The sequence below is a fragment of the Protopterus annectens genome, chromosome 5.part0, assembly GCF_019279795.1.
Source record: "Protopterus annectens isolate FY-2018-M chromosome 5.part0, PAN1.0, whole genome shotgun sequence".
NCBI lineage: Eukaryota > Metazoa > Chordata > Ceratodontiformes > Protopteridae > Protopterus > Protopterus annectens.
In genome coordinates, this window is record NC_056735.1 from 1,287,701,061 (window position 1) to 1,287,773,149 (window position 72,089).

Here is a 72,089-nt window from a genome sequence, read left to right on the forward strand (position 1 = left end):
CCTGCAGCTTAGATGGTATAGTTGTACATCTCTCTGACTATTGTACCCAGGATAATGGGTTTGACACTTGGGACTGTTGCTTTTTTCATTAATGTTAAATGACCAGAATGCATTATATGTTTATTACAGCATTCTCCCCTTTCACAGCTCAGATGGTGTAGCAATATTTTGATGTGATTGTAGAGGACAGCAACCTGGGTTCAGGACTTGGCAGGGCTGACTATTTTGTTGCTGGGTAGAATAAGGTCTGATGAATACAGAGTGATGAAGGCATGTTTAAGCATATTGTACTTATAAATGTTTATTATAAAATAATATTTATGTACACATTATAATTTTATGTTTGCCTTCCATGAATCCTCTTATGTGCTTTCATTAAATTATATTCTTGTGTGACTATACTGTATGGGGTACTTGTGTTTATATGGAGGTTTCACATCTTTTCTACACTGACATCTCACTTTTGGAACTGTTAAACTACCCTGGTTGACAAAGAAAGGTTGCTACATAATTTAAGTTTATTACAATAATGTTAACACTACTTTCACATAGGAAAATAAACTGTGTGCCTTGGGACTCAAATCATAAACACCTACATGTAAAGCCACAACTCTAACCACTACACTACTTCACGTTGGAAATTTCACCTGTCTATTTGCATTTAACTCCTATAGTATGTTTAAGCTATGCTAAATGGACAGCCATAACATGCATGCCCACTTAGCTACACTTAAACATCCCTTAGACTACTGGAAATAAAGTTATATATTATTATGATATTATTAGGATATATGGGTGTGTATTGTGGTGTTCTGACAACTACTTTGGACTGCAGTTGTGAAATACTGGCATTGATATGGCTTTAAAGCTTCTATCCTTCAGGGACTCCGGCTGATACATATCCTGTTATCTATCAACTTTTGAAATGTGTGAGGGCAATTTTTCAGGTGTGTCCCTAATGTAATTTTATTCCTGTGAAGACTGGTAGAAGATGGATGAAGGCTGCCAACCTAGTCAAATAGAATTTGGTATATAATTCTATCATTTGTAAATATAAATATAAAATACAGGTTTGTTTCTTAAATTAAAGAAAACACTGTAAAATGTGAACTTCAAGATTGTAGCAACATTGCCATCTGCTGTAAGGAAAACTAAGCCAAGCATTTCAAATGTTCTTTGAAATTAAAATTATGTTTTGTATGTTCCTTTGAAGTTAGAATTTGTTGTCTGGAGTAAGCATCCTGCCTATTATTTTAAGGCTAGCTGAACATATTCTTTCTATTATTTTAACTTAAGGAATAATTACTGGAGTGTACATGTGAAATGTCTTTTATTGTTGTAGTTTCCTGAGCAGGTGTTAGATTGTTAAATAATGTAGCCTGTTGGCCTGGGAATGCCAGACTAAGTGTCAAAATGATGTAATGTGTATAGTGGGAAAACCTAAGTGTCAAAATGATGTAATCTGGGAGGGCCCAGCAGAGATGTTTGTGAGTGATTTAAAAAATATTGCTCAGAGAGAGACTGTGAGCATTTTGCCTTGACTATTCAACTCAGCACTGCCTTGCTCTATGTAAGTAAGTTATCTTAGAAGTATGTCTTCTTGTAGAAACAGCTAGGGCTATAAAGATTAGACTTAAGTGTTTTTTCTGTTATATCAGAACTTCCCTACTGCATTGTTTTAAGTTTCTGTTGATCTCTGAACTCTTGAGCAGCATTGTATTGTAGTAGTATTGTCTTTTGAATTATTTATTTATTATTAAATATTTAAAAAAACTTTTACCTGTGGCTGGTTTGTGTAGAGACAAGTTAAGCTCTAGAGTACATTACATATTTATAGAGTTTATTGTACAAGGCCACTCTAATAAGCCTTAAGACTGTTTAGTCACATTACCAATTGGATAATAATATTGCACAGTAATAATTGGACACCCTTTTAAAGCCTTTGGGTAGCTAATTATTAGCTGGTGGTGGCAGTAATTTCTACCATATAGTCTGGGTAAAGGGGCACAGCTGGAGAATCTGTGTCAGCCTTTCCCAGGAGAGTCTGTTAAGTTGTATAAATACATATCTCAAAGTGTGTGTGGTGTGTCAGCTACCTGGGCAGGGACATGAAGCATTGGTGGGACAGAGAGGGTACTGGAGGTTAGCTTGCCAGCTAGGCTGAGATCTGGACCCTATAGCTGTGCCAGTGGGGAGTCTTATTGGGGACCTGGGGAGCAAGGGAGCAACCAGCCCTAGGCGGACTGTGATCTCTGTGTGCACTTAAAGGAAATTGTACTTTACTGTGTGTATTTGTTATCCTTTCCTCTCATATGAGATGCCCTCTCTGGTGTTAGTAGTGAGGATTGAGGCTCCTTGATTGCTGGGCCAGGGAGCGGGCATCAAATGTGGTTTGCAGTGGTGGGATCCACTTCATATTTGTGGTGGTGGTGGATATCCACATCACATATTAATTAGTTGGCAAATACTAATTGGCTTGTAGTGGTGTGGGTCGAGTGAATCCTGTAGCTTATGTACAGTGATCTCTGAAGGTGTTATACTCTAAAACAGCCATGCAGATCACAATTGTTTTATTTGTTTTGTTAGCTTAGTTAGTCAGGTTGAGCAGGTAGCATGTCAGCAGTGGAATATGGAAAGCCGACAAGGAGCCAGCGGGTGAAGATGTGCCAGGCTAAGGGATTGGTGCATGGAAACCTGACTAAGGCAGACCTGATTGCAGCCTTGGTTACAGCTGCATCAGAAAACAGAATCCAGAAGGACAATCACACAGGCAGTGGAGATACAATATCCTTGGAGAATGGACAGCTCAACCTTTCTGTGAAGGACAATCAGACTGGCAGTGGAGGTACAATATCCTCGGAGAATGGACAACTCAACCTTTCTGCAGTGGGCTTAAAAATCCAGCTGGAACTAAAGAGACTTGAGTTGGAGGCCAGGTGTTTGGAAATAGCAGCTGAAGAAAAGGAGCATCAGAGGAGGCATGAGAGGGAAATGCTGACTCTTTGCCAGAGTCATGGAGGTAATGGGGAAGGGAGTAACTGGACCCCAGAAGCACAACAGGTCAATAAATTACTTCTGCAATTTAAATAGGGGGATAATTTTGATAGCTTCATTCATATGTTTGAGAGGGTATGCAAACAATATAGTGTTGACCAAAGGCTCTGGGTACAGTTCCTGACCCCCTTGCTCATGGGAAAGCTGTAACTTTTATATCAAAAATGCCTGACGCTGTCTGTTTTGATTATACTGCTGTAAAAAATGTATTTTAGAATGTTTTAAGCTAACACCTGAAATGTATAGGAAAAAGTTTTGTGAGCTTAGACGCAAGGTAGATGAAAGTGTATGTGAATATGTTGCTGAACTGAGCACTTATTTTTATAGCTTGGGGAGTGGATGTCAGGTCACTACTTTTGAAGGGCTGGCAGACCTTTTGGTAACAGAACAAGCCCTTAGCACTTTGCCTGAGGACATGAGGATCTGGTTAGCTGATAGACAATGTGCTACTTCAGATGAGTTGGGGAAGAAGGGAGACATATACCTGGCCAGCAGGGTAGCCCTACACAGAAAGGGGACCCCTAGTACTCATGGGTCTAAAGGAACCCATGGTGGACAACACAGACTGCCACAACAGAATCTGCCAGTAGCAGGGGAAGCCACTAGTCCAGGTACAAGTCCAGGACCTAGGGTGAAATGTTTTGAATGCAACCAGTGGGGCCATGTGGCAAACAGATATCCATGGAAGCTAAGTGGGGAACCAAAGGTGAGGGACCCAGTAAGTGGGAAAGACAAAATGCCAGTAGTAGGTTGTCTTGAGACAACAGGGGTCTGGAACTACCATCCTGTAGATGTCATGAGAGTTAAGGATTTGGATGAGGCAGTACCATGTACTTATGCAGTTACATGCAGTGAGGATAGGAGACAAGCATGTGGGTCTGGTAGCCTGGGGGAGACCCAGACAGACTGCATACTTGCAGCCAGGACTGGTGAGGTGGTTACTTCAGGAAGAGAGCTACTTTGTATCAGTGAGACTGAATGTGAGCCACAGCTGCTTGTGGGTACTAATGTTCCCTTGGACAGAGTGACTGCAAAGGCAGAGGTGAGTAGTAGTACCCAGGTTGACAGTGAGGCACTGCTGTCAGAGGAAGCCAGACGTCCTGTGGAAGGGGAGCTGGGAAGGGCTACAAGGAGAGAGTTGAGACAGGCTCAGCTCTCAGACCCTACATTGCAAGGCCTGAGACAGGTAGCTAGGGAGGCACCTGATTCTCAAGGGAAGGGGGAATCTCTATAGTGGGACAAAGTGTTACTATACAGAGAGTGGACCACTGAGGGAGGGCTAGAAGGTGAGAGAGTACAGCAGTTGGTTGTGCCTAGTGCCTATAATCTGGCGCTTCTAGCCATAGCCCATGATATTCCCTTTTCAGGTCATATGGGCATAAAATGTACAAAGAGGCATATTATGCAGAACCTCTATTGGTCTGGAATTTTCAGAGATGTAACAGGGTACTGCAGGACCTGTGAGCAGTGCCAAAAGGCAGGCAAGGCAGAAGACAAGGAGAGAGCTCTTTTGATCCCTTTGCCGGTGATTGAGGAGCCATTTCAGAGGGTAGCAATGGATATTGTGGGTCCTCTGAGTACCCCAAGTTCCACAGGGAAAAAGTATATCCTAGTGGTAGTGGATTATGCTACATGATACCCTGAGGCAGTGGCTTTGTCCTCCATTGAGGCAGAGAAGGTGGCAAATGCTTTGTTAGAGATCTTCAGCAGGGTCGGTTTCCCAAAATAAATACTGACTGACCTAGGTGCCAATTTCATTTCAGACCTGCTGGCTTGTCTGTGGAAGTCCTGTGGGGTGAAACACATGAAGACCACCCCTACCATACCCAGACTAATGGTCTTGTTGGTAGGTTAAGCTCTGCAATCAAGTCCATGCTATGGGCATTTGCAGATCAGTTTAAGAGGGAGTGGGACAAATATTTGCCCCATCTGTTGTTTGCTTACAGAGAAGTTCCCCAGGAATCCACAGGTTTTCACCCTTTGTGTTGCTGTATGGGCATAGGGTGAGGGGACCTCCAGATTTAATTTGAGATGAGTGGGAAGGTGAGTGTGAACGTCACAAAGAGTCTGTTGTGGCATACGTCCTAAACCTCAGGACAAGGGTCAGGGAACTCATGGGCTTGGCCCAGGAGAACCTGGCAGAAGCCCAACAACAGAAACAGTATGAAATGAATGCTCGAGCTAGAGAGTATGCTGTGGGGCAGCAGGTAATGGTTCTCATTCCTGTCAGACACAACAAGCTGCAAGCAGCTTGGGAAGGACCCTACAAGGTGGTAAGAAAGGTAAGTTATGTTAACTATATAATGGAAATGCCAAGCAGAAGGCAGGGCCACAAATTGTACCATGTTAACATGATGAAACCTTAACATGATAGGGAGGCCCTTGTGCTGAACATTTGCAGTGGATTGCAGGAGGAGTCTGAGGGATATCTGGGGACTGATCTCCTCAGTGAGGCTCAAGCTGACACCTCAGTGGAAAGGTAGCAATATCCCAGCAGCTATCTCCTACCCAGGTTCGAGAAATCCAAGCAGTGTTGCAGGAATTTGGGACATGTTCACTGGGAAACCAGGGTGCACCCACCTGGTGCAGCACCAGGTGGATACAGGACCCCAAAGGCCTATTAGGCAGGCCCCTTATAGGGTGCCTGAGAGAATCAAACAGACTCTGAGGGAGGAGATACAGGAGATGTTGTAACTAGGGTGATTCAAGAATCCAACAGTCCCTGGGCCTCCCCAGTGGTGCTGGTGCCAAAGAAATATGGCAGCACTAGGTTCTGTGTGGATTACAGGAAATTAAATAGTCACACAGATTCGGATGCTTACCCCATGCCTAGGACAGATGAGGCCCTAGAGCAGCTGGGTGGGGCTAAGTATCTTACAACCATTGATCTTACCAAGGGTTACTGGCAAGTGTCCTTGACTCCCAGTGCTAGAGAGAAGTCAGTCTTTGTGACTCATTTTGGCTTGTATGAGTTCACAAAAATGCCCTTTGAGATGAAGAATGCCCCAGCGACTTTCCAGAGGCTGGTAGATAATATCTTAGCAGGAGCAGGAGGGTTTTCCCTTGCTTACCTAGACCATACCATTCCTGGCCAGATTACCTTCAGCGTGTCAGGGAGGTGCTGGGCAGACTACAGAGGGCAGGGTTGACCATTAAGCCAAGCTAATGTCAGGTGGGTATGGCAGAGGTCTCCAACCTAGGACATATAGTGGGGAGTGGTAAGATAAGGCCAGAACCTGCCAAAGTGGAAGCTATTCAGGCATGGCCTGCACCTGCTAGTAAAAAGCAGGTGAGGACATTCTTAGGGACAGCAGGGGACATATTCACTGACTTCTCAGAAGTCCAGAAAGTTCATCCCCATTTATACTACCATAGCTGCTCCCCTCACAGACCTGACAAGGAAGAATAGGCCAGATAAGATAGTGTGGACCCCAGCATGTGAGCAAGCATTCCCGAAGCTTAAAGAGAAGCTTTGGGAGGACCCCCTGTGTTAGCCAGTTCAGATTACATCAAAGAATTTGCTGTGCAAGTGAATGCTTCGAACCATGGGGTGGGGGCTGTACTTAGACAGATTTCTTCAGAGGAAGAAGAGCACACAGTGGTTTATCTCAGTTGTAGGCTCCAACCCAGGGAGGAATGCTATGCAGTGGTAGAAAAGGAATGTCTAGCCATAGTGTGGGCACTGCAGAAACTTCAGCCTTATCTGTATGGAAGAAAATTCACTGTTATGACAGATCACAACCCTCTAACATGGTTAAACAGAGTCAGTCAGCAAAATGCCAAGTTGCTAAGATGGAGTCTGGGGTTGCAAGCATATATGTCAGTGCAGCACCGCAGTGGGATTAGCAATGCCAATGCAGATGGGCTCTCAAGACAGGGAATGGGGTGAGGTACCTTCAGATAGATCTAACCCTCTCAAGCGGCATTTATCAAGGGTCACTTGAAAAACTAGCTTGAGTTCTCCAGGGGGGGAGAGATATGAAGACTGGTAGAAGATGGGTGAAGGCTGCCAGCCTAGTCAAATAGAATTTGGGACATAATTCTATCATTTGTAAACATAAATATAAAATACAGGCTTGTTTCTTAAATGAAAGAAAACATTGTAAAATGAAAACTTCAAGATTGTAGTAACATTGCCATCTGCTGTAAGGAAAACTAAGCCAAGCATTTCAAATGTTCTTTGAAATTAAAATTATGTTTTGTATGTTCCTTTGAATTGAGAATTTGGAGTCGAGGAGTCTGAAGCAAGCATTCTGCCTATTGTTTTAAGGCTAGATGAACACATTCTTTCTATTGTTTTAACTTAAGGAATAATTACTGGAGTGTACATGTGAAATGTCTTTTATTGTTGTAGTTTCCTGAGCAGGTGTTAGATTGTTAAATAATGTAGCCTATTGGTCTGGGAACTCCAGACTAAGTGTCAAAATGATGTAATGTGTATAGTGGGAAAACCTAAGTGTCAAAATGATGTAATCTGGGAGGGCCCAGCAGAGATGTCTGCGAGTGATTTAAAAACTATTGCTCAGAGAGAGACTGTGAGTATTTTGCCTTGACTATTCAACTCAGCACTGCTTTACTCTATGTAAGTAAGTTATCTTAGAAGTATATTTTCTTGTAGAAATAGATAGGACTATAATGATTAGACTTAATTGTTTTTTCTGTTATATCAGAACTTTCCTACTGTATTGTTTAAAGTTTCTGTGTGATCTCTGCACTCTTGAGTAGCATTGTGTTGTAACAGTACTGTCTTGTGTTTTAATTATTTATTATTAAATATTTTAAAAATCTTTTACCTGGGGCTAGTTTGTGTAGAGACAAGTTAAGCTCTAGAGTACATTGCATATCTATAGAGTTTATTGTACAAGGCCACTTTAATAAGCCTTAAGACTGTTTAGTCACATTACCAATTGGATAATAATATTGCAAAGTAATAATTGGACACCCTTTTAAGGGCCTTTGGGTAGCTGATAAGTATTAGCTGGTGCTGGCAGTAATTACTACCGTATAGTCTGGGTAAAGGGGCACAGCTGGGGAATCTGTGTCAGCCTTTCCCAGGAGTGTCTGTGAAGTTGTATAAATACATATCTCAAAGTGTGTGTGGTGTGTCAGCTACCTGGGAAGGGACGCAAATCACTGGTGGGACAGAGAGGGTACTATAGGTTAGCTTGCCAGCTAGGCTGAGATCTGAACCCTATAGCTGTGCCAGTGGGGAGTCTTATTGGGGACCTGGGGATCAACCAGCCCCAGACTGACTGTGATCTCTGTGTGCACTTAAAGGAAATTATACTTTACTGTGTGTATTTGTTATCCTGTCCTCTCATATGAGATGCCCTCTGTGGTGTTAGTGGTGAGGATTGAGGCTCCTTGATTGCTGGGCCAGGGAGCGGGCATCACAATTCCCACCAACATTTGTACCTTTGCTAACATGAACTGCTGTGAGGGAATGTTGCCATACATTTGCTTTCAGACTTCTACCCTTATGTGATTCATGCTACTGCATGACCGTTCTCTGTCAACTTTGTATGTTTGTAGGGCTGTGCTTGTGCTTTTTCACTTTTGGGGGATTTATCCCGTGTTATGTGTGCATTTGCACACATTTCCTGCTTTAGCAGGTTGCAAAGATGCCATATGACACTTTCTCAATGGAAGTGTCACAAAGCCTGTAACAAACCCTTGCATTGCTTTCTTATTGCCAGTTTTATTCCAGTGTCAGCAGACATTGAAATGATCATTTTATCATTTCAGTGTTCGCGGACACTAAACTACTGTCATAATACTAGAGCAAAGCTCTAATATTATGCCAGTTTGGCTTAGATAGTGATGTATGGCACTTTCTGAGTGCAGGGGGTGTGTTTAGTGTCCATACACTACTCAGACATGGCCCCTGCACTCATTCATGGTTCATGTTTGTTTAGATTAAACAGCAGCGTGCCTTCATGTATATGCAAGACGCGCTGCTGTTCTAAGCGGACACAAACCGCTCCATGCAAGAATAGTCTTATTCTTGCATGGAGCTTCGTGAATCTCAGGGTATATCTAGCATTTGAGAAGGGTCAGATGAAATAGTGAGCTATGTTAGGAGCACCATACTTTTCATCCTGCTTCATTTAAGACTGTACTGCATATTGGCTCTCAAATTATCTGCTTTGATTATAAATTGCTGGCAAGGCAGAAACCTACTCACAAAATGGCTCTCCAATATTCTGTTTTGGATACTTCTCATTCTTAATAGAGATTGATGTCCTGCCTTGCATCAAAATAAAATGACTAAATATACCATAAAATAAATTTAATCCAATGAAATGAAAAGTGCTGTTCAGTCCTAGTGACCTGGAGTCCTTTGAATGCAAAAGTTTTCATAATTTAGATCTACAGATGTGGGTTGATAGGGTAAATATACAATTCAGAAATCTTAGCATTGTGATATACTGTTTATGTTATTGTGTTTGTTTTTATTGTAAACAAATATTTTCAACATTATTATTTATAATACTGTAGTTGGCAGATGAAGGTTGTTAAACTGAAAGTGATTGTGAACATTGACCTTTGGCCCCACATTATTGGATATAATATGTAAAATATTTCTAATATGTATTTGTTGATGCTAAATTCTACTTTAAAGTTAAATTCATTATTTTATTAGCTATTCAAACAACCAGCACAAATTTTCAGTACAAATAAAAGAAAAAAGATAAGAAAATGAAGTAAGAAAAGATTGAACATACTGATCATTTAAATTTGCTTTTCACTTTTTTATTTTTTATTTTTTAAGGTTTAATTGTTGTGATATATTCATATTTGTTATGTAGTATGTTGAATACATGCTCCTTAAATATGGGATCCATGTGCAGACCATTTTATATATGAAGATAAGCTCTGAACAAAAGTAATATGCTTGACTTTTACATCCTGTATCAAACAGAATTCCCAGGATTAGGTTCTTTCTATGTACTGTTTTTGTTACTATTTTAAGAACAAGGCCATGATTGTTAGTACTTAGCCACTTACATTAGCCATTGTTGATAACAATTTCAGCACCAAAAGTTTAACAATTAAGGGCAGTCTCCTTGTCCAAATCCACACCCTTAGTTCCTCCATAACTAAGGCACACCAAGAGGATTGAGCTAGTTCAAATGTCTGCCCATTAGTATTCATTATAAATAAGCACTCGTAAAACTGTCTCAAAAATGCTCATCCACCTAATAAATTCCAATACAAGGACTGAACTACATTGGACCATCTCCTGGCTCCTTCTTAATGAAGTTTAACCCACTGGTATATATTCTGGCCAGGATCGTGTTCCCCTTTATCTGACTGGGAAGCTGCAATTGATTTACCACCAATGTGGACCTTGCATCAGGAACCAGAATAACTCAAAAAAGTACCAGAGAATGACTCCTATCCCAGAAGAAATCAAGATGTGACTGGCTCCCACGGCACTAGAAGGTAATCATATGATTTTCTAGCACTGGAGACACAGAATGTGCACTACAATTGTAAAAGTAAGTCAGGTAGATATTTTCAGATTATGGAGGGGTTCTTTTGCTTTTTTTTCCTACAGTGGCTATTAAGCTGCATTCATTAAGGTCATTCTATTAGCCCATTTGATCTTCTATGAGGTGAAACCTGACTGCCCAGTCATTCCTTCTAGTGGCAGGAGTCAAACAATCGACAATGTACATCACCCACCCAAGGCCTGAGGTCACTGCTTTACAGTTCTAACCTCTTTGCTCATGCCTTGTCCTTCCTCTGGTTTGTGTACAAGGGGCTTCAGAAAGACATGCTTATTACTATTACATGTAACATATAACCCCACAAGGCAGCTCTGCTTTCAGAAAGCCAGTGCTACAATAGCATATCCACTCTACAAGGGATTGCACATCAGGACAGAGCTCTTGGATATGCCCCCAACCCTCCTTATGAAAAGATGGTAGATGGAAAACTCACATCACTCCTCTCTTCCCTCATTCTAGTTCCAGCAGGTGTCTTTCTCACTATTACACATATCACCTAGGTTATAGTCAGGGCTTTATCCATCTATGCCAATGCTCCTGGCTAGATATTACAAATTGTTCCACAGGCTGCATTAATTTGTTAGGTAGTGACTGGATCTCAGTGGCATAACATTTCTTATAATCTTTCTGGAATAAGACAAGGCCACTAAAACAAAACTGCAGTAATCATTTAAAGGAAACATTACAAATATGTAGATATAAAATAGTAATTTAAGAAAATCAATAAATGGACATTTGCTTGTCTCCTCCCAAACAAGACTCAGAAGCTGACAGTAGCCTGCAGTTACTCTCATCTCAGTAGTGCATGCTGAGATATGCTGAGTTTAACACTGAATTCACCACCTATGCTTAACAGCTGCAGTCAACTAAACAAACTCTACCTGAGATGACAAATAATTTTCTTTCAATCTTCATGCCTCTGCTTTGGCTTTCTGCAAAAGAAACTTCTCTTCCACTCATGTGCCATTTAATACCTCAGTTTCTAACTTATTAATCAGTTTCTTTCCATAATCTGTTAAACTCACAATAAACATATCTTACATCAGAATTTTACTTGACGCTATCCAGCAACATTATAAAAACTCAATTTGACACATATAACTGTAATAAAAAAGGATGTAGAGTAAAGCCACATAATATCACAGCAGTGAAATCTCTGTTAAACACCTCCAGTGTCTTGCATTCAGTATTGACTTCCAGTCACTGCCTATGTAGAATTTGTATGTTCTCCCCTTGTTTCTATTGGTTTTCCCCAGGTAATCTGGCTTCCTTCTACTTTCCAGAAACATACTGGTTAATTAGCAGCTCTAAACTGTCCAGATGTGTTGCATTTGCCCTACTTTGGACAAAGCCAAAAAGACACTGATGGCTTGTTCTCTTATTTAGTCATCAAATTAGGACAGCCATTAAATTAAACAGCATTCTTTATGCACTTTTCATTAAAAATGGCTGAAAATGTAGATGGCCAAATTAAAAAGCATACTCCAAGAGTAAGAGAATGGCAGATAAAGCAGCTCAGACATATTTTTATTTTCCTGACATTTATATGCTGTTTCAATGGAACAGTCAAGCAAGAATGAGCTGGGTTTCTTTTACTGTTTATAGGGTCTATATTACCAGACTGAAACTTTAGTTAGTTGAATAACTAAAGATCGAGCTGGCAATATCAAACTCCAAAAACTGTGAACATCCGATTTAACGCAGGGAAAGAATTCCATTGTCCATTATGCGGATTATGCCCTTTCCTTCAATGTAGAGCAATCTTGAAGTTGGTATATTTAGTTATGGGGGGGGGTCAAAGGCCCCCACTTGATTTGGGTTTAAACTTTTTTTTTTTTTTGATGTGGCCAAGGGAATTCTTTCCCTGCATTAAATCATCCGTTCGTGGTTTTTGGATTTCGATATTACCAGATCGATCTTTAGTTATTTGACTAACTAAAATTTTGATCTGGTAATATAGACCCTATTTATAATGCTGTTACACTATCAGACCAGGAATTATCACATATATATGCAGCACAAAAGTAGCTCTGCAAGATTAATTTGAAAAATGACTGGCAATTCAGATATTCGTTGGAAGCCGAATTAACTACTTTTTTGTTTTAAAGAGATAAAGTTATGCAGGAACCACAAGCAGGACTCAGTAGAAAGAAGTTTCTGTTTTATTCAACAGTTAAGGCTTCCAGAAAGCTCATCAGCAACTTGATGTTCAAGTGATGTTTTTAGTAGATCTACAGTTTGTGTCAAAAGCTTGATGAAACAAATTAAGTTTCCAATAAGTGAATCCAAGCTAGCCCGGTCCCCAGTATTGTCAGCATTGTCCTGGAATAAATCCAGGGAAGGCATGGTGGCAAATCTGATGAGAATAAAAACAAAGAACCAAAGTAATAGTAGAAGGTGTAACTATAGCAACAAAGAACGAAATAGATAAAGTTAGGCTGGTACTACAAGCAGGACTAGGGTAAAACAAATTTCAGTTTTATTCAACACTTTGAACAGAAACTGTAGGTCTACTAAAACAACAGTTACATTTCAAGTTTATAACTTTATCCTTTGGTTCTTTGTTCCTACAGTTACAGCTTCCTCTACTGCTTTTGTACCTTTTGTTTTAAACAGGCATATATTGATCAGTAGCAGGAAGCATAGCAAAGAATACATGCTACAATAAATATACTAGCAAAACTTGGTGCAGAGGATTAAAGCAATCACCTGTTTGTAAACATCATCTTATAGCCAAGGTTTGCTTTCATCAACCTCCCTTTGCCTACTGTATGACTCTAAGAAAGCCTCTTAGCATGACAGCTCTTGCAAGTCACCACTGAAAATACACTTGTGTCTAGTATGTTTATAGAGTTACTTGAATTTATAAAAGGAATAACTTTCTGTGGTATAATAGCAATTACTGACACTTGAGCTAGACAACATGAACTTTGCCTTTGTGCTCTAATGCTGCACAACCAATAGCCCCAGTGCGGATTATTGCTTAGTTATACCACAGATCACATCATTCAGTGAAGGAGTGTGTGTGTGTGTGTGTGTGTGTGTGTGTGTGTGTGTGTGTGTGTGTGTGTGTGTGTGTGTGTGTGTGTGTGTGCATCACTATGAAAACATTTATTATAACCAGCCTGAAATGATGATTAGTTACAATAACAAGCACCACAGTTAACTACAGAACAGTTCATAAGCTAGGGCATCCCACAGTACATATTAAAATTATAATAAAATAACTGGAATATCACTTTATAATTATAAACAAATTGTGAACTTGAGCCAGGTAACATCATAACTGACTGTTCTTATGTTGCCCTACTCTTCTTATTAATGTCTAAAAGAGTTACCACATAAATAAACAATAACTCTGCCACAGAAACATACATCTCATGTTTTCCTGGTAATCTCGGTGCACCCATTTTTTCAGTGAATTATCATTCAACTTTCTCAGTAGGTAGCATTGAAATATACTTTCTTTAATTATTTACTTTCTTCTTTACTCAGGGATTTATAACAACATATCATTAAACACACTTCTTCTATCACTATGCCCTTAGAAGTAAATACTAGCAATATTTTAAAAAGTACCCAATTTACACATTTTTGCTACTGATCCTTGAAGTTTAACATCACACTAAACTGACATGCTGTAATTAAACTTGTAGAACTAGATTATATTAATTCAACTGAAGATGTGCAGAAGTTTTAAGAGTTATTTGCTTCTTCATAAAAAAGCGAATTGCTGTCAGTAAATTTTATGATTCATGTGCTCCCTGTGCATGGCTGGGTTGTTCTCTAAGACATGCCATAAGGTGGATCAGGAAAACCAAATTATCTGTAGGTGTGATTGTGTGCATGTGTGATACGAAAGAAAGACGTGGAAACCTATTTCTATTTCCACCTTTGCCTTGTAAACTCCTCTGATAGTGATGGCTGTCTGCAGGATCACTCTAGCTGTTGGATGTGACTCAGAAGAGACAGCAAGTGAGAAATGCACAACTAAGCATTTACTGTCAAGCAAACCTCAAAGTCTGAAAGCTGTTTAATGGCATGTATGACGTTTCAGAAAACAAAAACAACTGTAAAGTCGAAAGACAAATTTTATTTGCAGTAGATTTGATATTGTTAATGACTGTTATGCAAGTTTTGTTTGATACTTGTTACTGTTGTGTTTTGTTTAATGCACAATGACAAAAAGCAGAATAATAAATGTAATTTTAAAACAATAGATGTTGTGACCCTGTAAACATATCCAATGCAATTCTGTCAGTGGAAGCAGGAAGCAGCAGTATCTTTTGTATGTTTAATTTCCCTCATCTCAGTGTTGAGTGTTTTTAAAGAATGTGGATGTCTATCAAATTCTTTCAAATGTGTTACTTTATATTTGTATTGAATCCTCCTTATCAATTTGATAGAGTATATTTTTTCACAAATATATATATATATATATATATATATGGGTCTACTGACACTTCATTTGATTGACAAAATGGAATATGCCCCCTTCCCCACTGCAGTGTTAGAATATATACATATATATATATATATATATATATATATATATATATATATATATATATATATATATATATATATGTATATCCATGAATGATAATATAACGTGAAAAAAATCACATAAAGAATTGAAATATAAAATCAAAGCTAAGGTATAATATCGAAAATAAATGCTGGTCATGTAGATTTTGGTGTATTTACCAACCTTCAATTAAATTATAACACTTGGGCTTCACCTCCAGCAACTGCATGCAAAAACTGTACAATCCACACTTCAAGCACTAATTATTGTTTAAGCATAAATAACTGGATTAAAACTAGTACAGTGCTCTGTCTCTAAACAAATATCTGTTTTGCTTACTCATCTGCATTGCAGTATGGATACAGTTGGAATAATCATATTCTGCAAAGTCACTGTATGCTAGTTTGCATGCTATCAGCAACTATCTCTATGAAACTGAAAGATATCTACAACTAGGAACATGACTACATACTGAATACATACAATTTTGTATGTTGTTCAATATAATGCCAAGAGAAGAAGAAAGTATTTAATCATGAATTACAATCTAATGATATAGTCCTCTCCTTTTAATAATGTCAGTATGTTCACATTAAAAAGAAACAATCACAGATTTCAGTCAGCATAGAAAGGCACACAATAACCTTCTAAAATAGTTGTGAGTCAGGTTATGAACCACATATGTGGGTCCAACACTGTTTAACTGTAGAAGCACACCTTGTGCAGTGACATAGTTGATAAAATCCACTGCATAATATACATGGAATCATTTTAACAAACATACAAGTCAGACATAGCTATCCATAAGAAAATTATCTTTCCACGGTAAAAACAAGGTAAGCCTCAAGGCCTAATCATACAGCTAAGTTATAAATGCACAGACCATGTGCATATATATTCTATGGCAGAAAAAAAAAACAACAAAAGTTTATTCTGAAACAACATACAGTGCTGCAGCATTTTTTTCCTTAGGTAGTAGCTCTGTACACACTGAGGTGGTGGTGCTGCGGTAGCATTGTCGCCTCACAGTAAGACGTTGTCCTGTTTGATTCTCAGCTAGAGTGTCTTCTGTGTAGAGACATGCGTGAATGGGTGTACCTTCGTTGAAGGTTGTGCATCAGGGTCGGCAACTCGGCACGTAAAAATCTACTGCCAATCATTAGCGGACCGAAGTTCCACTGTGGCGACTCCTAACTGGGAAAAGCCGAAAGACACAACAACAAGTAGCCATGTACACACACTTGGTTTTAGCAAGTCCAACCTAGGACATGCATTTGTGTTCATGGGTAGTATTTATGGTGTAGTAATGGTTAATATGTGTGAGGCTTTACAATCAGTGAAGAAAACATGCTCTGTCTTATGACGAGGCTTTATAATCAGTGAAGTGAACATGCTCTTATGATGAAGGGACACAGAACAATGCCACCAACTAAGTACTGTGTTAACATATCATGAAATATCAAAGATGTGAGCTCATATTTAGATGGCGATGTCTTAGTACATCAGAGGCACGTTTGTTACAGATGGTCTTTGTTGTAAGGCCACAGGACTTGAAGAAGAGAGAAAGAAAATGTTTCATATTCTCAGTGCCCTCCTTTTTCAATGTTTGCATATATTTAAAGATCATACGTATGGTGGCAAAGCCACCACCTTGAAGCATGCAGAGAAAGTGAAAATGATTGTGTTTCTTTCTGTATTCATTGTTTTGTACAGTGGTTTAACAACATGATTGTATTAGCATTTAGATATTGCACTTGTGATAGTTAGCATCTTAGCAAACTGAGACTCACTTTAAAAAAAAGTTCTATATTTTTTTATTTCTCAGAGTCTGGCAATGTCATAGAACCAATGGCAGCATGTAGAACAAAACAAACTGATATACTGAAATACTGACAGCATACAAAAATGATCATTTCTATGAGTTTTGACAAAATATTTCTTTTCAGGGGGAAATGGTAATTGCAGTAAGATAAAATATTACATAATGTTTGTCGATAATTCTTCCATAAGGCAGCACAACTAAAATATCTATAGAATGTTTTAACCCCAAGCCACCACTGAAAATCGACCTGCATCCAGGGGGCAACTAAGATAGATAAATAGAGAGATAGATAGACATATAGATATACAGAAATATAGATAGATAGATAGATAGATAGATAGATAGATAGATAGATAGATAGATAGATAGATAGATAGGTGGGGAAAAATCAGGCTGTACACAACCTATGGCTATTCAGTAGGTAGGGAAATGGTCAGCCTGGGTGGAATGGTCATTCTTATCTGTTATCATAGCCTTTGTACCTATGTGTCTCTTTCATAGTGTTGCACATCTAATACATATGTCTGTTTTTTTTTTCCATTTTCTTTTTCATTAATTCAGTATTAAATGTTAGCAGGACTTGGTTCATCTTTCCAAACTACCTGTAGCCTTTTTTACAGATTATGATTTATTAACTACAACATCAGTACTAGTTCCCTAATTCTATTTTGTCCAGCACCTGCAGAAGTGCATGTGATGTATTTTTGTGTACCTTTTAACCCCGGATTTTACCTTTGTACTTAACATTGGTTTGCTTACAATTACTCGCATTCTTAATAACACTAACTCTATTAAATTACTATGTATGTGCATACAACAATTCATCACTAATGACTGGAGTCAAGCATTTTTGTATACTTGATACAATATACAATGAGAAACTATTTCCCTTTATAAGCACTTGTCATGATTCCTCCACTCACTGCTATGATTTTAATGTTCAGTGATATTCTTCTGTCACAGTTGGGAAGCATGTTAAATCCAGTGCCACCACTAGTGTGACTGTTACATCCACAGTCACCTGCCTCAGGATTTTTTCTTTGTCTTTCTTCTGGAAACTGTTCACAGTGAAAGATGTACATTGGCTGTAGGTAAGACAATACCTAGGGACTCAGACAGAGCTATGCATTAGAAAGAAAATTTATCTTGAACAGTAGGTGAAGAAATCAAACCAGTCCTTCAGATCTCCTGAGTTCCTGCCTTCACTGTAATCTAAAAAAATAGGAGCATAACAATACTTTGCTGCCCTCTTCTGACCTTCTTGCAAGTATAGCTAAAATTATGTCAGGATTGAGTCAAAACATCTTTTTCTGCTGACTTGTCATTGTAATCTCATTTTATTTTGAGGGCAGATGTATGCACTAGAGAAGTAAAGTAAGGACATTTATTGGAGGTAGAAAGGCTAGAACTAAGTTTGCAAAGAGTTAATTACTTATTTTTTACAGCAGGTTATAAATCCCTAACTTCCATAGCTGTAATCCAGCAAATGAATAAATAAATAGTACATATGATGGGCATAAAAATAGTTTTGTATTATTTTTCATGAAAAGGACATTCAAAAAGAATGATAATGTGACCTTGCTGCAATCGACAGCATATTCAGAATTTTACCACTCAGTCTCATGGAGAATAGATATGCATAACTAATAATACAGAGCACTGCTGCAAGGCATAGTGTAAGTGGGCATCATGCCCACATTTAACACAGTCTGGCACACAGCTGCAACAGTGGTCACTGCATTGCGTAAGTCAATACCTGCCATTGGGGTAGTGGGTCCAGTGGGGGGCGGTGTTATCCAATGTGGACAGTCCAGTACTGGAGCTGTCATGGTGATGGAAGAATGATAGTGAAATGTACAGCCCAAGGGACAGATGTTCTACTAGTAGCCCTACAGACACCTGAGAGGTATATTCCAGACACAAATAAGTGAAATAAAGCTTTCAGAGATCAATTGTGGCAGGAAATGGTGCAGCAGATAAATGCAGTTGGTGGACACATCTGCACAGTGCTGCAGATGTGTCAGAGGGTGACTGGCATATTATATACAAGATACACGGCACAAGAGATAGCCAGTGCCAGGTCTGCCACTATGGCTCTCTCATGCATTGCTCGCAGCTGTCCAGATTTTTGTAGAAAGATCAGATTTTTGCATCTTATTTTTGGTCTATTCCTCAAAGAATTTGTGGTTTTCTTTTAAATCATTGAGAGCTGAAATCACCTCAAAAGGATAGACATTTTTCAAACTTCATATCCATCAGAAAATAGTCAATTAAGCAAAACCGGTTGACATTCTAAGTTTATAAGAGCAATATTTAATATATGTCCCTGTTATTGAGCCTTTGTACCCCTGTTATTCTCAGCTTTGTCCAGATTTTTTTGTGTGAAGAGGTTGAGAAATATGCTGGAGGCTCACAACATGCCATCAACTCCAGAGACAGAGCAGTTTCTAATAACAGGACACTGATCGTGAGATTTGGTTTAGATGTGTGAGCAGGACAAGTTAGGAGTGCTTGAATTTGTTGTGGGTGCCCCAGGTGAGCAGTAGTGTCAAATGCCAGTCATCTAATGAACAGGTTAATCATCCAACTCATGCATGCAGACTATACCTTGTGCTTTACTGTCAGGAACATCAGGGTTGCAACTCTGAAGACCTGCAGCACATGGGATTGAGTGCCCTTATGTCTTTCAGGGATGCACCAGGTGGGCTGTGGGACATGCTATCAAAAGCCAACACTGGTGTGGTGGTGGGAGTCATACATGTATTACTCATATGGTTACATTATCTGTATGCTTTCACATGTTCCACTGGGAGGGGACACAGCAGGAATGGTCAGCACAAACCTGAGATCAGCACATTTGCAGAAGTAGGAAATGATGGCATTGTGTACATGGTGCTGCCAGTGTGTCAAGTGTTGGGTACATGGACATGATGTCCTTCCCTAAACACTAGTGATGCAAGCAGGCCATCCTGAGCTCCTACAATTCTCTCAGTTGGGAGGAGGGAATGTTCTCTCCTGAGGATTAAGCTTGTGAACTGTGGTTCCTGTGCTACAGGGTTAGGGTATGATTTCCTTAGCTCTAATTTGACAACTGTGTGACAATGAGCAAATCACTTTATGAGACATTGCTCCCCATTTTCCCATGAAAAGGGACAGTATGTCCAGTTAACAAATGAGTATTATTGTCAGTGTTGCTGACAGTGCAATTACTTCCTGCAAGCTGTAACACCAGCAGCATCTGAGGGATGTACAACCTCCAAAGATGCACACATGTCACTGGAGAGAGGCAGATGGGCACCCACTGATGACCTGAGGCACATGTATTACATGATATTGGTGTTCCTGTAGGCATCAACCAGCAGGGCTGTGATCCAGTCACAAATTAATGCTATTCAGACCATGTTGAATGTAATTAGTGTGCTCATGGCTTACTTGAAGATGTATATGGCTTCTGTGACTACCTCTAAACATTTTAAGGAATTGTAGCCCACTTCACAGCAAATAGTGGGTCCCTGCATCTGTTTGTACATGGCAAGCATTGTCAAGTTAGGAGACAGTTGCACACTGCAGATCAGCAGAGCTGCTTTGCATATGTGGATGTCTCCACTACTGCTATTTCCTCATGCCATGGACTTGAATAACATTTTCCTGCCTCAACCAATACTCCCCTCCCATTGCATAGCAACTCATGTGTACATGGATAACACTTTTCTGGCTACACAGTTGCCTCCACTCAAGGTCATGGAAGGCTCCCCTGAATATGTATGATATTTGTTCAACTCCACTGTGAGCTCATCCTACATATCTCTGAGGAGCCTGAAGCTCCACAGCAGCCCACTTTCTAGTAGATGCCCCACTGACACTTATTCCTGGTCAGAAAGGCAGTAATGACAGAAAGCCACATGCTATGACTGCACTGAGTTAAAATAATCACAATCCCATGTATGCAGACAATAAACACTCTGCCCTCCCCTGATGCACATGCCTCCACATGCACCTCTACAGGGACAACTGGAACACCTGACTAGCACTCCACTCCTGAATGTTTCACACAATGACTTGAAGTCCTAATCCCTGATACCACAAAGCTAAACTGATTAATTTTTGTGAATTGATTAGACTTTAGATTCCCAGCGTTTGTTTTAGAAGTAGTTTCCTAATGGTGAGATCAATTAATATACATATCTCATTGGAGCAAAATTTATTAGCTGATATTTGTCCATCAGTAGCATACACAGTTTGAGTGGAAAAGGGAGTTTGTATTTATTTCACTTTATATTCCTTATTTAGTTATGACACTGCCATTTTTATATAATACGGATTGTTTTTGTTTGCTTTCTATCTTCTCTGCCCCCCACAACCAAAAAACTGCTATATGAGGTATATTGCTGGATATTTACTTTGTGAATGTAATGGTGCACACAGTCTCCAATAGCAAAACTGTTTTCTCAGCTGTCAAGTTCACTTCACAGTATATCCCATACCACTGCAAACTAAATTATATGGGATGAACAGGTGTATTATCCAACCTGCTGCCAATAAATATTTTACGCACCTGGAAGGGGCTCTGTTTTAGCTGCTGCTGACAATTTCTATCACTCAGTATGGTCTTTAAATCTACATCACTCTTTGCAAATTATATTTAGATTTAACATCATACTGTAAGTATGCACTGCAGCATCAGATAATAGCCAATACCTTCATCACCACTGTACAGCTACAGAGAAGAGTTTTAACCACAGACTCTGTAGGATTTTATCTACCTCAGACTGATCCCAGATACTTTTGAAAATAAAATCCCACCTGATACTTTCCAAGAGTTCTTCCTTGTTTATATGGAAATGTCACCACTAATGAGACACACTAGGGTATCAAAAGCACAGTTAGTATGAGTCTATGTTATAACAGCGAACAATCAAAATATCAAACTCTGTTATAATGAACCCAAAACAACAAAAACGTAAATGAGCGAACTACCGGAACAACACACTAAACACTATTTTAAGTGGGGGGCTTTGCCCCCACACCCCCCTACTTAAATATACCAACTCCGAGATCACACTAAATGGCAAAGTGACGGAAGCGGACAAGCGACTTCTTTCCCAGGGAAAGAATTTGCTCAAAAGCCCCTTCATCATTTTGCGTTTTCGACATTTACAGTTTGACCAAGACGCATTTGACAGAATGCATCTTAGGTCTTCTGACAGGAACCCAGTTAGTATTTAGCCTTAAAATAAGCCAGGCTTTAAATATCTGCATGGTAACAATAACCTGAACATAAATCTTCAAGAAAGTAAAAGCCACCAGTTAGTATTGTACCCTACCAAAGCACATACCATTAAGCTAATGATAAATAAATCACCAGGATGAAATGAAAGCTACATGCACAGTCCAGAAGTAAAACACCATCTCAATGGGCAGTTGCTATCTCTCACTATCTCTCTCTCTCTCTCTCTTTCTCTCTCTCTTTCTCTCTTTCTCTCTCTGTCTATCAACATAGAAAATCTCAAGGCAGGCATTCATGTTTAGTTTCAAAGATTTTGATTGCACTTTTCCTGTTGACTAATTCTTTTAGTTCTAGAAGAGAAAGATTTTATGTAATTGGCAGTTATAGATCTGTCTACACTGCTGCTGCCAATTTATATGGGACAGTACAGGCTTTAAATCTATACTGTTGTCTGCAAATTATATATGGATTTCAGAGCAATTACTCAAAGAAATGCATTATCAAAAAACATTGAATGGCTTCAAGACTAAACTGAAGTAACATCTGCTAGAAGAAACTACCTGTAATTGCTTTCGTGACACTGGATGCATTGCTGTAGGCTTGCAGACCGATGGTAACTGGAATATTTACAAGTAGTGTGTATAGGTATCACTCAGCTAAGAGAACTCCACCATCTAAATACTGTAGCTATTGTACATATTTTCACATTACTTGAAATACAGTGAATATTGTTTGATTCTACCCTTTTTCTGTGTGTATTTACTTTTGATATACATCTTTGTTGTCATATGATATATAATGCATTATCACTTTTGTTATCAGTTTTTATTGGATTATGTATGTTACCTCTTTGTAGTCCAGATTGTGGCTGAAAACAGTCAATTGACTAGTCCTGTTTCAATGTTACCAAATCTGCGATAAACAAATAGTTAAGTAACAAATAAAAATCAGTTGTATAACAAACACTAATTTTGAAAATATATTCAATATGCTTAGCATGCAAAAATCGAAGAGACATGTCACTTTTGGTATGGTAGTAGACTTTCCTCTTAAGGTATGAATATTAAACCCTATTAGAGAGGAAAAGCAAGCACAACTTCAAACAGAAAGATGGCGAGCAGATTAAGTGACATTGCTTGTGTGGGAAAAATTGGATATATCCTGCTGTAGTAGATAAGTTTTTTTATTTGGGACCTGAAATTGCTATAAAGACATTTCTTTAAGGTATGGAGAAAGACATTCCAAGAGTCTGAGATCCAGAATCAAGAAGTTATGGTCAATACATTTTACATTTGTTCTGGGAGTCTGTATGACTGGACCCAAGTGATACTGACATCTTATGTTATAAGCTGGGAATTTAGCAGTCAGATTGGCAGCTTAGTGGAAGAAGGTTTTATAGGATAAGAGTATAAATAATAGTAGAGCTAGCAAATGGTCACCTCTTTGGGCAAAAGGAAGATATTCTGCATTGCCTTCTGTGAAACAGTAATGCTCAAGTTTAGAGGACAAGGTAATAAACCTGGAAAACTTGCTAGCTAAGTTATATAGAGTTCTTTTCGTCTTGATTGAACAATGGCTAGTAAAGAAAGGCCATATTCAAGTTGTCCAAAAATTATACCTTTCCCTATGGCAGGTCTAGTGGCAAAGTAGAGTAAATGAGAGATTTTTTTCATGGACAGAGTAGAAAGTAGTTAATTTTACTTCTGCTTTTTTTTAATATGAAGTTGAACAGTCTCATATGATTCAGCTATAATGTGCGTGGCAGTGGGGGGAGGGGTGATCTAGAGCCTCATAGAACAAAGCAACTTTAATAACAGAACGTGGGGTATATGTCTCAAGAGACAGACTATGAGTATCAACAGTATGATGGCACGAAGAAGGGAAGTTGTTTACAAACATGTTAACTTCATACCAAGTACTAGCAAAGTAAAAGTAAACTTGAGTACAAATGTCTAAGGAAGTATATCGAAACCTATTTACCATACTCTATATTAATAAATACATTTTAGAGATCATATACTACTAGAATCACCAACATGCAGCACAGACAGACTTCCTCTGAGTAAAGAAAGGGCACTTGGGTAGAATCAGAGATTCAAAGGTCATGCCCAGTTAAACCACTGATGCATGTATAAATATTTTTCAGAGTAAGGAGTGCTTGTAGGGAGCAAAATGTTTTGTTCTGCCTCATAGAGTTGAGCAGCAATACCTTAATGTTATCTGGATTCTGTTTTGCTATGTCAGAAGCTTTAACTTTCTGATTAGCTGTCAGTGCCACAGGAGAACTGACATTTTAGTGCCACAGGAGAACTGACATTTCCTAAAAAGGAACTAAGGGGGTGGACAAGGATTTAGCCAGTATACAAAAGCCTTGGGGGCGGGTAGTATCTACCATCTCCTCCCAGGCTGAGATATATATATATATATATATATATATATATATATATATATATATATATATATATATTGTACACCTGTCAAGAATGCCAGAAGCCCAGAAGCTAAGCCAGCTGTTGAAAACAAAAGTCTTTTGTTCATATTGTGGCACCATTCTTGTTGATGGCAGAATGCTGTTCTCTGCTTGGTTCATACCAGCTGCAGATACATTTCCCTAGAGCTCCATCATGTCTGTATTCATATTGTCCAGGAAAGTACATCTCAGGCAATTTCCATCCATATGTAATATGACTGCTCACATGTGTACTTGTGGTACAAGAACTCAAGTACTTGTGTAATGTGATGAATCCTGGCGCCTAATACACTGTGACCCTATCTTTGTGCAGTGAGTGGTGAAACAGTGCATCTCACTATGGAATCACCTATGACTGGGATATTGAAATGTGTGCAGATTTGCCTTGTGAGCTTTTGAAATGAATCATGGGCTTTTAAAATGAGATTGTTGTAAGGTATGTGCTTCCCATGTTGTGTGCTTATGAGGTTGCTCAGGATACTTGTTTCTTAAGTAACTTTTAGGAGGCCTTTTTAATTTAGTTAGTTTACTTCTAAGAGCCTCAGCATATGGATTCAGCGTATGTAATCCGAGCTGTGTGTGCTTTGCTAATATCAAATTAGATAAAATAGACAGTACACCAAAACACTATAATCTTGTGCTTATAAAAGAAAGCACAGATTACAGTAAGATGACATATAAAGCAAACAATAAAATTAAAACATTCCAGTCAATGAAATGCAATTACAATAAACCATGAAACTAGTATTCCTTAAAAGTGAGGTCTGGTAAATACATTTTTAGGGAACTCTTGAAGCAGGTCAGAGTGTTGGAATCCTGAAGCCAATGAGGTAGTATATTCCAGAGGTACAGAATTTGAAAAACAGAAAGAGATGGAGCCTAGATGGCCAATTAAGAGCAGTGAATTTTGAGAATGCCATAAACTAGTATAATAATATTGGAAAATGTTATTATTTTCAAGTTTAAAATGTCAGAAACCTATAGATAAACTATTAAACTACATAAATATCAATTTTGGTGGAGATATACAAAACTTTTCCTGTCAAGTAACTTGGAGATATATTGAGTCACTAAATATGAACATCTCAACGAATTCTCATCCAGATGCAGCTTTGAAAAAAGAACTGCAATTGATGACATCTACCTTACAGGAACTATCTTTGAAGATGGATGGCTTTAATAATGACTTAAAAAACCTCAAATTAAATTCTCAAAAACAGACTGTTATTCTTAAGGAACTATTACAGCAACACCAAACAAAAATATAGAGACTTCTCTAAATGACATTGAAGGGAGACTCAAAGAGGAAGAATTCCAAAATGAATTTCGGCTTAAACAGAATACATGGCTGCTTAACAAAATAGATTAATTAGAAAACAGAGAAAGGAGAAACAACATAAGGATCTTTGGTCTGCCTGAAAACACTGAAGGAGAAGACATTATTTCATTCTTAACCTGGATTCCTAAATTTTTAGACTTGAAAGAAAGACTTTCATTTGGAATTGAAAGGGTGAATAGAGCACTGAGGAAACCTGCTTCTAACACAACAAATACTCCACCTAGATCCATAGTTAAATAATTTCTTTCATTTCTGGACAAGGAACTAATACTAAAATCTGATTGGAGAAAATCATCCTTAAAATACAATCAAAGCCTGATAAGGTTTAACAATGATTATTATTCCAGAATACTAGAACAAAGGAAAAAAGTCTGGCCAATAATAAAGCTCTTAAAACAAAACAACATTACAGCACAGCTGACCATTCCAGCCAAGATAAAAATACTTTTTACCAATGAAATGAGAACCTTTAATGACTTAGATGAAGCTACTATATTCATCAAAAACAACAACATAGTGTCTATCCCAGAAAACATGGAATGGATGCCCCCTACTCTTAAAAGAATAAAAGAAATAAATCCTTGAACTGATGCTAGAAAGAAGAAACAAAAAACTGATTTCAAGATAGCTGTACCAAAAAAATAATTCTTACAACTACATCTCTCAAAGTATCAACTGATATGGTACATCACTTGTCATCTGTTTTTATTTTAAAAAGGAGGGTTTCTTAAACAACTGAGAAACAGTAATAATTTATTCAGAATGTTCAAAGAGTCCAATAATTCTTCACAAACAAAAGTAGGTCAAGATGGGTTACTATTTACATTATATATAAGCCAAACAAAGCAACATATAATATAAACGTAGAAGTTTCTATTCCCCTACTTGAACTCACTTAATACTTATCTTGTTCATTTTTTATTGATTTTACTTATAATAATTTAAGTAATTAATTAACTAATTCAACAAGGTACCATTTATTAGAGTTCAGACTAAAATGTAACAAATTAGCATCATATATAACAGCAGTAACAGTAGAGTGTTTTAAAAAGAAATGCTGTCATGGAGACTAATGCCTTCTACAGTTAAAGTATGATTTAGAAATGTCATGTATATCCTGGTTAAATAATAGTAGCAAGCTCTTAGTACAAATGTCATCATTATTCTGTCTAAAATAAATCAAATAAATAATAAAATAAATATAGTTAATATGAATTATGTCAGGTATCATAGCTATGAGTGCTGTTTGCTCAATCCTGGTATGGTGTGCGTGGATGCAGCTGTGTCTGACAGCTAGTACACATGTCATTATTCTGTCTAAATATAGTTAATATCAATTATGGCAGGTATTATAGCTTCGAGTGCTCTTTGATCAATCCTGATATGGTGTATGTGGATGCAACCATGTCTGGCAGCTAGTCCAAATGTCATTATTATTCTGTTTAAACACAGTTAATATCAATTATGGCAGGTATCATAGCTTCGAGTGCTGTTTGATTAAGCCTGACATGGTGTGTGTGAATGCAGCTGTGTCTAGTAGCTGTTGTATGTTGCTGTTTTCATCTCCAGGAAGCTGTGGGTTGCGGCTTGTGATTGAGGTTTACTGATGCTTGTGTATTAGGAAGAGACATTTGGTGTTTTAGCCTAGATCCAGGGGAAGGGGGTGGATAAAACTGTGATTTGGGATATTTTGGTAGAGAATAGTTTGTTTTTACATCTACTCAGTGAGAGGTGGGAAAGCTGAAAGAATGTGTTATCTCTTGTGACAGCTTGTTTGGAGGATTTTTTTTGTTGTTTGTTTGTTTTGTTTTTTTTTTTTATCTTTGCTCTCTGTTCTTTTCCTGGCTGCTGCCTCACTGAAAGGGAGGGAATTTAGGCTTGAAGTTGCAGTGAAGTGAAGCTTTGCTTCAGGTGCATCGTGAGCCTCTTGTATACAGCCCACAGACAAACTAACAGAAACAGATGCTCCCAGGTTGCTATAGTAAGGGAGACAGAGTGACGATAATGGTTAATGGCTCTGTGGAGCCTCCGAGATGATTCTCAGCAATGACGTTTTTGGTTTTAAAAATATATATATATATATATATATATATATATATATATATATATATATATATATATAAAAGGGCTGTTTTAAACCACATGTACACATATTGATGGTCTCCCAACACTTCGTTTAGCTCATTAAGTTGATTCTTGATAAAAATAAATGAATAAAAAAATAATAAGTGCAATTTTCCTGTCAAGTAACTTGGAGATATATTGAGTCACTAAATATGAACATCTCAAGGAATTCTCATCCAGATGCAGCTTTGAAAAAAGAACTGCAATTGATGACATCTACCTTACAGGAACTATCTTTGAAGATGGATGGCTTTAATAATGACTTAAAAAACCTCAAATTAAATTCTCAAAAACAGACTGTTATTCTTAAGGAACTATTACAGCAACACCAAACAAAAATATAGAGACTTCTCTAAATTACATTGAAGGGAGACTCAAAGAGGAAGAATTCCAAAATGAATTTCTGCTTAAACAGAATACATGGCTGCTTAACAAAATAGATTACTTAGAAAACAGGGAAAAGAGAAACAACATAAGGATCTTTGGTCTTTCTGAAAACACTGAAGGAGAAGACATTATTTCATTCTTAACCTGGATTCCTAAATTTTTAGACTTGAAATAGGGACTTTCATTTGGAATTGAAAGGGCGCATAGAGCACTGAGGAAACCTGCTTCTAACACAACAAATACTCCACCTAGATCCATAGTTAAATAATTTCTTTCATTTCTGGCAAGGAACTAATACTAAAATCTGATTGGAGAAAATCACCCTTAAAATACAATCAAAGCCTGATAAGGTTTAACAATGATTATTCTTCCAGAATACTAGAACAAAGGAAAAAAGTCTGGCCAACAATAAAGCACTTAAAACAAAACAACATTACAGCACAGCTGACCTTTCCAGCCAAGATAAAAATACTTTTTACCAATGAAATGAGAACCTTTAATGACTTAGATGAAGCTACTATATTCATCAAAAACAACAACATAGTGTCTATCCCAGAAAACATGGAATGGATGCCCCCTACTCTTAAAAGAATAAAAGAAATAAATCCTTGAACTGATGCTAGAAAGAAGAAACAAAAAACTGATTTCAAGATAGCTGTCCCAAAAAAATAATTCTTACAACTACATCTCTCAAAGTATCAACGGATATGGTACATCACTTGCCATCTGTTTTTATTTTAAAAAAGAGGGTTTCTTAAACAAATGAGAAACAGTAATAATTTATTCAGAATGTTCAAAGAGTCCAATAATTCTTCACAAACAAAAGTAGGTCAAGATGGGTTACTATTTACATTATATATAAGCCAAACAAAGCAACATATAATATAAACATAGAAGTTTCTATTCCCCTACTTGAACTCACTTAATACTTATCTTGTTCATTTTTTATTGATTTTACTTATAATAATTTAAGTAATTAATTAACTAATTCAACAAGGTACCATTTATTAGAGTTCAGACTAAAATGAAACAAATTAACATCATATATAACAGCAGTAACAGTAGAGTGTTTTAAAAAGAAATGCTGTCATGGAGACTAATGCCTTCTTCAGTTAAAGTATGATTTAGAAATGTCATGTATATCCTGGTTAATTAATAGTAGCAAGCTCTTAGTACAAATGTCATCATTATTCTGTCTAAAATAAATCAAATAAATAATAAAATAAATATAGTTAATATGAATTATGGCAGGTATCACAGCTACGAGTGCTGTTTGCTCAATCCTGGTATGGTGTGCGTGGATGCAGCTGTGTCTGACAGCTAGTACAAATGTCATTATTCTGTCTAAACATAGTTAATATCAATTATGGCAGGTATCATAGCTTTGAGTGCTCTTTGATCAATCCTGATATGGTGTGCGTGGATGCAGCCATGTCTGGCAGCTAGTCCAAATGTCATTATTATTCTGTTTAAACACAGTTAATATCAATTATGGCAGGTATCATAGCTTCGAGTGCTGTTTGATTAAGCCTGACATAGTGTGTGTGAATGCAGCTGTGCTTAGCAGCTGTTGTATGTTGCTGTTTTCATCTCCAGGAAGCTGTGGGTTGCGACTTGTGATTGAGGTTTACTGATGCTTGTGTATTAGGAAGAGACATTTGGTGTTTTAGCCTGGATCCAGGGGAAGGGGGTGGATAAAACTGTGATTTGGGATATTTTGGTAGAGAATAGTTTGTTTTACATCTACTCAGTGAGAGGTGGGAAAGCTGAAAGAATGTGTTATCTCTTGTGACAGCTTGTTTGGAGGATTTTTTTTTGTTGTTTGTTTGTTTTCTTTTCTTTTTATCTTTGCTCTCTGTTCTTTTCCTGGCTGCTGCCTCACTGAAAGGGAGGGAATTTAGGCTTGAAGTTGCAGTGAAGTGAAGCTTTGCTTCAGGTGCATCGTGAGCCTCTAGTATACAGCCCACAGACACACTAACAGAAACAAATGCTCCCAGGTTGCTATGGTAAGGGAGACAGAGTGATGATAATGTTTAATGGCTCTGTGGAGCCTCCGAGATGATTCTCAGCATAGACGTTTTTGGTTTTAAAATATATAAATAAATAAATAAATATATATATATATATATATATATATATATATATATATATATATATATATATATATATATATATAAAAGGGCTGTTTTAAACCACATGTACACATATTGATGGTCTACCAACACTTAGTTTAGCTCATTAAGTTGATTCTTGATAAAAATAAATGAATAAAAAAAATAATAAGTGCAATTTTATATTTAAAATGTATTTTGGTCCAAAGACATTAAGGACTTACATAAGAGTGGAAGTCTCTGTTATTGTGAAAAACTAAGAGCACTTGGTCTTGTGCAGTACCCTTTGCAGTGGTCTGGGAGGTGGGCTTGCTCAGACATGTTGGGCATATGGGGATAGCTGATTCCAGGAGTGCTTGGGGTTGCCAGGAAGTGAGCGAGAGTCATCAGATTTCCTTTGTGGAAATATCTGTGGGAATGGAAGGTGTGTTGAGTGGTTCTCTGGCAGAGTGTCCACTGCATGGAACAGCCTGGTAAAATGGAACAGGACAAATATTGGTTTGGATATTTTAAGAACAACCTGGAAACACACCACATGAACTAGTAAATGGTATTCTGGTAAAACTGGATGGGCATTGTTTCCCGTGCTTGAAGTACTGATATGTGTGCATGTAAGGATGTAAAACATACTTATAACAAATAAGAAACTAGAAGGGTCTCATAATTTAAAGTCTATGGACTGTATAAACATGCTTGGAAGAAGTTAATAATGAGAATAAGCATTACAGCTTGTGCTCTTTCAAATAACTAAGCAACAGCAAAAAAAAAAAAAAAAAAAACACACACACACACAATAGTTATGTGAGGTATGATTTTAGTAAACCAGGACATAAAATATATAATCATCATATACGATGAAGCAGTCTGCTGAATTTAGATATTAAAGACAGGATTTAATAACATGGGCTTGTGTATAATAACACTACTGTCTTAACTTGTCATTAATGACATACACTACATTGAACATCAAGGGGAAGCATGATGATTTTCTTATATAAGTAAATATGCATAACAAGTCATGTAATTGCTTTAACTTGAATTGTAGTTTTTATAACCCATATTGACCATATATAATGCTTAAGTGGTTACCAAGGTAACTAATGTTTTATACATGACATCAAACTGACAAAGTTGTTCAAGAGAAACAATAGAAGCCTGAACATGAAATGTCACAGACTGTAACAATCACATTCTGAACAAATAGTATTAACTTGACAATAGACACTCAATTTAATAACATGAGCTTGTGTATAATAACACTACTGCTTTAACTTGTCATAAATGACATACACTATATTGAACATCGAGGGGAAGCATGATGATTTTCTCATATAAGTAAATGTGCATAACAAGTCTTATAATTGCTTTAACTTGAATTGTGGTTTTGTAACCCATCTTGACCATACATATTACTTAAGCTGTAACTAATGTTTTATACATGACATCAAACTGACAAAGCTGTTCAAGGGAAACAATAGAAGCCTGAACCAGGAATGTCACAGACTGTAACAATCATATTCTGAACAAATAGTATTAAATTAGCAATAAGCACTCAGTTTAACCTTTGCTGATTATACAAAATAGAATGTTGTCATTTAAATCTAAAAACTTTCAGTATATGCCATAAAATGGCAATTTATGAATATGGAAAGGGAACTTGTAATCATTAATCACAATAAGTGAATTTATTGTTTTTAACCTATAATTTTACTCATTTTATAATAGGAAATGACAGATATGAAAATACTTATGTGTAGGAAATGGGGAGAAGAGGGATGCACTGATAATTAAAATGCACCAACTTTCATCAATGCTCACATAAATCTAACTTGATGCATTAAGTAAGTTAGCAACAAATAAAGTGATTACTTAAATGCTGGCAAACAATGAAATATAACTTCTGATATATCCAGTAAAATACTTTGTATTATAAACATTAGGTATAAATATTATTACCATCTATTTATATTAAGTAATACGTTTTGAAAGACTTCATCAATAAGGGTGAATATGTTAAATAATTGTGTGCTATAATCTTTTACTCAGGTTTTATATATGATACATCCTACTTTACTATGATTGAATTGCTTGTCATCTATCTTTCATGTAAATATTAATTGCTTATACAATAAGTAGACATTTATATTCTATTAGAATTCTGTCTAATCTACAATAGTACTATATCTGTTCAAAATAATATAAATATTGTTTATTCCTATTACAAATATTCTCCATATGATAATTCAATTTATGGAGCTCAGATGTTCTGGATTGTCAAGGTGTGAGTGATAATCTGATGGACTTGGTTTATCCATCAGATTAGAAATGATTTTCATTCCATGGCTAGTGTGGATCTTAGTTTTGTTAACAATTATTAATTTAAATTTATTATTTCACAAAAACATTTTTAGTATACCTGACCAAAGCATTACTTTATTATAAACAGTCAAAAGTATAAACCTGATAATTTCCTTTAAAAGCTCAAACATATACTTTATAGTTATCAGAGGAAAATGTTTAATAGTCACAATAAAAAAAATACATAGTCTAAATAACCTAAGATGGATTTAACTTTATTATCTTTAAATACCAATGGCTTAAACAATCCTAGCAAGAGATCAGATCTACTGAAATATTTAAAACTAAACAAAGCACAAATTGTCTTCCTTCAAGAAACTCATTTCAAAACAAATGACAGTTACAATGGAATCCTAAGGAATATATGATATTGATGCAATCCACTTATAAGACAAAGACAAAAGGGGTAACAATTTTATGGAAAACAAATGTGATTAACCCAGAAATCATTTATAAGTATAAAGATAAAGAAGGCCTTATGGCATTAGTAATAGTTAAATATAATAACAGAATATGGACCCTAGCCAATCTATACTGGTTCCCAGGCATTGGAACAGGAACTGTTAAAAACACTTGGATTTCATTTCCAATAATTATAAAGGCAACTTAATATTAGGAAGAGATTTTAACTGTATATTTGATATTTCTGAAACTACAAATGAAAGACCGCTACGTACATCTGCTGTATCAAAAGCTTTAAATAAGTGGGTAGAAGCATTTCATCTTGTAGATACTTTCACATTCAAAGAAGATAAAGCTTTGTTGTTTTCCCATCAAGATCACAGATTTGATACCCAGACTAGAATAGATAAAATATTTGCTGCCCATGACTTACACTCTAAAATCATTAATTTCTCAATCACTCCCTGTCCCTTTTCAGACCACAGTTCATTTATGCTAAAACTTCAAAATGGCTACAAACCATTAATCTTTAACTCCAGAATTCCAGCATATATAACTAAAATTAAAGAGTTCAAACCCAGGTTATTATCTGAATTACAGTTCTTCTTAGATATTAATTACACCACAGAGATAAATAAAATAATGATATGGGACTCATTAAAAGCTTACATATATGGTAAAAATCCTAACCTGGCCTAAAAACATCAGAGAATGTGATTCTGAATTATTAGATCTACAATCCAAACTTTTGTCAGTAAAAGCTGAAAAAATCAAAATCATTTGGAGATGAAAAAAATAGAAGTATTAAACAATAAATACAACAAAATTCTAACACATAAAACTAGTTTAGCTTTAGAAAAACTAAAATTAATTTCTTGGCCACTTCTCCCAAACATCTACATAATTTATCCACAAGAATCAAAATACAATCAACAGCTAATAATATTAAAAGTATCTTCCATGAAAAGAAAGGGAAAAATGTCTCGGATATAGGTGACATTCTCAATGTCTATAAGAATCACTATATGGAATATTCCCAAAAAGAAAATATACCTAATGATCAATTGAATCTAGATGAAAAATGTTCTAATATAAAAAAAACAGAAAAATTAAAACTAGATCTGCAAGCAACCACATCATACAAAGAAATTACAGATACAATAAAAGTGGGTAAAAATAATAAAGCTCCAAGTATAGGTGGCATAATTATGGAACTATATAAACTTTTTCCTTCAAAGACACTATTACTCTTCCATAAAACTCTATTAGAAATTCAGTCAAAAGCTTTAATATCACCATCTTGGAGCTATTCCTTAATCACACCAATCCTAAAGGAAAAGAAATCCCCAAACCACTGTACCTCATATAGACCTATATCATTATTAAATAATGACTATAAGATATGTATGACAATATTAACTAACAGAATGAAAATATCACTATCGAAAACAATAAATAATGAGCAAACTGGATTCATATATCATAGACACACACATGACAATATTAAAAGGATAATTTCTCTTATAGATTATGTTAATAAAGAAAATAAAGAATTGGCTTAGATATAGAGAAAGCCTTTGATTCCCTAAATTGGGACTATTTATTCAAAATCCTAATGCTATTTGAATTTCCTGCATCCTTTGTTCATCTCCTAAAAAATATATATACAAATAATTTAGCTTATGTTAAGTTAGGTCCTTTTACCTCTGAATCTATACATATAACAAAAGGCACTAAACAAAGATGTCCCATGTCACTAATTATATTTGCTCTGGCTATTGAAATATTGGCAGATTCAATTTGTAACAATATAAAAAGCAAAGGAACAGATGTTTATGAAGAATACAATTCTAAAGTAATGCTATTTGCTGATGACATATTACTAACATTATCTAATACAAAAGAGACATTAGAAGAATTAGATATATTAATTGACAAATTTCACATGACTTCAGGACTCCATTTCAATAAATCAAAATCATTTTTTTTTATTTTTAAATAAAAAAAGAACTACAGACTAAGGGGGATCACATCATAGGGAAACAAGAATCTACCTTAAAATATCTAGGAATTGAGTTATGCAAGGATAATAATAAACTAATCTCAAAAAACTACAATAATATCATCAATACAATCAAAATTTCTGTGGAAAAATGGAACAAAATAATATTAACATTTGAAGATAGACTACAGTTAATAAAAATGGTTTTACTGCCCAAGATCCTATATATAGCCTGGGCAATACAACTGTTACCAGAAAGGAATATAATTAAAGAAATAAATTCATGTCTAATAACATTTTTATGGTTTCCCAAAAGAAACAGAATAGCTTTAATACATCATATCAGACCATGGAAACAGGGAGGATTAAACTTTTTTGATATAGAAACATATATAAAAACATCAATATCTAAAACAATCTCAGATTGGTTAAGTCCAAATTACTCTGCAAATTGGAAAGAATTACTAACTGTAATATCAATAAATGAATTTGATTTACAAAAAAACATTTCAAATAACTGATAAAAACAATTTTCCATGGCACATATTATGTATTAGTATGTATTAGTATGCAATATAACATAACTAAACCCACTAAAATTCATATGATTAATTATTACATTGACTCATTTAGGAAAATGATTAATGCAAATATAGATTTAAAAATCTGGTTTGATCTTTTAACACCATTTATTGTCACAAAGAACTTTCCACATAAAATATATAGAGAAATTATTAATTCCTGGGAAGAGAAAGGATTTGTTTCTTGGCTCCAATGTATCAAAGAACTAAAAGTTTTAGATATGCAAGTAATAAAAACAACATACAAAATTCCACAAGACTGGCTAACTTTACAGAGTATTCTGTCATATTCGCAAGATTTAAGTAGAATAATTAACAATTCTTCATTTAAAGAAATACCTAAATTTACAAAATACTTATATGAAATCTTATATAATGACTTTGACATGGGAAACAGTATTTCAAAATTTTACAAAATATTGATAAACTATAAAACAACACCCAAAACCTCATATTGGAAATATATAACAAAAGGGCACTCAGTACAGTTAACTGAAGATATTAAAACAAATATCTTATTATTGATAAAATGTACATCCTTTACATAATACTGGAAAGTTTTTAATTGGAAATGCTTGCACAGAGCATTTTTAACCCCAGACAGAATCAATAAAATTAGTTCTTCCATAAAAGGAATATGTTGGAGATGTGAGCAACTACACAATGTAGATTGGAACCACATTTTCTTTGATTTTTGTTAAAATTAAGCCATTTTGGAATGGTATTAATAACTTTCTACAAGCTTTATATAATGATTCATTTTATTTAACTAAAGCTCTTGTATTATTAAATGTGAATGAAGGTCCTCATTTGAATAGGTCAAACATGTGTCTAGTATGAACTATACTTGCAATTTCAAGGAAGTGTATAAGAAGAAGATGGAATACAAACACAATACCAATTTTGGAAGACTTCTACAGCCTACTGAAGACCACAGCATTATTTGGAAATTAAAGAACTAAGAATTTATCCAAAGCCATTTATCAACAACCCTTGGGGAAAAGTCTTATTGTTGATTGACACTGTACAATAATTGATCAGACACTCTGATAATGGATTGGACATACTTATAAAGTAACTTTATACATTAAGATCTGTTATAGTGTCAGGCTAATATAAATAGTGTACATAGTTATTTAAGATGTTATGCATAAATGCTATGGAATTCATTCAAATGTATTTGAAAAATAAAAAAAATTGAGAAAAAAGAAGTTGGAAAACAAATGAAAGAATACCAAATATTTACAATCACACCAGAGAAACTATTAGCAGACCTTAGCTGGCTGAAGGTATATAACAAAAATCTCCATCAGGTGAGATAGACATCCTTGACACCTGTTTAATAAAAACAAGTTAAAGTCACAATTTAATGCAATGAAAGTAAACATTGCAGTTATAATTTTTCATATCCCGGAAGTATAACATTTAACATATAACAACTTCAGAAAAGGGTCTTGCAAAGGCTTTCTTGCAAATTTGGCAAAGTATATGTTTAAAATTTGTTGTAAAAGATTGTTATAATTACTACACAGAAGTCATCTGTGCAAAAACTCATTAGCTCTCCATGAATGATTATCTTGTCAAATACACCCTACAGTCTTTTTTACCTGTCTGCAGCACCCTTAGTTTTAGTCTGCAGTCAGTTAACAGTAACCTGTTCTTTACAAAGATGAGTTACACATGAGAATCATTTTCTCTTGTCATCGTGACATTACTAACTAGCATATGTTTACCTGGCCAGATATGCTGCTACTGTTACTATACAGTTCTGGCTATGTGTCTCTTCCTCTTTTCCCTGTTACAGTGAAAATGTGTATATTTTTATGAGGCCAGAAGGCCTATCAAATAATATGTGCTTGTTTTGCTCAGATCAAGATAAGCAAAGGTTTGCATGGGGGAGCAAGAGGCTTTAGAAAGCCTTTTTGTATGAGCTTTTGTGTAACTAAGTTTGACTTTAAAATTACTTTTGGGCTCACAAATATGACTCTCTCCAGAGAGGTTCACCTGCAGCTACATTATGTGTTTGCATCAGTCACATATTTTTTTCTGTGTCATGTCAAAAAAGTAAAACTTTTTTACAAGCAAATGTCAGTTTGTACATTGTGTCATGTATGCATCATCTAATAGGCCTTTGAAAGTGAAATCAGATCATGCCCCTCACTTGTTAAGTATTATGCTTATCTCTGAGATAGTAATGAGACAGAGAAAAAAAGCTATAGTTTTTAGGGCCTCTTTAGCAGGAGAATTTAGAAGTTCACATAAAAGCAACAAATTCACACCCAATAACTAGTCATTTTTAGTTAAGTCTTGGGGAACCCAAGAATGGATTAAGATAAACTGTGTTTTATCAGGATATGCATAAGTAGCTTAGTTAGGCAGAAATGATTTGCTATTTAAAGGCTAAGTTATGACAGTAGGACACTATAGCTATAAAAGATTTTTAAGTGAAAGTGAAGTACGTAGCGGAGTAACTTTAATCATTTTGCCACATGGAATTCCATGCAGCTAATTTGTGGTCTGCCAGTAGGTACACCCTCTAATAAAAATATATTCTTGTATGACTTAATAAGGACAGGTGAGACTACTGGCTTCTAATATAAATACTCTTTCCACACTCTGCAAAAATGTTTTGTTCAGAGTAATCTTTATTGCTAAATATCTATTTTTCCTTGTATTTGGGCAAATCCTAATGACAGTTAAGAATGTCTGTGGTAAAAGTGAATTTAAATGCATTAAGACAGCCTGTATATTAACTATTTGTATTAAATATTATTCCATCTTGTATGTATTTTATCCCTTTTAATATTATTATTAGATTGGTTTGAGCTGAACTAAAGGAAAGCTCCAAAGTTTTACTGTATTGTATTTATAAGTGTCTTAAAAATAAAGATTCAACATTGAAGGAATATCCTGTAACATAGTACAATAAAACCAAATAAAAACTACTAGGTACTTCTACAAAAACTCAGCAAAAATAAAAAAACAAAGTTGTGACATACTGTTTAAATGTTCTACCCCCTCTCATGCATCTTCTGTACACCTAAGTTATAAACCTTCCAAATACACCACTTAAGAACAGTCAGCCGAGATAGAATTAATGCTATATCCTGCTCTCTCAGTCAAATGCTATTACCACTGTCCTTCTATACAATGCTATCCCCCCTCCTATATAATTTTATAACTTACTTCATTTTATTTCTTCAACTCTTTACAAACCCTTATGTACAAAAATGTAAGAACACTAAACTTTTTTATAATGTTTTCCCTTCTACAGTATTAATCCATTTACTTCCTGCAAGACAGACTGTACACATCATTTTTTTTTTTTTTTTTTGCAAAATGTAACTGGTGTTTTTCTGAAAACTATCTGAAATTTACTTTTAATATGATTCTGCTGTGATGGACATTTTCTCCCTGGGCCTTCGCTGAAAATGGGCTCTGCCCAGTTGGACTTTCCCAGTCAACAAAAATAAATAAAGAAGTAAATTGATAATAAAAATAATGACTGCAGTATGTAATAGTTTATTCATCCTGCATGTGCAAGGTACCAAGCATCCTGACTGTCACATTTCCTAAACCCAACCCTCAGGAAAAGACCCTTGCAAGAAATAGTCATAGTGAACTAAATGCTGTTACCAAGTTTTTTTTTCTTCACGAGTCAAGTATTGGCTTGTTCTCAGCAGGTTCCATCTTTTTAGCTGTCCCATCAGATCTGTTCTGCTGAAAAAAAAACAGTACAGAAATTAAGGCATCACGATTAGCATATTATAATTCTTTATCCGTTTCCTATCCTGTCCTTGATAAATTTAACTTGGCACGTATAACTAAGATGGAGGAGTATGACTTAACAATTTAACAAAATTTTTGTAATGCAAATTTAGTATTACTATAAGCCCAAAGAAATGAAAAAAAGTGTATCAATTCTTTCTTGGTGAATTTGTGATTGAAACAAGAGAAGGAATCTGAAAGAGTGATAGAAGATGACACTACTTCTGTATTACAGTTTATATGAGTAATACAGACATAAGTACAGTACATCTAGTGCTTAAGGAATCCTGTTTTAAATATATTGTGTTTAGTGCCTTAGCTCTGTAGTTAAAAACAGTAGGATAGAGTGAAATAACATAGTTCACTGGTATGTATTTTTATCTGTGCACTATACCTCTTATAGTAACCAGGAAAATTTTCTATTACTTCCCTAACGATCTAGAGTCAGTGTTCCCTCTGTCCTTGTATCCTTGTTTAGAAACCAAAACCAGCTCTCAACATTTCCGCATTCACCTGCTTTGTAACTATATGGATTGCATTTGAATATAATTCTTGCTAAAAACTATTTAATATTAACAAGCTGTCCTGACACTCCTGCTTAAGTGGTCTAACTACAGAGGTTTAGGATAAGAGAAATGTAACGCTGCTATATCAGGACCACTTGTTCATGTGTTTGTGTGTGCACTTGTGCATGTAGTTTTCATTTTTCATCATTTCTTATTAGATATTTTATGGATAGGAATAAGTCCTTCTAATATTCCATTTACTTCATCTCATATAGATGATGTTAAAGTATCCTTAGCATCATTATCAGCTACAACAAATGTGGTCAAAATTCTCCAGTCTTTGGCCCTCTGTTTCACTGGCAAAATAAGAGAAGCCACTATGGTGGACTTTTTTCTAGCAATATCTGTATCAGAATAGGATCCAATAGAGTACTTGCTTTAACATCCATCTCTTGGACTTTATTGACTCTGTATGATGATATGACAATATAATCCAGTCTCATACATGGTAAGAGGACATTTAAGCTACTTAATAATAAGACAGTATGTGAGTGTGTATGCTAGAGTGTGCTCAACAATATACTAAGGTTGAAAGTAACTTTGCTACAAATATGCAACATAAATAAGGTCTAAGATAAAGCTTGCTTAAATGTAGAAATAGAGTTTAGTAATATGTGATCAGCATCCATACTAAATTACCATGGCTTGGAAAATAAGGAATCTGCTGAATGGACATTTTTCCCTTACAGACTTAAAAACAGGATGTATGCAAGAGCAAAAATGCAAAATCTGCTTTTAAAGAACAAAGACATGTTTTTCTGCATATAAAAATAACACAGTATGTTTCCTTAAACAACAGGAAATGTTTCTGCATAATGGACACAATGTTTCTTTAAACAACAGGACATGTTTATGACACTGTTACAATCTGTTTCCTTGGCACAAGAACAGATGTTCTTATACAAAAGACAAAAAACAGGATGTTCACACTGTCAGAAAAGCTGGCCTCTTATAAATTCAGCAAAAATTTGACAAGACATTGTTAAACAAGGAAGCTTAAAAATAATATTATCAAGTCAGCATTTGCGTCAGCATCTGCAACAATTAGTACTGTTTCTACAGGATGAGCAATTCTCCAAAATAGAATACCAAGAGGAAATCTATATGTATGCACATGACTAAAATTGCATATAAAGATCTGTATGAATCCAGTTATGTTAGGGGTAGTTGTAGAGACACATTTGTCTCAAGGTAAATGTTATATCACTCACATCATCTCTACTATATGAGAAGTAAAGTGGAACAGTACTTTAAGCTGCAATGTTAGTCTGTTTGGTTTATTATAAAAAGTTATTTGTTACTGCTCTAAGTTGATGCTGCAAAGTATATTCTCTCATCAGTGTATATTCTGCAAGTTTCTGTATGCAACAGATTGTGAATGCAAATATAACCAGACTTTGATTTTAGCAGAATCCAGCCAGCAAGACTAAGTGTCTTAAGAAGACTTCAAATCCATCACAGTAAGCAGCACCATATAGTTTTTCAATGGCAAGCTAGCCTGCATTCGAACACAGAAGGAGTGGTAAGCCCTGCAGAGGGTCACTTCAGTTAAATTGCAGTAACTAACATTTGTACGTATGTGTAAATCCTAAACAGAAGTATTCCAGTTTATGCAGCTTGTAGTAGTAAAGTTTTTTTTAGACGTCTACATCCGGAGTGAGACTGAAGTTCACGTCGCAGTGCCATAACTTCTGTAAGAAAAAGTGGATATCTACTAGCACAGCAGTCCGCTGCCTGATGTGCTTTCCCAGCTTCTTGAGTGACTTTGAAAAATTTCCAGCCATCTGCAACAACAGCCTGATCACCTGTTTTCTTGCTCACTGGTAAGACTTTTTTCTGTGTCACATTTTTTTAGTATGGATGCTATCAGGCAGAATTCTAGCAAATGTAAGCCACGTTTTACTCTTAATGTAGCAGAACAACCAGATAAAATATGGAGTAAACTGCAATGTTGGTATATACAACACATTAGTAAGTGTAAAACCTCGTTAGGGCAAGTTGACATACAGGCATTATGTAAGTGGATTGTAACATTTGATTGGTATTTGCAACAAAAAAATGAAGTATATCATAGTAAATGTTTGTTGTGTGAGTCAAGAGAAACCGCATTTTGTGTAATATGCCATAAAAAAGTCTTGCATGATATTGCTAAAAAATAGCCTGTGCAGACAGATCTGTTCATGATAAAGAATTAATTAAGGGTACACAGTTTTCATTATATCCAGATGTAAAGCAGTTATGTCCTGTCAGTACATTAATCTCTGAATTACAACAGCAGTCAAATCTGTTATTGACAGAGTCCCCTGTAGATCTTGTAACTCTCTTTAAAAATTATGTACAAGCATGGAATGATGCCACGGCTACACATACAGATGAAGACAGAAACAAAGCTTATGATACATTGACAGAAGAATTTAATACATTTTTAAAAGAGAAACAAAGTGAGTTTAAAACGTTCAGAAATGGCATCCAAGATCTCTGTCAAAAGTGCATAGGTGCCCTGCAGTCCACAGAGGAATCCAATAGCAGGTATCACACATCCCTTAAACACTTACAGGTAGAAATAACAGACCTTAAACAGCGTCTGAATGAAAAGGAAGAATAATTAGACGAATTAACAGAGACTAACCTCCAAAATACTATTTTGATATCCCAGCTTAAGGAAGAGTTAAAAAACACAAAACCAGTCCAAATTATAGAACAGAGACAGGGAACCATTACAGATTTATATACACAGTCTAGGTTATTTCAGTGTTTACCACAGTGGAATGATAAAAAAGGCATATTTTATAACATGCTTACATTTGAAGAATGGGTGGCATATACAGCAGGGCCTGATATATGGACAGATGCATTACTTAGATGTTTCTGGATTTTCATTCCCAAATGTTTTAAAACTTTCATTCAATTAAAACAAGATGATTATCAGTTAAACACTAAAGTAGGATGTATGACAGCCATTTTAATGGCATTTACACAAGGGCAGCATCTCACAGCCAAATTATTAGATAATTTTAAAATTACTATCACAGATAAATTAATGGAACAAAGTGAACATTTTAGACTTGCATTTCAAATCATATATCAAAAAACAGACAGAGACATGGGAAAAAAGAGACATACAAAAACAGTTATACATTGCTTCTTAGAACAAGTCAAAGGGGTTCCAGAGGATATTAAATGTATCTACGAAGACAATTCTGATATCCTCACTGATTTGGTACAAAAACTAATGGGGGGACGGACTATGGCCGATGATGGGACATTATACTTGCACCATATCTTTGCATTTGAAGATAATAGTGAGCCATTTGAAGTAATTGTTGAGGTAAAAAACAGGGGAAAACAAAGGTGGTGTGACCAACCACAAGCAGAAAGAGATGTGTTAGCACCACCAGCTCCTGCCTCTATGTCTGTAGTACCAGGATCAAGCACAGGTAATGAGCAAAAGGCACCAGCATGCTTTTTTTGTAAAAAAATAGGACACATTAAGCAAAATTGTGATCATTACAAAGCCTGGCACAAAAATAAGGAAGAACAGGGGGTGTTTCCAAAAAGAGAGCAAACAAATTTACAAGAAAAGTCAGAAAAGCAGGATGCATGATTATGTACAAAAACCTTACAATATTGGTAAAAACAGCTATAAGAGCCACCAATATACAGGAAAAGGGAAAGTATGCCCCTTAGATTTTCAAACAGTTTCACCTGTAAATCCGAAGCATTTGCTAGAACAGGCAGAAGGAATAGCTAGGCAACAGTTAAAAAAAGAGATTGAAAAACCTAAATATGTAGATCATTCAGACACAGAGGAAGATGATAAGTAAAAACATGAGGTGTGTCATACTACATTTGATAATAAAGGAGAGGATGAGTGGATTTCCTTACAATAGGGATGTGCCCCCCCCACTCTGGTATCTTTCCTGACTACCTTTAAAAAGGGTCGAGATGGACGACCACTGATTGATATTTGGGTAGAGGGGTCACTGTGGAAAAATGTCTTAACAGACACAGGAGCAGCAGTATTTGTCACAAACAGACAGTTACCAGCAAATCCTATAAAAAAAGTTTGCATTTCAGCATTTAATGGCACAGGATGCTATGCAGTGAGTAGCCAAAATGTGGACATAAAGTTTAGTCAAGAGGGACAGATATGGAAGGGTGCATTTTTAATGCATCCATCTTGCACAAATACCATTATTGGTATGAACATTCTAGGGTCTTTAGGCATAGTAATTGATTTACATAATGAAATTCTGTGGATGGGAGACAAACAACAAAGAGAGGAAGAGCAAAATACAGGTTGCTATGCAATCTCTCTACCTGAAAAACCTACAGGCTATGTAAATACAGACAGAAATTCCTAAATCTGTGGTCCAAGGGTCCCAGTGATTGTGGGAAACTAGAAAGCCCAGTAGGATAGGAAGTGATCAGGACTATATACCACCTTTTCAAAAACAATATCCTATTCCTAGGGAAGCAGAAGAACATATGGAAAATGTATTGCAGAATGGGAAAAAGAAGGGATTATACAAAAGGGCAACAGTCCTACAAATTCACCAATCTGGCCAGTTAAGAAAAAAGATGGTAGTTATCATCTTGTTATTGATTTACGGAAGGTTAATTAATATACTACTCCTGGAGCACATTTGATTCCAGGAGTCCCAGAGTTGGCTGCACATATTAAGCCACAAAGTAAGTGGCTTACAGTAATAGATTTAGCAAATGGCTTTTTTGTAGTACCACTCAGGAAAAAAGATTGGCCACAATTTGCCTTTACATTTAAAAACCAGCAATATGTCATGACAAGTTTACCAGAAGGGTTTCAAAACAGTCCAGTTATTTTTCATCAGACAGTAGGATCCATTCTACAACATTTGGAAAAGGATGATTCAGTAATACATTACAGTGACAATATTTTAATTCAGTCAGAAACAGTAGAGGAGCATGTACGGCTTCTTAAGAGAGTTTTTCATACTATACAACAGCAAGCAGGGTTTAAGGTTAAAAGTGAAAAAATTCAGTTTATGACACAAAAAGTTAAGTTTCTAGGTACTATTATAAAACCAACAGGAAGGTCTCCTTACCCTATATGTGTACAAGGCATTTTACAAATGGAAAAGCCACTGACTATAGCAGACTTACATAAATTCATGGGAATCATGAATTACAATAGGGAATTTATAGAGGATTATGTAGCCGTGGCTGCTCCCCTATACAAAATGTTACAGGAACAAAAGAACTCCACCTTTTTAGAGTGGGGATCTCATGAAGAGGAGGCATTTTCACAAATAAAAATAAAACTAGCACAAGCTACAGAATTAATAGCACCCACACCAAGGTTACCATTTGTGTTACAAGCAGCAGCAGGAAAAAAACACTGTCTGTGGTACTACTACAGGAATGGCTATATGGTATGGACAACAGAATGGAAAAAACATTACGCCCAGTCACTTTCTTTAGCAGGAAGATGACTCCAGTGGAACTGGGCTACCATCCATGTATACAGCAGTTATTAGCCATTTACTGGGGTATTAAACAAACTGAATATTTGACCGTATTTTCCACCATTATAGTACAAACACCACATCAAGCTGTAAAAGCTCTGATAGACAGTTTTGAAATGCATAAAATTACAGATGGTATTAGTCAGGCAGTCTTTGCAAAATGGATGGCACTTTTTGGAATGAAAACTGTTACTATACAAAGAGGGGACAAATACTATTTGTCAAACCACATGGGATATGAAGGAAAATAGCATAACTGTTTAGAAAAGATAATGTCACCTGAGATGCAATTTTTAGCATCTGATTTTGATCACTTTAAGCCATCCATCTTTGTGGATGGAGCACGATATTGGGACCAAGGCAGATACTGGACATGATTTGCCATAGTTCCAGAGAATCCACAGCTGGGTTCTCCTGAATTAATCAAGTTACCAGGGCATATGTCAGGTCAAATAGCTGAACTGGAGGCAGTACTGTATGTGCTAAAGTATTACAATCCTATTAAAATTTTTTCAGATAGTGCTTATTTAGTAAATTCTTTAAGACTGCATATGGAAACCTGGGTAAGACGAGGATTTGTGGATAGTGTAGGTAAACCATTATGGCATGCTGAAGTATTAAAAGACATATATAAAGTTATAACAATGTCAAAACAACAAGGACAGTATAGCATCTTAAAAGTAAAAGCACATCAAAAGTCAACCAGTGAAACTTACAGGTTAAATGTGTTAGCTGATACTTTGGCAAAACAAGCAGCACAAAATGGAAAAGAACTTCCAGAATATGAGTATGCCAGTGTAGAAGTTAATGTCTTAAAAGAGTTAGATAAAGAGTCAATAGAGAAAGACCTTGTAAATATACAAAAACAACAGGGCTTAAAAGAAGAAACTGATCAATGCAGATTAGCAGGTGTACCACCAAAGGAGTAATATGCATACACCACCTCCAAAGAGTTACAGTTGCCATATGTACCATTTCAGTTGGCACGCCAGTTGGTCAAGTTAAATCACCAAATACTGGGCCATATAGGAACTGATAAGTTATGGGCAGTTGTAAAAGAAAAGTATTGGAACCCAAATTAAAAAAGGTCTGCAAACTGATTATAGAAGAATGTTTAATCTGTCTGCAGGTAAATTCTAAAAGCAAAAGGCCTCAGTTACATCGAGTACAGCCAGCGGATGGGCCATGGTATGCAGTTCAAATAGATTATGCAGGTCCATTTCCAACAACAAAGGGAGGTTACAGGTATCTACTAGTAGTAGTGGACGTCTTTTCAAAATGGGTAGAAGCAATTCCTACCAAAACCATGACAGCAAAGGCAACAGCAGAAGCCTTAAGGAAAAATATTTTCTGTCATTTTGGATGGCCACGGGTCATATAGTGAGACAATGGCCTACAGTTTGTTAGTCATCTCATTAAACAAATGTGCAATTTGTTAGGCATACAGCAAAGGTTTCACGTACCATACCAGCCACAATCTAATGGCATTGGAGAACGTATGAATCGGATGTTAAAAGAACGTCTAAAAAAGGCATGCTTGGAAAAGGGCAATACATGGGTACATCATCTACCTGGTATTTTAATGGGTATTCGAGCAACACCAAACAGCAAAACAGGTATTTCCCTGTATGAAATAATGACAGGCCGCAAAATGCCCATACAATTACCATTTGACCCAGATTTACCTAATGGTAGGCCCATGTTAGAAATCAGCAAACATCAGGAATGGCTAAAACAACTTACTAGTATCTGTGACTATAATGTAAGGGAACAACCGTTCCATCTATGGAAAAAGGTGCCAATATTACCAGCTGAAGAAAACCTTCCCTGTGGAACCAAAGTATTGGTAAAAACATTCCAAATGGAAGGACCATGGGCTAGCAATTCGCAAGACCCTTTTGAAGTAGTGGAACAAATTGGACCATTAGTGTACAAAATCAAAGAAAAAAAGAAAAACAGAACAATGGTGGTACATAAAGATCAACTAAGAATGATCAAAAATAGTGAGCAATGTAAATCTGATTAAATGTATTCTCTTGTAGGTTTCCAACAGAGAAGGCCATAATAAAATTGACATGGTTTAAAGTGCATCCTTTTGGAAATCCAGTTTTGGATAACCAAAGGCAAAATGATTCAACGATCGAATTTCTATTTAAAGGATGTTTTTTTAAATTGATAATAGCTATCATACTATTATTGTATTGCTTAATATTAAATTATACTTACAACCTGTTAATCAAACTGTAAAGTTACATAAGAGAGAGAGTAAAGAAATGTGGAAAAATGAACAAGATTGGTCACCATCTTTTAACACTTTTTTTAGCAAGACAATGTTGGTATGCAAAAAGCATGACTGTTTCTAATTGTTGGGTATGTAGTTTAATACCAAAAATAACAGAGTTAATGCCTCTAATAGCTATTCCACTAAATTCTCTTAGTAGTTGGAGGGTATTAATAAATGAAACAGGAGATCAAGTCATAAATGTACAATTACGTAAAGCAAGAGTACAGTTATCTGCTATAGTGCAGGGGATCACATGTTTTCAACAAAATTGAACTGTTCCAGTGGGTAACAGCAATTGTATTCAGACAATTGAAATGATAAATTTTCACAACCACATACCAGTACATGGAGTATTTTCTCATGGTTTTCCTATTTTAATACCAATTAAGGGTCAGTTAATATTAAGTGACACAGCAGTATTTCATTTTTCACAAAATTATAAAAATGAGTGTAAAACCAACAATACATGCTGGCAAAGTAAAACAGATAAAAACTTTACAGTTGTACATGATAAAACTCCTATTATGGGACAAGTAAATGACAGTCTGGTAAATAGCAGTGTTGCTCTATGAGATGGGTTATATTACGTCTGTGGTAAATATGCTTATAAATGGTTACGAAAGGGATAGGATGCCACCTGTTATATAGGATTAGTGGTACCAGCAATGTATCATGTAAAAGAGTTACCAAAAGGAAGCATTAGAAATGCAAAAAAGAAAAGGGATATATTACCTGTGATTGAAAGTCCAGAAAATCCAGTAGACACCTTAGATACATCACGTATATATCATCAAAATCTTGATTATATTAAATTAAAAGATATGGATTTAGGAGATGATGTAATCTCTGGAGCAGGTATTTTCCCTTGGTACAGGGCTGCAAAAGCCATCTGGGAGCTGAGAAAACTATCTAAACTAGTTGAGGTATTGGCAAATGCCACTTCCAATACAGTCCTTGACATTACTGTTGAAATTACAGCAATATGAACTATGGTTTTGCAAAATCGAATGGCATTAGACTACATATTAGCATCCCAAGGGGGTACATGTGCTTTAATAGGAGAACAATTGTGTACATTTATTCCAGACAAAACAGAATCTGTAAAAGCACATTTAGAAGTGATTGCACAAGTGTCTCAACATACTAGAAAAAACTGGAATGATGATTGGAGTGAATGGTTTAGTAATCTATTTACAGGATGGACAGGAAAAAATCGCTGTATTTTTAATTTCTTTTATTGTTATTGTAATGCTTGGTTGCATATTATTTACATGTATTAAAGTCTGCTTAGCAAAAGCTAGTCAAGTTACTGTTGTTAATTGTTATAATGAAAAAGTATCATCAAATAATGCTGAATTTATTTCCCTAGTTTAAAATAAAAAAGAGGGAATTGTTAGAGTGTGCTCAACAATATACTAAAGTTGAAAGTAACTTTGCTACAAATATGTAACATAAATAAGGTATAAGATAAAGCTTGCTTAAATGTAGAAATAGAGTTTAGTAATATGTGATCAGCATCCATACTAAATTACCATGGCTTGGAAAAAAAAGGAATCTGCTGAATGGACATTTTTCCCTTACAGACTTAAAAACAGGGTGTATGTAAGAGCAAAAATGCAAAATATGCTTTTAAAGAACAAAGATATATTTTTCTGCATATAAAAATAACACAATATGCTTCCTTAAACAACAGGACATGTTTCTGCATAATGGACACAATGTTTCCTTAAACAACAGAAACAACAGGACATGTTTATGACACTGTTACAGTCTGTTTCCTTGGCACAAGAACAGATGTTCTTATACAAAAGACAAAAAACAGGATGTTCACACTGTCAGAAAAGCTGGCCTCTTATAAATTCAGAAAAAATGTGACAAGACATTGTTAAACAAGAAAGCTTAAAAATAATATTATCAAGTCAGCATTTGCATCAGCATCTGCAACAATTAGTACTGTTTCTACAGCATGAGCAATTCTCCAAAATAGAATACCAAGAGGAAATGTATATGTATGTGCATGACTAAAATTGTATATAAAGATCTGTATGAATCCAGTTATGTTAGGGGTATTTGTAGAGACACATTTGTCTCGAGGTAAATGTTATATCTCTCACATCATCTCTACTATATGAGAAGTAAAGTGGAACAGTACTTTAAGTTGCAACGTTAATCTGTTTGGTTTATTATAAAAAGTTATTCGTTACTGCTCTAAGTTGATGCTGCAAGGTGTATTCTCTCATCAGTGTATATTCTGCAAGTTTCTGTATGCAACAGACTGTGAATGCAAATATAACCAGACTTTGATTTTAGCAGAATCCAGCCAGCAAGACTGAGTGTCTTAAGAAGACTTCAAATCCATCACAGTAAGCAGCACCATATAATTTTTCAATGTATGCTGACTTAGCTTCACAAAGTTTGTAGAAAAGGTGCTTAAGCTACGCATCTTTTTCTCTCTGCTAGTTTCCTTTTCAGCTAAAGTTTCCTTGATTACTCACTATACCAACAATGTATAGAGTTAAGGAAAGAAATGTTCATAATGCACTGAAACTCTTTACTGGGTTGGAAACTTGGAAGTACACCTAGACAATGATTACAAGCTCACTATTATTGTTTTACAACAGTCGCCAGTCCATATGTAGCATGTCTCAACATCTTTAGTGATTTATGACATTTTTACACAGATATAGCTACCTCATCCCTATAGTTGCTCAGTAGAAACAAACAAGGAGCTGAATCACTGCAATTGCTGTTCTCATTCACTTACTTTTTCTACTGGTGCATTTCTGGAAAGAAAAAAAATATGACCTTCTCGTTTAAGACATAAATTAGAAAAAGTATTCTGCTGTGATCTAGCAATGATTTCAAGACATTCTTTCTCAACTATCCTATCATGGTCCTCCAAGCAAACCGTATTATATTTCCAATATAAGACAAGTGTAAATGCACTTAGATGCAACTTGCACATTGCACAAAATGCTGTTTTCACCAAATATCCCCCAAACATTTAATGCTTTGAAATACAACTGGAATATATTACTGCAAAGCTTCAAATAATAGAATATCTAACTTCCTTGTAAAAGAAGAATCAAACATCCTTTTATTGCCTTCTAACACACTAAAATTAACTTTGCATTTCATCACAGAGTTATCAGAGGAAATGGCATCATGGTAAAGAGTATTGAGCTGAGCTAAAGGAAAGCTCCAAAGTTTTTTCCATGTTTGAAATTACATATATAGCCAAAGAGAAATCTATAACCAGAGGTCAATGTAAGGTAAGATTCAGGATTTCCATAGGTCCATAGTTTTATAGGCGATTACTAGACTAATAACTCAAGAGTTCTTATAAGCCTAGCCAGTTTTTCCCAGATTTTACCCAATTTTCTATCCCTAGGGGAAAGATAACAAGGGTCAGCAAGTGGGATTTTGATTTTTTTACAGGCTGCCTCTTTCCATAAGGGACATGGGCACAACCCCAGGAGTGAATTTTTATTGTCTATCTATTGGTCCAGATTTTGCTTGGAGATGGTCAGGGAAGGGTACTGCTTCATGAGACTAGGAAGCCTGTTCCAGATGAGGGGCAATCTCTGGGACACATCTGTCTCTCCAGCATGATCTATTCATGTCAAAGGATCAGGTTTAGATTTTTGGAGCAGGTAACCCTTGTGCAGTTAGTTTTGTGACTATGCAACATTTCCATCATGGCTGGGTCAGAGACTGTCTTGTAGGCCAGGCACAGATCACTGCTCAGTAATCAGTAGGAAACTGAATACAGTAAGTGGGCTTTTAATCAGCAACAGTGGAAACAGTTCACCTTTGAAGCTCTACTAAAGTGCAAGAAACATTATAATTAATACAGGATTCTTACAAAATACAGTAAAATAATCAGCAGAAGTACAAAATGATACTTTCTTTCTTTAGCAGTGGATGGCTTTGGATGCAGCATATTTTCTGTAACTCTTAGATAAAGTACCCAAACCAATAACAGCTCTAGGGAATTGAGCTGTCAAACTTTGAAGGATGAGTCCTCCAATCTGTTACATAGCAGAAATGGGTTGAAGGGTATAGGAACATCAAAGCAGGCAAGCGGGATCAGCTAGGAGGAATTAAGCATCCAATGACAGTTCTAAAGGGGAGGAGAGTCTTTAAAAAGACAAGGCTTTCTTTTTGAAGGTAAAGCTATGATAAGGAAAGGGAAATCATAAATAGTAAGAAAGATTGGCAAGACAGAAACTGGGAATTGAGTGGGGAGGGTTATATAAAACCAGTTACAACTTTATTTAAAATACTACATTAAAGCCAGTGGATGGGGGGGTGGGGGTTAAAGGTTATTTCTATCTAATGGCTCAACTATCACAAATATATCCAATTTAGCCTGTTACTGTAAAGGAAAATTACTCTCTTCTTTGAAGCTCCTTTACTGGCACATCTTTGCACATAGCACTGATCAATGATAATAAAAACTCCTGGTTAAAAGAAATTATTTTCTCAATTTGCACAGTGTTCTTTCTTTCTTTCAAATTATGAAATCCTCTATTCATTTTATATTGTTATTAAAGAATATGGAGAAATGCTTAGTAAATTTGTTATAATGTTGGAGATACCAAATGTTGTTGCATATAAACTTGGGTGGGGACATGCTTATTGTATTAAAGCACATACTGTCTGGAATTGCGTATGGTTGAATTTACTTCCTGAAAGGTGTAAATGTTAGAAATCAATTTTATTCTGCTGCTCCCACAATATGAATCTGGCTGCTAGAAGATATTGTTAAAATCCAGTCAGAACCATAATTTAAAAGAAATATAAGTGAAGTTATAATTACAAAAACAGTCTATATTACAAGATCGAAACTTTAGTTAATCAAATAACTAAAGCTCAGTCTTGTAATATCGAAACCTAACAATGTCGAATGGCCGATTTAACCCAGGGAAACACTTCCCTTGGCCACATTAAAAAAAAAAACTTTAAATCCCAATTAAGTTTGCCCCCCACACCCCCTTAACTAAATATACCAACTCCAAGATAGCTCCAAATTGGAGAAAAGGGCATAATCCACATAACAGCCAAGGGAAGTGTTTCACTGGGTTAAATCTGCTACATTATTAGGTTTCGATATTACAAGATCTATCTTTAGTTATTCGATTAACTAAAGTTTCAATCTTGTAATATAGACCCACAAAAACATAAATGTAAGTTCAAGTTTCAATGCCTTGATGAATATTTTATATGCATTACTCTTCTGAATCTTAAATATTTGCTCAAAATCTCAAAGCAGTCAAGCAGGATCAGCATATTTCTGTTTGTAGAATGTAACTGTAGGTACTGTAGTTCATTTGTAATGTCTGTTTTCTGATATTCCTGTTGACTTGCAATGTATTTGCTTTCATGTGTTTTAACTCAAGTTTGTGATTATGTGCTACTTATAAACTGTGATGGTCACACTGCTCAGGAAGTTAATTAGGCTGGCAGTGCATTCAGCTTCACCCCTTTGCCATCATGCACCATATCTGATACCCATCAACCCATTTCTACTGTAGAACAGATTGGAGGACTCTGCATTCAAAGTTTGACAGATTTTATTCAGTTCTATTTTATCTTATGAGAGAACTAAATACATTGCGCAACAATATTTTACAAAGTAACTGCATATAAGACTGTGTTTTGCTTTGTTTAACATATAATATACCTTATTGAGATCTGTGTTTTATAAGCAACAGAGTAACTGCTGTGAATCTAACATAAAGATGGTCTTTTACTGGACTTTAATATGTTATTTAAAATGTGCAGAGTTAAACAGCAGATCTGACCATAACACTAAAAGAAAACTAAGAACACAGCTCTTCATATTTGGTAATTAGATCATGTAAGTTATTATATGTGATATGTGAGACTGATGGTCTGTGTACCATTAGGGCTCCAACACTGTTGAGAAAACAAACACTGTGCTAGGACTGGTGAAGTCCTCCTTTCCATATCACCGTAAAATATCCATATTAAATACATCTAAAATATGAGGAGTGGCAGAAAACAAAATTTAAACTACATCTGATTACTACAATACTAGACAGTAGTTATGTGGAACTTGAAGGGCGGCCATGGTGGTGCAGCAGTCAGCATTGCTGCCTCAAAGCAAGAGGTTCCCTGGTTTGATTCTCGGATGGGGTGCCTTCTGTGTGGAATCTGCATGTCCTCCCTGCGGTCATATGCATTTCCTCCGGGTGCTCCGGTTTCCTCCCACATCCCAAAGACATGCTGTAGGTGGATTGGACACTCTAAATTGGCCCTAGATGTGAGTATGTATATGTGTGAGCCTTCTGCGGAAGGTTGGGTGCCGGGCTGACAACTCAACACTGTAAAATTCCACTGCCAATCATTCTGTGGACCGTTGTTCCGCTATGTCGACCACTAACTGGGAAAAGCCGAAAGGAGAAGAAGTTGTGTAGAACTTGAAGGGTTTTAAAAGAATTAGCTTCTTCAGAGGAGTATTCTGTACATTGTGAGTATGTAGAAAGAGTTGAAGGTAAAGCATCTATGTGTTTACAGCTGAATGATACCAGATGTATGTATAATTGTACATTCCTGGGCCATGCTCCTGTGTACTGTGACTTGATAAAGGGAAGATTGTAAATGTGTTTCTATACCTGTTTTTGAGTTTTGCTATTTTCTTATACTGTGTGGATGTGGTCATAATGTGCCCCAAAATTTATCCAGATGTAGTGGAGGCCGGCTCATTCACCTGGGTGTATTATTCAAGAGCTCAGTATTGTTATACATTCTTCAGCCAGTGTGATGAAATATTCCTATTTTTTCATGTGAACTTTTCATAGATTCTATCACATCTTGATAAACGAAGATTTGAAAGGTTATTTGTCTACACTTCTTTGTTTTGTTAGGATTTTTCTGGCTAAGATGTCTTTTAAGTCTGCTGTTGACCATTTCCTTGTCCACTCCCACCCTCCACCCCGAGGACCACTGATACCAGTAAGCTAGGAATACAGTTCTCAAAAGCAGATTGGCTTTTTCTGTTTGGTATCACAGTTGCAAGCTGTAATAATGGAATTTTAACCTGATATTAATAATTTGCAAACACCATTTTGTTGTGAAACATCAGGGTACAGCTGTCTGTTGTAACATTTAATGTTGAGGTATACTCACTGACAGTCTTTTCCTTTGATCAGGTACTTCTAGTTATAGGCTTCTAACAGAATTGTTTCAGCAGCATGATAAGTTCTGATGCAAATAATCAGTGAGCAACACAGCAATAACAAAACTTATGTCTGTTTCAGGGAGTTTTTCTTCATCAATCTGGGCATATCAAAGAGTACTGCTTGATTAAAAAATGAGTTAATTTACTTTTTCCAAGATGAAGAAATTAATGTTTATAGATATTATAGTTTCATATGTAGTACTAGGCTAGCTGCATTTCCAAACCATTTTAAGCCTAGCCAATTTCCCTTTCGGTGCACAAATTAACCTATCCCATTTGGTAAAAGACTGGTCTTACCTATCTCATTGTCAGTAATTATATATTACCTCTAATGAGAACAACTGGGATTATATCATAGATAAATTCTAGGAATCCATGAATGAGAACTTCCATGTCTTCTTGCCTCAGTTCTCAACACATTAGTGAGTCTGTGTGGGTTTGCATTTCTTCCACATTTTCCCAGTTTTCCTAGTTCAGGGTTAACAGCATATGTTTTCACTTGAGGCATGATATACTTGTATGCATCATGAATGATAAAAGATATAAAAGTCTCATGACCTTGAATAAATTCACTTCTCTTGTGCTTTCTCTGATTAACAGCAATGCAATACAACTGCCTGCTTCCAAAAATCATGTCCACACTGAAATGTGATCAATACAGGATAATTCCACAACCACAAAATACACTTTAAAGGACATGTCCTCTTACAAAACTGAATTATCTGCTTCCAAAGTTTTTTTACACAATTTTCAAGAAGCTAGATCAGTTAGTAAGTGCTCAAAGTGCGCAAGTGCTCTCTCCACAGGAACTGCGGGTAAATGGGTGAGGTAGTCCATATTATGAATAGATAATTGTGTGTTTAGATGTCACAGACTGTTAAAATTGTTAGCAAGAATGTGTTCATTAGCAGTGTTCTTTCAGACATAAAATGTGTATCCCGGTGTGGCTGTATGCCTGGAGTGTCTGTTAAAAGTTGCTGCAGTCAATTAATACATTTAGTGCACATGCCCCCTGCAGTCACTGATATTGGGTTCTATTCCCATGCTTGCCAATCCAAGGAATGGTATCTGTTTAGTGTCTGTACTGTACACATACATCTCTCAAATGTCACAATTTTATGTTATTTAATAGTGCATAATCCATCTGTCACAGGATTACCATGGAAAAGATTACCTAGATTGCTTAAACCTTGACACGGTTATTAATAGACATGCTGGAGGGACAGATTCATCACCCAGAGACTCTATGCTGTGGAACAAAATCCCGGTACATGTGGGCGCAGAGCATCTGGCCTTGTTCAAGAGAATCTTTGCTGGCGGATGGGGGGATCGCAGATATACCCAGTTCAGTTTCAAGATGTCACTGCTTGCAGAGGCACAGCAAAATAATAGGCATATTTTATTCAAACTAAAGGGGTGTAAAAGGCCAACTAAAGCCAAATATAAATGCCCTTGGGCAGATAGCCTAGTATGAACCTATGAACCTATGAAATCAGCCCACAGAACATCTTAGTAGTTATATAGGTGTACCTGCAGTTGTTACTGTTTGGCCCATAGTGTCCCATGCAAATAGTTTGAGAGGTATTTACATGCTACATCAGCTATAGGAGACTTGAAGTCACTGTACACATAAACAAAATACAGACCCATAGAGTAGATAGTAGTAGTACTGTTGTCAAGGAAATAACCAGAAATGTTACTAATGGACTGTTCTTCTCTCTCTCCCCACTCCTTATCTTCATTCATTTCTTATTGTTATTCATTGGTTATGGTTTACTATTAACATATGTTGTTTCATTAACTGTATTTTGGGACATGTGTTTTATTATTGTTATGTATTATAATGGTTTCATATTAACATATCTTGTTAAATTACCTATTTTGTTAGTGTTATGCTGTAACTGTTACTGGCATGCTGTTGACATACTGACTGCTCTGTTATTTATTGTTGTGTTTCACATAATATGCATTGTTATATAATTGAGTTATTTCCAATGTTCTGCCATGCTATTACTAACAATGATTTGTTCACAAGTAACCTATACTTATTGGTATGCCTCCTTTACCACAGCACATCAGGGTAGGCCAGTTCTGGCTGATCTGCCTACCTTGCCTCAACTGGCCATGGCACCGGGTCCTGTCACATCTGGGACCCAGACTGGTGGTGCCCCCTCCGCTGTCCCTGCACCACCTGCAGAATCAGTTCGGACCACCTCAGGGGATGGGGCCTGGCCTCCTCCTGGCAAAGATGGCAAAGGGGCCATTGTCACCCAAGATCAGCTGCTGGTCATGGTGCACAGGGATTATTCATTGGAGCTATGAATGCCAACTGTCCCGGACTGAGGGCATGCTGGCTGACCTGGTGGGGCAGCCTCACCCTGGTGCCCAGCCACCAGCACAGGCACCCTTGGGGCAATGAAGGAGCAGTGTCATCAATCCCATGAGGCAGGACATGAGTCACACTGCTGCCAACTGGAAGCATGTGCGACTTGGATTCCACAACACTTTCCCCATTTACACCCCTTCATGAGTCACACATTGCCCCTGTCTGCCGTCTTGTCTGTCTGTGAATGCATCCACTCCAACCCAGCTAATCTCCTCACATGTAACTGTGTCCCTTCCCAAACATTCCACTATCACCTTAATAAAAAAAAATGGGCACCCGCCCAAAAAAAAAATATATATATATATATATATATATATATATATATATATATACACATATACATATATATATCGCCCCCACACATAGCTTTCCATTTTGCACGTGTCCACTGGACACAAGTAATTTGGTCCAATTGGCTTGAGAACACAATTATCTTGTGCTCAACTCTCTGGGGTTTGAGAGTACAAATTCATCTACAAATTCTGTCAAAGTGCACATACCTGTCAACCTCTTACAGCAAGAAATCAGAACAGAGCCATACGTAATGGGGGGACAAAGGCCCAAATCTGGCAACACTGTTTAAATATTGCTGTACAAAGTAAGAAAGTGAATAGAATAACAGATATTACAGTAGAATAACTGTGTTCTGAAGGGTATGAGGTCTGAAACTTAGATGTCTGTCTTTATTCTCTGACAGCAACCATCAATGATTGGCCAAACATCTGTCAGAAATCCACACTTTTGTGTGAAAATGACGAAACTGTGAGGCAAACATCGACATTCTGCAAGCGTCTGTATAGTTGAGAGGTATGGTGCCTACAGGGTACATGTACTACAGCAGGTTTGCATTGTTTACTGTCATTGTGGCACACTGGTGTTGCTGAACTGTCCCCATGTAGTAGTTGCAATAGCACACTGCTATTTGTCTGGCAGTGGCCGTATGACATATTAGTGGGAGTTTGCCCATAGGTGACACACCACAGTAGACTGCAGTGCTGGGTGTAGGAACATACAACAGAATCTGTCACAGCACACAGGGGCATACCCCAGTATTTCTACTATCTTGGTGATATCCACGGTGTGTTGCCAGACTGTGGGATATGACGTGTGAGGGAGCAGTGGATAGTGCAGGCCATTATGGGTGTGCTGGACCTGTGCATAGTGGATGTCCACGTATCTGGTCCTGTAATGTGTTCCCCTTTCATTGTCTTTCAGTAACTTATGCAGCAGAAGACATGCCCCCTTCTCAGATGTGGAGAATGACATAATAGTGGATGGACTGACACAGCACCATCAGATCTTGTTAGGCATAATTGGGAACAGTGGGCAGCATTGTGGGCAGACCTTGTGTGGGATGTCAATCAGATTCATCAACCAGACAGGACCTATTTACAGATCCAACACCAGGCCACAAACATGCTGAAACTGGATGACGAAGGGCAGATGATGTTGCCAGTGATCATGCTGCCACCAGTGGAGGTCCTGTGATGGAACAACCACTCCTGGCCACAAAGGAGTTCCTGGTGAACCTAGGTACACACGATAGCTCCCAGGCATCCATCACACCATACATTGTGGAGGTGGGTGCCACAGTGTCCACAGCAGAGGAGCATTCAGGTAAGCATACTGTGTTCACCGGTGTAATACTGTATCAGTCATTGTGGCAGGCTGTACATACCTGTACATGGGTGTCAGGTCCATCTTCATTGGAGGGGGGAGTTGGGTGTATACTCAGTTGTGCACACATACTGAGAATGTCAGCAATGCAGTCAGTATCACAGTAGCTACTGTACATATGGATATATGAACATATTACCTTGCAGTGCTGCAACATTTGATGGTAACATTTGGTGGTGCTGACAATACCTCTCCCTTACCTTTGCATAGGTCCATCAGGTGTGGCCCAAGTCTGTGGTACTGTACCTAGTAAGTGTGATACTGTTTTTTACGTATCATATATATCCTATGAAAGTTAAGGGCTGCCACATTGCCCTATATCCAAATGTTGTGTTTAGCCAGAATGCTATATTTGTATGTTCCATTCTGAAACTTAACTACGGTTCATAGACTGGGTAATCACAGGTGTGTATCTGAACGACCATCGACACATTTGTACTTATAGTTATGAGTGGCTACACAGCCTGGTATACTTGAGGCAATTACTCCAAAATGCTTGCTCAAACATAAAAAGGAGATGGTACATACCTGAGGCAGTGACACTAGTACTGGCATATCATTCTCAAGACAGGTGTACTGGATTTTATGTGTAGTTCTATCACATATCGTATCATATTGCATACCTTATAGGCAGATTGTACTACCAAGTTTAGCTGGATGTGGCTGAAGTGCATGTTATAAAGGGTTTGACTTGTCTATGCATGTTGTTGTAAGGTTGTCTGTTGTGCATGAGAGCGGAGATGAGAAGATGCAAGACTAGCAATGCAATTGTGAATCCTTATTTGCATGAGTCTGTATGGATTACCATACATAAAAGTGCAGGTAGTAATGTACTGCTTTTGTCTTAGTTTCAAAGGTAATGGGGGGGTTTAAGTCTGTCCCCCTCACAACCTGATGTCAGTGTATCATCGTCTCTAATGATGATCATGGACATAGTGAGGCACAGGGGGAGTTGTTGGGGACTGAATCTGTCCCAGAGGTTGACATCCCTCTTCTGCCCCCATTGTCACTGCACATAATCAGTATGCCCACACATACCCAGTGCCCAGAGGCCACAGATATTGGACAGTCAGAGGGTGGCAACATTGAACAGGACAGTGTGGCAACTATGTAATCAGTGAGTGTAGACACTAACCATAGCCAGAAAGCTGGTGAGGTCCCACACAGGTGGATTGATAGGGGTGCTCATAGGAGGACTGCTGTCCATCCACTATCACATCATGGGTCACTCGGCAGATGTCTTGGGCCATCATGGATGCACAGGCATGGTCTGAATGCAACACCAGATGGGTACTTAGGGTTACGGATGCAGCACAGTCTGACATCCATGGCTGCCTCCACCGCATTAGGGACACCCTGGATAGGTTCACTGATACAGTGGACAGATGGTGGGCTGAGATAGTGTCTGTCTTGGACCGCACATTGTCTGTGCTGTAACATCTGATTGGAGTTGGGTGTCAGACATCTGGATGTAGGTCAGCAAAACCATCTGCTGAGTGTCCACATGGCCGTGCACAGTCACATTCCCATAGTGGCAGTACCTTCAGTGCTACAGAGGAAAGTGTGCTGTCCACACCATGATGTGGCAGGCTATGGGCACATGGTTCTGGGTGTTCCTGTGGGGGACACAGCCCCAGCAGACAGCAGTCACCGTCAGGTACTAGCACCGCATCTGACCTTGAGCATGGTGGAGGCAGTGCAACTCCTGGCAGAGCCAATTCCCATGTTTGTGGCCAAAGACAGTGAACTGTCCAGTCTACCGTGTACGGTCCACAGCTGTCCAGCATACACACATGTAGGGCTAGCAATGGGCTTGACTGTGTACATACGCACTCTCACACACCACTGTCACATGCAGGCCACCAACAGACACATACGGCACCTCTCTATTGCCCATCTAACCCACACCCATTCCTGACTCACACACATGCTGTCAAGTGTTTGTTAGAGCCTAGGCCTCCCGCACCCCCACACCACAACCTGTGCATGAAATGATACCTCTGCCATATCCCTGCTCTCCATGCCATCGATGTAGGAAAATGCTACTATGAGTCTGATGCACAGAGTGTCTATATTACTTGACTTGTACTTGTGTGGACACATGGAGGCAACACAGAGACACAGGATAGCATATGGCAGCACAGCAGAAATATGATGTCAACAAGGTACGGCAGCATAAGTTCATGGCTCTCTAGGTGCATATGTGTAGAACAGTCTATCAGGGACAATGGGGGCAGTCAGCATAATCATGCATTCATACTTTGTGATAAGTTCTTCTACCCTTGCTATGTGTCACCTGGGTTTTCTGAACTTACAAATATAGAAGATGTGGTGATAGAGTTGGCACATCTACACATATCCTGTGTCTGGGTCATTCAGGTGGTGGACATCAGCTATGATTATATAGACGAGGGCAATTTAGGTACAGCAGCTAGTCACAGGGCCATAAAATGCATAACCATTCCATGGAGATAACCCATTTGGGCATGTCCATAGTGCTGCAAGGGGATATATTTACATGCATACACAGAGTTGGCTGATGTGAGATTAGAACCCCTACATATCCACTATTGCTCACAGTACTTATCACATGCAACACAATTTACATCTGTTGTATATGTAATTGCAGGCACAGTACTTGTGGAGTAAGCAAAGTAGCCCTGTGTTAGACAGCATGTGTGGCCTGCAGAGTGATATTGCTTGATACTGTTATTGTATCTACTGTCTTAGGAGTGGGATACCTGTTAATATCCCTGTTATTTGTGTACAGTTACCAGTATGGCCATATGTGGCTGATTGCAGTTAGATAGGCAAACATGTGGCCAAGGACAATATGGCCTGTCAAAGGCATGCATTAATTAAATCAAAAGATGCTTCAACAAAGTATTAGTTTAGTGGTGTGCACACTTATGCAACCAGCTTATTGTACATTTTATATTTTTTATATATTTTTCCACTAAGAGATTTTTTTTTTTCGTTTGAATTGTAGAGGTAATAGGTCACATTAAAGGTGGGAAAAGTTTTGAAATGATTTATTGTGGTCTCATTTTTTTATATCACAAAAACCTGGCATGTTAACAGGGGTGTGTACACTTTTTATATCCACTGTGTATGTATGTGTATACACACACACACATATATATATATATATATATATATATATATATATATATATATATATATATATATATATATATATATATATATATATATATATATATATATATATATATATATATATATATATACATACTGTTACAGCAGTTGTATGGGAACACTGATGTGTTGGGGGTGGTGGAAGAAAATCACATGATCTGCTGACATAGACAGTAGTGCAAATATCATGTGACCCCCACTGTTTAACATCTCCTTTGACTGCTGTAGTCTATATTCCAACCAAGAGGCCTAGTGAATATTATGGAATATGTAGTGTTAGACTGGGCATCTGTAGTTCCATGTGGATGTTACATCTCTCCAAATAGCCCGCTATATTCCCTTGCATATATGCAGCAGGTCCATACATATGACAGCATATTCTAGTACTCCTTACAAGTGGTGTGTAGATGAGTGACTTACCTTGAAAATGCATCAGTATCATATGTATATGTGATACATACTGATAGATACACTAATCATGTGTGAGGGAAATAGGGACAGACAGAAATGTATATGCTGCTGTCTGTATGTACAGACATATTTCCACATCGCAGGTCTTTGTGAGGAAGAGGCAACAGACTTGTGCTCAAGATAGCTAAGTGTAGGAGCATGCCCAGTAGGACTGTCAGTACTTACAAGGAGACTCCTGGCCAGAGCTACCTGTACTCTGGTCTGGGATTTTGTGTGCTGCAGACATTGGTTGCTGTGCCTGTTTCTGCAGTACAGCACTTCCCTAAAATTGTCCATGGCATTCCCCAGCTGTGTGCTGTACTTAATATGTGACTGGGGTACATAATGTAATACTACACACAGGGTGACAGTCTGCATATCTCTCACTGTACATGTTTTTGCAGAATGTCCAGCATTTTGCCCCATATGTCTGGTCTGTTCCTCATAATTTTTTGGTGTTCCATATAATATTGTATAATACAGCCACTGAATTGCACTAACTACTGACACATTTAAGTGACAGCTTTTGCATCCTGCAGCTATTCTGTTCTGTTGCAACCTGCTGTTATACTAGTCACCTTATAGGTTCATCAGAGCATGTGTAATGTCTGACTGTACTTTTGGCACTTCATCCCTCCATTCTCTCTGACTTTTTCCAGCATTCCTGCAGTAACAGATTGAGGGGTGTGACATTCTGTGGGAATATCACCATACTAGTACCTCACATGCAAAAAATGTGGATGCTGCCAGATTCAAACCATCAGCACCATCATCCATGCAAACCTCCCTAGCCCAGTAGCCCAGTGAGCCACATCAGATGCCAGACAGAGAGGTATCATTCCTCACACAGTCAACAGCATACAGACATACACTGTCACCCCTGTGGTATGTGAGACATATTACATGTGGCCAGGTTCTATGTCACAGCCCTGGAATTGGCTGGTCTGCTAATATATCATTGCAGACTTACTGTTACAGCAGTTGTATGGGAACACTGTTGTGTTGGGGGTGGTGGAAGAAAATCACATGATCTGCTGACATAGACAGTAGTGCAAATATCATGTGACCCCCACTGTTTAACATCTCCTTTGACTGCTGTAGTGTATATTCCAACCAAGAGGCCTAGTGAATATTATGGAATATGTACTGTTAGACTGGGCATCTGTAGTTACATGTGGATGTTACATCTCTCCAAACAGCCCGCTATATTCCCTTGCATATATGCAGCAGGTCCATACATATGATAGCATATTCTAGTACTCCTTACAAGTGGTGTGTAGATGAGTGACTTACCTTGAAAATGCATCAATTGACAGAACTGTAGTTCATGGCTGACTATGTCTGATGCATACAGTACACAGCCAAAACATGATTAGGTACAGGTTGTTTGGGTTGCCTGGCATCATTTTTACTATATGTATGCGAGTCGGAGTAAGGTGTCAGCCCCTAGGTCCCTAGGTTGTCAGTGCATGTGCTATGCATTGTCTCTTGGCCAAGGTCAGGGCATACTGGGCATGCCTACATCTGCCTACATGGACATCCTCAGGGAGTTTGCTCCTTCGAGTCCCCCTATGGGCATGGCTGTGGAGACCTAGGCACAGGTGGGGGGCTGTGTATCCTTTCCCTCCCCTTTGCTGATCCTGCTGCAGCTGTTTCCACAGGATCATATTGTGTAGCCTGGCACATACTGTGAACATCTGAGCACATGTGGCTGGAGAGTACTGAAGGGCTCCACCAGATATATCAAGGCACCGGAACTGTGATTTCAGCAGCCCAAACACATGCTCTGTGATGTTCCTAGTTTGTGCGTGTGCCTCTTTATGGTGTTCTTCCATGGGTGTGTGTGCATTTCTGATGGATATCACCATCCATGGTTCCAGTGCATAACCAGCATCCCTCATTAGATGGCCTTATGGGATGTATCCCATGGCAAACATCTGGTACAGCTGTGATGCTTGCCAGATATTGGAGTCCTGATAACTGCCAGGGCTACCAGCACACACATTGATGATAATGCCCTGGGCATTGCATATGACCTGGCAATTGATGGAGTGATTCCACTTGTGGTTGATGTAGATTCTACCCTTCTCAACCGGTAGTGTCTTGATGTGTACATGAGTGCAATCTATGGCACCCAGTATCTCAGGGTAGTGTGCTACATGGTAGAAGTGTTGCATACTGCTGGCCCTGTCCTCAGGGGTATGGGGAAAATAAATGTGCTCACAGGCATGTAGTAGCACGGCATCCAGGAATTGGTGAACTACCCTGGATGCTGATGCTTGTGAGACCCCCATCATGTCCCCAGTTGGTCTTTGGAAAGTACCCGTAGCTAGTACCCTAACAGCTACACATACCTCTGTTTCCACTGGGATGGGTTCCCTCTGTGGACTCTGGGTCTGAGTTGAGGGTGGCATAGCTCAGTGAGTTCTTGTAGTATGTCCCTGTCCACCCTGTAGTACTCTACAATCTCCAGCTCATGTAGCTCCTGGAAGGTTACCCTGGGCCTGAACACTCTTCTCTTTCTCAGTCCAGACCTATTGTCAGCAGCACCAGCAGCAGCATTACCTCAGCATCTAACACATATAGATATAGCACACCTGCAGCAGCCCCTAGCATTTCTTCAGTTAACAATTGCAAGTCTGTACTCCACTGGTACAGATTATGGGGGTGAAATCAGATTGTAGGGTGTATGCAACTTTTATAGTGCTCTGCTCTAGGTGCAGCCTGTGTGACTGGCTACCTGTGATTTATTTTACCTGCCAGGTACATCATTATGGACTGATAATGGCCCTAGTTAAAGTGAAACATGGGTCATCAGTAATTAATATACTATTGGCTTTCTCAGCCAATTTTTTTTTTTTTTTGGACAGCCTTTCTCACTCATCACTGTGGCATGCCACATAAACACTCACCATGAAGGTAAACACTGCTCAGTAGTCACTGCACACACACCCGTGAAAGGTCATGCTCAGCATGGCAGTGCACCATGCAAACATGCTGAAACACATGCCATGAAGGTAAACAAAGCTTAGCGGAAACTGTACCTACCCCCCTGTTCAGCAGAGAGCTGTGCCATGCAAAGAGGCTCCACTGAGCTCCAATGTGCTTGCAAGTCCTCAGACACAACCCTCTTGATGTTAGCTACTTCTTCTCTGGACACCAACATGGTTCTCTGCCTACACAGAAGGGATATGCGGACAAGGATACCCATTTGTGCTATTCAGTAACCCCACCTCATTTGCATAGGGATCCATCAACAAAAGCTGGAAACTACAGGGTTCCAGACCCTGTCTTGTTAGCAACAGCACCATTCCAGCACTGTAGATGCACTGTGCAGGGTCCTATAATACATTGCTGTCACATAGTAATACATTTGTACACTTTTTTTATTTTTTTTTTCATAAAAGCATGTTTGCACATTGCGGCGCACCTCTCAAACATACCCACATCAGCAAAAAAAGTAAAATTATTTTAAATTATTTCCCATATGGTTTTGGGCAAATGGTGGATAATTTTTCACATGTCTGTCTCTGCTATGCTATTGATGTCTCTCAAACTACACTTTTGCAGCCGCTGTTGTCTGTTTAAAATCCTGTACACAGATTTTTTCTGTGTACACTACTCACATCAACACGGGGTCTGCAGGACTATATATCTGCTTGCGAGATCACTCTACCACTCTCATTTGCATGCAGTTCACCTGCTTATGAGGTGATCTGCATGCTACAGATACTTCCAGGTTGACGCTTGCTCGCACACCACCCAGCTCTGTTTACTGGATCTCAAACCTGCTTACTTTCGTTTAAGCAGTGTGCCACAATGCCTACACAGAAAAAAAGTCTGTGTAGGCTTTATTAAATTCTTCCCAGATTCCTTATTTAGTATTCTGCAGTCAGTATGCACAATCACAAAACAATATGTGAATAATGGCAGGATATAGACAGACTGCCAGCACTCAGTATGAACAGTAACATGGCTAGGTGCATTTGGGTAGAGAAAGTCATGTCTTATTATGCACATGTCATGCATAATGTGTAATTATTATACAAAAGGCAAATATGAAAATAAAATGTAGCTCAAAAATTATAAAAATAAAGTCTAAGATGGTTAGATGCTCTCAGCTGCTTTATGTTTAGATGCATTTTTTGCAATACAACAACAGAATGTATCCAACTTGGTTTTGCTTGTTGAATGTTTTTCTTAACAAGCAAGAAGCAAGTTTATATTAATAAACCACATCCCAAATCCTATTTAGCCTATTCCTTACTTGCAATAAGGCAAGCACTTTTTTTACACACAAAAAAGAAAAATGAGCAAAATTAGTAAAGGTAGTATCAAAGGAATCAGTAATATTGTATCAGATACTAAGACTACATTTGCCAGCCACCTATTTCAAAAGAATAATATAAAATGCCAGTGTTTGTAATATTTTAATCATCACTCTTGAACAACATATACACACAACAGATTTACTTAGAAGGAAAAGACTCCATGTTCAGCTCTACACACACACACACACACATACACACACACACACACACACACACACACACACACACACACACACACACACACACACACACACACACACATATATATATATATATATATATATATATACACACACACACACACACACACACACACACACACACACACACACACACACACACACACACGCATATATATATATATATATATATATATATATATATATATATATACACACACACACACACACACACACACACACACACACACACATTTTGCAAATGTACATTTTTTAGAATGAAAAATACAAGAGTGCCAGCTTTGGAAAGTTGGAACTTGACAGCTCAGTAATATATTATGCACAAATTAAGTAATGCTGAAGTGAGATTATGTGGCAAGACTAGATCACTAACTGTTGTATATATGACATGACCACTGCCCACAGGAAATGTGATATGATATCCCACACAGCCTTGCTCCAGAGAAGGAATGACTGATTAGCATGTAAAGAATCTGCGGAGACCTTGCAACTGGGCAAAAATCATATGACATTCTCCAACCGTCTGCTCCATTTTTAAAAGGATGCAAACACAGCCCTGGATTACTTATGCTGCAGAATGGGAACATGGTGTTCTTAAAGGGTTACATCCAGGTTCTCGGTGCCTAACTACCTTGAAGAGTATGGAATGCCATAATTACGCTCCAGCAACACTTAAATCTGCAGTGTGAGACCTGACCTTAACAATGCTTAGAAGCTACTTTTTTTTTTCCCAAAAACATTTTATTAATTCATAACATATCAACAAAAAAAAAAAAACCACAATGTATTGAATATTGGTATTTAGAAACTAGGTGAAAATACTGAACATAAACAAACATGTAATATGATAAAACATAACACAAACAACAAAAACTGATAAAATATATACAATATATACAAGTGTTAACCAAAATGCAACCATTGAAAGAGTACATTAAGATAAGGAGAAGTATATAGGAGGAAAAGGAAAACAAGGTCTAAATGACCAGAGAAGGAATCAGAATTATTATTCACTACTAATGAGATCTAAAACTTTTTCCCAAAGTTTTTTAAGGAGGGCAATCTTCTTAGGGCTTTTCAATATAATTTTTGTGTTGAGATGTATGAATAAGCCAAAACCTTAAAGTTATTCCAGCATAATTTAGTACGATCAAGCCAATTTTTGGTGATATAAAATTTCATAAGCGAGCATATGAAAACCAACATGAGTGTCAAATATAGAAAGACCTCTAGTGGGAATGTGAAGGATTGCTAATTCCCAGGAGAGAGTGAATTTATGGTAGCCCATTTTCTGTAGGTGGATTTTCAATGAGGTCTAGAGTTTATGTAAATGGTGGCAAGACCATAGAACATGTAGGAGGTCAGCATTTGGAAAGGAACAACATGGACATGAGGAGGATTTCCTAGAATCAAACTTGTTCAGTTTAGAGGGAGTGTAATAAGCGTTGTTATTTATCATTAACTGGGTGTAGAAAAGTTTCTTGAAGGGGGAACAGTTTAAAGTATTTTTTATAGCAGAGAGTTTCTGGTTCTCAGATATCTGAGAGTTGTATTTATCCCAATATTTGGAGAAGAGGCAGTCTGAATCGTGAATTATGGAAGTTAAAAGTTTGTATGATTTGGAGAGCATATTCTCCGGAAGTATTAGAGATTGAATGACTATGTCTATATTGGTGAAAGCTTGTTTATTTGGCTTGATATGGGCAAATTTTGATGTGACTAATTCTCGCAACTGATGAAGAATAGTTAGGTATTTACAATTAACCTTGAGAATTTTGCGTAAATTAGTGAAAGTTTCATCTTTATATTTCAGAATATCCCAGACTACAAAGTTTTTAATAAGAGGGAAATTAGAAAGGTTAATTGTCATGTTATTTAACTTAATATTAGGATTTAAGTGAAGGGGTTGAAGTAACGGGAAAACACTGTCAAGTTTAATGCGTTTTAGCAAATCTTGAAAAGAGTTAACTTTTTGTTTTAAACACTTGGATAATTTTAAAGTATCTATAACATCCATAGAAAGAAAAGGAAGGGTGACTGGATTAATCTTCTTGGTTAAGATGTGTTGGTACCAAAGTTTAGACCAATTAAGGTAAGAGTTGTATGTGTTAAAATTTAAGTTCGAGATAGACAGGAGTCTGTTAGCAGAAATAATTGTATAATAGAGATGGAGGTTCAGAAGACTTAAGTCACCCTTATTTTTAGGGGATATTAAGTTGGAATATGAAATCCTAACTGAGTTGGGAAACCAGATAAATTTGGCTAATTCTTTGTTGACTTTGGAGAAAAAGGATTTGGGGATTATCTGGTCTATGGCATTAAATTTGTACAAAAGCCTAGGAAGTATATTCATTTTAATTATCGCTGATTTAGAAAGGAGCAAGAGATTCATTAGTTCCCATCTACGTAGCTCGAGCATTATTGTTGACCAGACTCTGGCCATATTATTTTGCAATGTCGAGAGTTGATTATGTTCAAACTGAATCCCAAGATATTTGATGTCAAAGATTGTCTGATTAAAGGAGAATCAGGAAATAAATAAGGTTAATGAGCTGAAGGGTTTATAGGAAAGATGTGCATTTGCTTGGAATTTATCTGATAATCTGAGGCCAACGAGAACTTATTGATAGAATTGACTAGTTTTATAAGGTCTGTGTTAGGTGTTTGAAAGTAGAGAACAAGATCATCTGCAAAGGCAGACAATAATACTTTAGTATTTAGAACTTTAGGGATCATATGAAAGGTATTTTGAGCAATGTATAAAAAAAGTGGTTCTATGAATAAGTTAAAGAGAAAGGGGGATAAGGGGCACCCTTGTCTTGTACCATTTTCGATCTTTATGGGTTTGGATAAGTTTTATTAATACATAAATAGGTGAAAGAGTCTTTATATAGGATTTTAATCATGTCTATAAAGGCAGTTGGTATGTTGAAGCAGGTCATAGTTTGAAAAAGGAAATTCCAGTTTACTCTATCAAAAGCTTTTGACACGTCAAGAGTTAGTGCATAGAGTGGATTTTTATCATTTTTGGTAAAATGTATAAGGGAGTCCAGTGTCAGGGTATTATCCCATGCGTGTCTGTGAGACATAAATCCTGCTTGGTCTGAGGAGACTAACGACGGTAAAACTTTTTTCAATCTGTTGGCCAGTAAAGAGGTTAAGATCTTAATATCGACATTAATTAAAGAAATGGGCCTATAATTATGGGGATCAGTTTTGTCCTTGTTATTTTTCAGAATTAGAATAGTTTTCGAAGTATTCCAATGCAAATCTGATATACCATTCGTTATTATATAGTTAAAGACCTTAAGAAGAATAGGAGCAACCACTGAGTTGAAGGATTTGAAAAATTCAGCTGTGAATCCGTCTGGACCAGGGGATTTGCCAGGTTTAAGTCTGTCAATAACACCAGAAATTTCCTGAAGGCTTAATGGAGCAGAGAGAATGTCCCTTTGCTGTTCATCAAGTGTGGGGAATTCAACAGAAGTTAAAAAAACATCCATATGTTGATTGATCAGGGAGTCTGTTTTCTTAGAGTAGACCTCTGAATACAAGGAGGTGAAGAGCTGTGTAATTTCATAATCAGAGTTATATACCTTATTATCGAAGTGTAAAGGTGAGATTCTAGGGAGAGTCTGATTATTTTTAATTATTCTTGCTAAAACTTTGGAGGGCACTTGCGCCCATTCAGAGTAGGTAGCCAGACGTCTTTGTTCCTGTATGGAAAGATTTTGTTGGTGCAAGTGAAGTAGTTCTTTTTGTGAGTCTAGGATTTCCTTATAAAAGGTAGGGTTCGGATTCAATCTATATTGATTCTCAAGAGTAAGGGTAGATTCTTTGCTTCTATAGAGTTTTTTAAGATACGAAGCTTTATTGATTAGAATACCTCTGAGGCAAGCTTTACAAGCGGCCCATTGGATGTCAAAGGGAATGTACGATTTATCCATGTTAGCGTTTGTTTCAAGTAATGTTCCAGTAAGTAATCGAGTTACAGTTTTGTTGGAGAGCAAATTATTATTTAGTGTCCAGTTATTGTATTTGGATATATGGGGTACATTTGGATCATGAATAAGTTTAAGGGATATTCTAGAATGATCAGAAAGAAATCTAGGCTCTAAGGAAAAAATAGCCTTCAGATGGGAAAGAGTATTAGATATGAGGAAGAAATCCAGTCTTGACCATGCATTATAGCATTTCAAGTAGTATGTATATATTTCATTTCTAGTAGAGTAGCCTATGAGTGAGGTAGGGTCTACAAGGTTAAAGTCAAGCATTAACTCCTCAAGGGCAATGGATGATTGATGGTTATAAGAGGGAGATTTACTAGTACGGTCAATATCAGGGTTAATGACAGCATTCCAATCCCCTCCCGCTATAACATAGTGGTCATTGAATGTAGAAAGGATATTGTAGACCTCTAGTATGAAAATATGTTGGTGGACGCAAGCACCATATCGATTGAAGAATAGGACTGGTTTGTCAATATTGTGAAGTCGGGAAGTGAAGTAGCACCATCTTCCATTTATATCAAACTTCTCTTCTATAATAGTCCCCTGGAAATTGTTTTTAATTATAATGGCCAGACCTTTTGAATTTGAAGAATTGCCCGCTGATAATATATTTTTAACCCAATTCTTTTTC